This window comes from Miscanthus floridulus, chromosome 8, assembly GCF_019320115.1.
Source record: "Miscanthus floridulus cultivar M001 chromosome 8, ASM1932011v1, whole genome shotgun sequence".
NCBI classification, from domain to species: Eukaryota; Viridiplantae; Streptophyta; class Magnoliopsida; order Poales; family Poaceae; genus Miscanthus; species Miscanthus floridulus.
In genome coordinates this window covers 124,268,734-124,340,822 of record NC_089587.1, presented here as the reverse complement: position 1 = coordinate 124,340,822, position 72,089 = coordinate 124,268,734, and the positions used below count along the sequence as shown (strand labels likewise).

Genomic DNA, 72,089 nt, shown 5'->3' with positions numbered 1-72,089 from the left:
GCACCTAACAGCAAAATCCAACTTCTCATCCAACTTCTCTTTCCTAAGAATACAGTGGAAACAGTATGTGCAACTACTGTTGAAGAAGCCGAGAAAATTCTAGGGGTATGTGAATTTACGGATGTCTTCCCCGATGATCTACCTGGTCTATCACCAGATCAAGATGTAGAGTTTAGAATTGATCTGAAGCTAGGAACGGCACCTATGTCTATAAGAGCATATAGGATGCCACCCAAAGAACTAGCAGAATTAAAGATCCAACTATAAGAGTTGTTAGACAAGGGTTTCATTCAACCCAATTCATCACCTTGGGGATGCCCTGCTATCTTTGTGAATAAGAAGGACCAAACCTTATGGTTATGTGTTGACTATCGGCCATTAAATGAAGTCACCATAAAGAACAAATACCCCTTACCCCGAATTGATTTGCTTTTTGACCAACTTGCGGGAGCTAAGGTGTTCTCAAAGATAGACTTGAGATCAGGCTATCACCAGATTAAGATTAGACGAGAAGATGTGTCGAAGACAGCGTTTACCACCCGATATGGTCTATATGAGTATCTAGTCATGTCTTTTGGGCTGACCAATGCCCTGGCTCATTTCATGTACCTGATGAACTCAGTTTTCATGCCCGAGTTGGATAAGTTTGTAGTGGTGTTCATTGATGACATTCTTATCTATTCTAAGAGCAAAAAGGAACATGCGGAACATCTCCGTATTGTTCTACAAAGATTAAGAGATCACCAACTATATGCCAAATTCAGTAAATGTGTATTTTGGTTGGAGGAAGTACAATTTCTGGGTCATGTGTTATCTACTAGTGGTATAGCTGTTGATCCGAGCAAGGTAGAAGAAGTCCTTAACTGGAAAGCACCTACCACTGTTCATCAAGTTCATAGTTTTCTAGGGTTGGTAGGGTATTATCGTCGGTTCATCCCTGACTTCTCTAGAATTGCGAAGCCAATTACTGGACTGCTAAAAAATCAAACTAAGTTTGTATGGTCAACGAAATGTGAGAAGGCCTTTTAGATATTGAAAAAGTTGCTGACAACTGCACCAATATTATCACAACCTGATATCGAGAGGCTGTTTGATATCTATTGTGATGCATCTGGAATTGGTATTGGTTGGGTTCTTATGCAAGAAGGCAGAGTCATAGTGTACACTTCCAGACAACTCAAGAAGCATGAAGAACATTATCCCACCCATGACCTTGAATTAGCTATTGTTGTTCATGCACTCAAGGTTTGGCGACATTATTTATTGGGCAATATCTGTCATATCTATACGGATCACAAAAGTTTGAAATATATCTTCACTCAGTCAGAGTTGAATATGAGGCAAAGAAGATGGTTAGAACTTATCAAAGATTATGACTTAGAAGTGCATTATCATCCGGGCAAGGCTAATGTGGTTGCCGATGCCCTGAGTCGCAAGAGTCATTGCCATTGTCTGACTGTAGAACCTATGCAATGAACATTGTGTCAAGAGATGGAGCATCTAAATTTACAAATCATAGAACAAGGTTCCCTATCCAATATTGCAGTTGAGTCCACTATCAAAGATCAGATCATTGCTGCTCAACAGAAAAGTAAGGGTATAGCCCATATCAAAGATAAAGTCAGATCTGGAAAACCAACATGTTTCAAGATTGATGAATCAGATGTTGTATGGTTCAAGGATAGATTGGTAGTACCCAAAAATCTGGAGCTACAAAAGTAGATTCTTGATGAAGCTCATTCTACAAGATACTCCATTCATCCGGGTAGCAACAAAATGTATCATGATCTGAGAAAGAGATATTGGTGGACTAAAATGAAAATAGAAATAGCTCAATATGTAGCCAAGTGTGATATTTGTCAGAGAGTCAAAGCAGTTCATATGAAGACTGTAGGTCCATTACATTCATTGCCAGTTCCATCTTGGAAGTGGGAAGATATCTGTATGGACTTCATCATAGGATTACCTAGGACGTCTGCAGGCTACAATTCCATATGGGTTATTATTGATCGTCTAACCAAGATAGCTCATTTCTTACTAGTCAGAGATAAATATCTAGTGGAACAATATGCAAAGCTTTATCTTGATAGAATCTTTAGTCTGTATGGGGCACCCAAGACCATTATCTCTGACAGAGGGTCATTGTTTGTATCCAAGTTTTGGAAAAGTCTACATGAGTCTTTGGGAACTAAACTTATCTGTAGTTCTGCTTATCATCCACAAATGGATGGACAGACTAAGAGGGTAAATCAAATTCTTGAAGATATGTTAAGAGCATGTGTCCTTTCCTATGGTGCTAAATGGGATGAATGCCTTCCCTTAGCTGAATTCTCATATAACAATAGCAATCAAGAGAGCATTAAAATGGCACCATTCGAAGCATTATATGGCCACAGATGTCAAACACCTTTAAATTGGTCAGAAGCTAGAGAATGTTGGTTCTTTGGACCAGATGTGGTCAAGGAAGCTGAAGAGAAAGTTAAGCTCATACAAGCTAATATGAAGGTAGCTCAATCCCGATAGAAAAGCTATGCTGATAAGATGAGACGACCGCTAGAATTCAAAGTGGGAGATCATGTCTATCTCAAGGTGTCGCCGATGAAAGGAGTTCATCGTTTTGGGATTTGGGGAAAATTGGCGCCCCATTATGTAGGTCCTTTTCAAATCCAACAACGATGTGGACCGGTCACCTATCGTGTCAAGCTACCAGATCACATGTCAGCTGTGCATGATATCTTCCATGTATCTCAGTTAAAGAAGTGTCTTCAAGTACCTAACCAAGTGATTGACTTTGGTGATGTAGAACTAGAACCTGATTTGACTTATGCTGAGTACCCCATTAGAGTCTTAGATTAGAAAGATTGAGTCACTCGAAAATGTACAATCAAGTTCTACAAAGTACAATGGAATCAACACACTAAAGATGAAGCTACTTGGGAGTCCGAGGATTACTTAGAAGAAAACTTTCCTGACTTCTTCGCTTCTATCTAGTTGCAATACCTTGCCTATATTGTAACTTGTCTCGTTTGTCAACAGAATGTAAAACCCCCTCACTAGCCTTTTGAATAAAGTTATGATGTGTTAGCTTGACACATTTCCTTTTCCATTACTTAGCCTTAGGTTTTAAATCTCGGGATGAGATTTCTTTAAGGGGGAAGGGTTGTAACACCTCTGGTGTTTTGACCTAGCACTAAAACTTGGCATGCCATCATATGCATTGCAAAGCATTCATAAAGTAGAAAATTTTGAATGCATTCACTAAATAAGCTTTATTTCATAAGATTGTTATTTTATGTGGGATGTGATTCAAACTCTAAATAAAGATCATGACCACAAGGGTCAAATTTCATGTGATCATGTGAGGCCATGTGTCATTTGACTCAAATAACCCTAATGGGCCATGTTACTGGTCAAAAATCAAAGTTAAAGTAAAAAGGTAAACAAATCAAATTTGAATTCAAATTCAAATCATAAAGGTCCTTTTTGCCCCTTTTAACTAATTCAAAATCCATTTGGAATTTGGGGTTGTGGCAAAAAGCAAAGTTGAAGATTATTTTATAAGGATCAACCTTGGTATTCAAAGTTTTTCAAGTTTACATATAAAATTTGGAGTAATTTTGAAATGATTCAAATACTCAAATGCACCCCAAATTCAAATTTCAAAATGGAGGCAGAATTTGAAAATATTCCTTGAAGCAAAGTTGTAGAGTTTGAAAAGTTGAGCAACTTTCATTTTTGGAGATTTTCAACTTCTTTAGAAAAATTGGAAGTAATTTGTAAAATGAACTCAGTGGCAATTCTATAAATACATCAAAAATCAAGTTGACAACAGGGCGCCACCGCCCCACCGCCGGTGTCCTTTCTCTGGCCTTCCAGGCATGTCCATGGCTGCCCTTGGCTTTGCACTAGCATAGGGTGCACACTGCGTGTCATTCCCACGCGCTCCTGGCCGCGCTATAAAGCTCAGACGTCGTCGTTTGCTTTTCTTCCTTCCCTCTATTTTCTCGACGCCACCATCTCGACTCCGGCGAGCTCCCCTCACCTCCTCAGCACAAGATAGCCCCAGAAAAGCAGTGTTCTAGTTCTGCCTGCTCCTTGCGCATCCGATCGACCTGTTGCTACCACTTGATTTCGTCGAGAACTCGCTGTCCACGTTCTTCTTCCTCGTGGCTAGCGACCTTGACCGAAACTTCGATTCACCGTGGCCAGCATCATCCAGTGAGCTGTTGCCCTCGCTTGTTGTCTCTACAACTTCGTCTTGATGCTGTAGTGCTTAATCTACTCTTGCTTGGTCATTTTGCCCACTACAGTCGCCGGAACGCCATCGTCGATGAGGTCCGCTCCGCCGTGATCACTGTCACCGTCAAAATGCATCACCATAGCTTCTCCGGTCTCGCTCGTTGCTTCAACACATTCGGGGTGAGCCACTGATGCTTCCTGAACTCTTTGTTTCACCATTACTGGCCTTGTTTTGCCGGCATAACGCTGCCGTGCCACCACGTCCGCCATGGCCGGTGTCAGCCTTGTTCCGTGTTGTAATCAACCTTCGTAGTGCCACAGATCGATGCGCCTAGTCCTTGTGAACGTTGTGGTGCCTTTGCCTTCGCCATTAGACTCACCATCGGCAAGTTAGCGCCGGTCAGCACCGTTGTTGCCATGGTCAAAGCCAGAGGTTAGGGATGACATGCGGGACCGGCTGTCAGTGAGAGAGAGAGAGAGAGAGAATAGTGAAGTTTTGTTATTTCTGAATGTTGAATAGTGCTAAAACTTTGGGAATTTGTAGGAAAATAATCATAGCTCCAAAAATTCTGAAAATTTGTGTGAAGCTTCTGTACATGTTCTAGTATGGTTTAAAAATATGAAACTTGAAATTTGAATAAATTTTTAATGTTCAAATATTCAGTCCATTAATTAATAAATGCAATTTCCATTATTTTTGTAGGCCACTGTATAATTCCAAAAATTATGAAATTTGTTTTGGTACACTAATTTGTCATGAGGAAGTTACATAAAATTTTGAGGTCATTTGGAACAAGTTCATTTTTTGGCTTATTTCCAAATTAATTCAAAAATAAATAAAAGCAAACCCTAAGTGTTTGATTAGTGTTTGATCTTGTTTTGATCATGTTTTGTGACTAGTAGGGTTTCAAGATCAGTTTGGTCAAGTCACATGTGTGGTACTTGATGGTAGAATTGCAAGTTGGTTTTGTTGGCTTGCAACTGTACCGTGAAAAATAGTTGTATTCGAGGTGTTGTTATATTTCATGTACAATGACAGCATCATGTTTACATTATCATCATGTTAAAGCATATGTAATCATTTCGTTTAGAATCCGAGAGTGAAACGATTCTAGTTGAGCAAGTTCTGGAAGAATCCCCGGTTGTCATGGGATTAGGATTCGGTAGCGAGGTTGATATATGCAAGATTAAGTTCTACATATGTCGTGTGATAAGGAATCCCTAGCTGGGACTTGAATCAATTCGAATTGCCAGTGCTCCGCGGATATGGAGACTCGATTCATTACAGAAGCAATGTAGGACTGGTGAATTACTAAAACATGAGAAAAAGAATGAAATAAGAAGGATTGGAATATGGGAAATGTACATTTAGTTTGAGATAATGAACTAAAAGGACTTAGGGGTAAAACTTGAAAATAGGATGAAGAATAGTAAGCTTTTGGCAAAGAACTTTTGAATCTTGCCACATCCTTACCTTGCCCCAACACCTACATCTTTAAAGTCTTTCACCCCCTATTATGTCGGGTTAGTCTTGTTGAGTACTTTTGTACTCAGGGTTTGTTAACCCTTGTTGCAGGTGAGTCGCATGCGCAGGCTTGTTTTGGTCCCTACTGCATGTTTGTGTTTGAAGTCAATGGTGATGAGGAATGATGAATGGCCTTTGGACAAGGCACTAGTTTGTATGATAAATAATGTTAATGTAATATTATCCTGCTACTATGGTTGTATGACACTTATGGTATTGTAAGTTTTAAGACAACTGGTTTGTAAACTATGTTATCTTAAGACTTCCGCTATCTTTTACTCTGATGTATATATTTGAATAAACTATTGTAATCTGCAATGTCTATGATTGGGATCCTATTCGAATAAGAATCATGGATGATTCGGGTTTCCCGAGGACACCCGACAGACCTGTTAAGTTGTTGGGAACTCATGTACACTATCAAAGGTCTATTGAGACAACGATAGATGCACGTGGGCCCGATTTCTCAGGAGGTTCTGCCACAACAAGGTGACACCAAGGTATCAAATGATGATGTGGTTGATCATGTTGATTTATATGATAAGCTTGTTAGTAGGCTTGCTAGCATGACCATGTCTTTAGAAAATGAGAAAGCTAAAACATTGAAATTATAAAATGAAAACTCATTTCTAAAGAACTCATGTGAAGAACATAAGAAATTACTTGATGCTTTTAAATCTTCACATGATGAGCTTAAATTAAATCATGAGACACTACTTGCATCTCATGATAAATTATTAGAACAACATGCTTCTCTCATTAAAATGTTTACAAAGAAACTTAAAAATAATAAGAGCTCATCACATGGATCAAATGATAAATTACAAAATGTTGCTAACCCTTGTGATGTAGGCAAGAAGCATGTATCCACCTTTTGTGATGATTTATTAGATATGCCATGCTCTTCACAAATAGATGCTTGTTCTACTTCTATGTCTTGTGAGACTAACCTTTTGAAGGAGAACAATGATCTCAAAAATGAAGTGAAGAAATTAAGCAACAAGTTAGAGAGGTGCTACAACTCTCAAGTCACCTTTGAGCACATATTGAAGACTCAAAGAAACTATGGTGACAAGTGTGGCCTTGGCTTCAACAAGAGCAAGATCAAGGGCAAAAGATGGGGCAAGAGAAGATATGAAAGAGAAATGAAGAAGCAAGAACAAGAGAAGCTCTCTCATTTCATGTGCTTCAAGTGCCATGAAGTGGGACATCTTGTAAATGGTTGCCCCAATGAAGAAAAGCTCAAATTGAAGAAAGAAGAAGAGAGACTACGGCATGTCAAGTGCTTCAAGTGCCACACTTGGGTTCATCTTACCTCAATGTGCCCAACCAAGCAATTGGTGAAGCAACAAGTGAAGCCTCAACCAAAACCATAAGTTGAGCAAGAGAAGACACCCCAAGAGCAAATCAAGATCAACCATGAAGATGATGATGATTTGATGATAAAGAAGAAGAAAACAAGAAGGGGTGGAAAGGCAAGGCATCCAATGCAAACTCAAGATGCCAAGATGATGAGCAAGAATGAAGATGAGAAGAAAGATTATGCTCACATCAAATGCTTCAAGTGTGGAAGTATGGGATACTTTGCCTCTAAGTGTCCTACCAAGCTTGAGAAGAAGTCTCAAGCAATCCATGAGAGGCAAGGCAATGAGAAGCACCACATGAGCAAAGAAGAGAAGGCTCAAGCAAAGAGAAAGTGCTACTCATGCCGGGAAAGGGGACACATGGCACATTCATGTCCCCTAGGTGACATTTCTAAGCCTATTTCAATTGTTGATAATAATGTGCTTAGAAAGGATGGAAATGGTACCTCATTGGTTGCAATTGCAAAACATCCCGCTACTCATACTAAGGCATCGCCTAAGTATGTTGCTCCGAACTTGAGAGGACCCAAAATTGTTTGGGTACCATAAAAAAGTGGATGAATGTGTGTAGGTACCATGGCATTGGAGGCTTGATTCAAATAGTGTTCATATTAATCATCATATGTTGAATCAAGCATTGAAGCTTAGTGCATATCCAACCCAATGCTAAATAAAAATTGAATGAAGTCCAAGTGCTACAACATACAAGTGTCATATTCAAGTTGTGGTGATTTATTGGATTATTTGATGACTTGCAAATAATTGAGTTGAAGCTTGCTAATTGGATGATCATGATCTAACCAAGGTATATCTCTTGTTGATCATTTCATTTGGGTGCATATGAGTTGATTGAATTGGATAAATATGCAAAGTTGCTTGCTATAAGTTGATTGAATGGATAATTGCTTAGTAATCAAGTTTGGATTGATTTGTGTTGGATAAATTCATGAGATGACATTTAGTAAGTGATTTGAATGGATATATGTCTTATGGAAGTATTCAAACAAGTTAGCTTCAAGTTTGATTCATATTTGATGAAGAATAGCTCAAGTGTTGAAATCTGTCCTATATTGCAAAATCTGAGCTATCTGTAAACTTAGCCATGTTTGAGTGATCAAAACTTATTGGATTGGCTTGAAAATTAGTGTACATGCTCTAGACTTATGGTATAAGATGCTGTAGAAATCTCATGAGAATTGGATAAGAAATGCTTTGGTTTTGGAGTGGATCTTGTCAGCTATAGTGCAGCTGTTTTCAGCATGTAGCAGTGGTGGAAGAATTGATATATCGGAGCAATCTAGAAGTCAAATGAAGCTCAAATTTTTACAGCTGCTATATAACTTAGTAAAGGATATCTCCACCAAATTTCGTGGTATTTGGATTTGTACTTTGGGAGATATGCTTATTTCTTTGAGGGGTACAAAATCGGTCAGAAAAGTGAAAAATGTTGGATTGATCTAGAGTCACTTTGATTGAAAGGTCCTCAAGTTGGAAATATGTTTACAAGTGTTTGAGGTACCTAAGTTTGGTTTTGAGATGATCTAAAAGCATGACAAGAAAAGAGTACAAGGCCATTTGATTGTGGAAGTGTACTTTGCCCACCTTTGGTACTCAAATTGGAAGATCAAGATCAAACTCAAGATGAAGTTGAAGGTTAAGTTCTAGTGATTATTGGAGATCATTTGGTAGAAAGAAAAGAACTTAAACAAGAAGAAAGAAAAGGACTTAAAGAAGGAATCAAGGTTACTCATCAAGTTAAGTCCATCACTTGGATCAATCAATCAAGTTATTTCAAGTGAGTGTTAAGAATGGTTCTTAGAGAGAGGTCACTTCTCCCTAGTATAGGGGCTTGCCGCCTATGTGTAGGTAAACCAAGTGTGGTACTTGGAAGGCTAACATGGAAGTGGTGATCCGAGGAACATTTGAGATGCTTAGTTGAAGCAATCAAAAGGGTTGATCAAGAAAAGCAAGCAACACCCAAAAGAGAGCTAATCATGATATTTCAAGTGGTATTCTCAAATTGATACTCTCATGCAAGCAAAGATCAAAAGATAAAGAAAGTCAACCACAACAAGAAAGTGCACTTGATCATAAGTGACATTCATTTCATATGGGTGAAGAATAAAATTCAACATAGTATCTATTGGTCTTCACCAAGCTTATAATTGGACTTCACATTGCTATTGGAGTAATGAATTGGAATCTATGTGACTATCCTCTACTCCAACATAGCAAAGGTATTATTGTAATGTGCATGATCATTTCATCCCCTACTAGTATATGGTTAGTGCATATAGTACATGCTACATAGGATCATGCATAACAAATGAAATGCTTAAATTCATAGCCTATGACTATTGTTTGAATGATTACTTGATCTAGTGGTTAGTATATGAATTTGTTCATGAGCTAGTGATCCCAAGTACTTGATCTAATTTGGATTGCTAACAAGTGACAAGTACAACATTGGCAAGATAACCCTTGCAAGAGGTGTGAAGAAGCTTGTCATTGGTTCAAACCAGACTTAGAAGCTTAGGCAAATCATTTTAGTTCAAGTCAATCATAAAAGCTCATGATAGTGATAAGAGTCCAAGCACAAGACAACAATGCAAATGGATATCTATTTTGTATGTTTCAAGTGGTATCTAGACTCATGTATTTCATCAAGATTTCATAAGTGATGTCTAGATCAACTCACAAGTGATATCCTATAAGTGGTACTCATGAAGATAGCAAATGTTCAAGAAATGGTCTTTATTGATAAATCAAACAAGTGGTTCCATACTATAAGATTCTTTCAAATGGTATTCACTTCATACAAGTGGTATCGTATCTATGCATAGTATCAATCATGCAAGACGATGGTTCCACAAGTGATCCTCAACTTTAAGTGATCATCAAATAAAGAATGCATCCCTAAACTACAAGAGCTCAAGTGTATAAAATGGATGACCTATGCTATCACATAGGGGGAGGTGTCCCACAAATTGATCACAAGATCAAAAAAAAACTTATGTGTGGTATCTCAAGAAGCCCTACACAAGATACAAGTGGTACAAGCTACAAGTGGTATTTACAAATGGTGTCATTCCAACAATCAAGTGATGTCCATAAAAAATGCAAGATTCAAGCCTCAACCATCTACACCAAACATATACCTTTGCATCAATAAGAAGCTTACCTTTTATGGAAATTGATGACAAAGGGGGAGAGATTGTACAAAGATATGAAAGCTTGATTGAATGGGGGAGAGATTGTACAATGGGAGAGATGAGATATAAAAGAAATAGAGGTTGGACATGAACATGGACAAAGAGGGAGCAACATTGGAGAAAAGAGATGGATCAAAATTCTTGGACAAGAGAAGCACACAAGTAGGGGGAGCAAGCTCATGAACTTTGATTGATTGCATTTGATATGTGCATATTCATGTGCTTGCTTGCATTGCATAAGTTTTCAAATTCAAATATGCATGCTTGTGTGGTGTATGCTAGTTGTAGAACTTGAATGATGATTTGATAACTAGCATGCATAGGATGATAGCTGGACACTTGGTATGCTTTTCAAGTAATGCTAGTACCTTGCTTTTAATGTTGATCTCACAAGGTATCTAGTGTTTTTATTGCCAAGTGATATCTAGCTAACCATGGTGCTAAGGATGAACTTCAAGGTGCAACTCCAATTGATAACACGCTTCAAAGGTTTACTCTATACACCTTAGCATCATCTGGTAGTAATTACTCTCCCACAATTTTAATATATGCAATGTGCGAGCTTCAAATCAAACATTCTAGCACATATGTAGGGGGAGCTAATACTACCATTTTGGCTTTGTGGTACTTGTCCAAAATCATTTTCACATGGTAAAATTGCTTGGGCAAGCAACATAAATCCAAAAGAGCTTAATTTCCAAATCTTTGTAGAGTTGTCATCAATTACCAAAAAGGGGGAGATTGAAAGGTCCTTGTTTGGTTTTGGTAATTGAGTGACAACTTAGGTGGACTAATTGTGTTTATGTGAGATACACAGGTGATTAGTCCATAGGTACATGTGTGTGAGCAACATATGCCATGAAGGTGAAAATGGCTTGGAGATGTTGCAAAGCTCACACATGTGATGATGAAGGAGCTTAAATGCACATGAGCCATGACATTGAGTCATGTGATCAAGGTGGAGAAGATCAAGACAAGACTTGGCTTGATGGACTGGTTGCAAGCGTGAAGGGCAAGTCGGAGGCTTTGGAGTGATGGACCACGTGGCGGTGAAGCTTGAGCAAGACTTGGCACCGATGGAAGATGGCAATGGTGAAGAGCAAGTGAAGTCAAGATCGATGAACCAATATGATCACATGATGATATGAAGTGGATCATATCATTGTTGATCATGTTGGTGCATGTGTTGCATCAACATTGGAGGAGATGGAATGGAATGCACAAGGCAAAGGTATAACCTAGGGCATTTCATTTCACCGGTCATAGGTGTGTAGAGAAGTTTATGACCGAGTTTAGGATAGATGGTTGTACTATCAAGAGGGGCAAACTTGTTTGCATAATGGTCATCTAGTGCCACTCGAGTGATCTAACTTTGCATCGTCGCTAGGATCGAGTGGCGTGGCAAGTTGAGTGGCTAATCCTTTGAAAAATGATTGTGAAAATGCTAACACACATACACATGATGGTGTACACTTGGTGGTGTTGGCACATTTGCAAAGGAGAAGAAGTTGGTGATGAAAACGAGTGAGTCGCGCTGGTTACAGAGTGACCAAACGCGTCCGGTATGGTTACCGGACATGTCTAGTATTTGGCGGCGTACTCAGCGATCGGACGCGTCCGGTCGCCGCACCAGACACGTCCAGTGTGAATCAGAAAAGGCGGTGTTCAGTAGTGTAGTCGATTGGACGCTGGCAGCATCCGGTCCCGTGTGACTAGATGCGTCCGGTCATCGATGGGTGCTTACTGTACTCGACCGGACGCTGAGGCTCAGCGTCCGGTCAGTTTCTAACAGACGTGTCTGGTCGGCCCTAGAGGCTTACTGGACTCAACCAGACATAGCGGGTGAGCGTCCGATCGTTTCGGACTATGCGTTCGGTCGTTTCGGACTATACGTTCGGTCATCTTGTTAGAGAGCCGTTGGAGGCAACGATCTGGCTGCTACCGGACATGTCCAGTATAGCGATCGGACATGTCCAGTATGCACGATCGGTGCGTCCGGTCGGCCCGAAAAATGCCTAGTGAAGGGGTAACGGCTAGTTTAGCCCATGGGGCTATAAATAGAACTGGCCTTCGGCCATGGCTGGTGCTGAGCACCTCGGGGGACTTTGTGTCCATGCTTGAGAGTGCTTAGGAGCCCTCCATCTCACACATACTTGATAGTGATCATCCGATTGTGTGAGTGAGCGATTCTAGTGCGATTGCATCGTGAGGTTGCATCGAGTGGCACTAGGTGATCGAGTTGCAAGCCGGTGGTGCTTGTTACTCTTGGAGGTTGCCACCTCCTAGACGGCTTGGTGGTGGTCTCCATCGAAGCCCGCAAGAAGCTTGTGCGACGCTCCGGAGAAGAGCTTGTGAGGGGCATTGTGCTCGCCCCGCGGGAGCCACGAAGAGCAACTTTAGTAAAGCGTGTTATTGAGCTACCCTCACTTCTAGGGTAGGTTCTTGCGGTGCCTGACGTGCGGGCTTGGAGGGTGATGCCAATTAGCCGCCAAACCACCAAGTGAGCGGTCGACACAATGGGGACTAGCATGTTGGCAAACACGTGATCCTCGGGAGAAAAATCATCGTGTCAACCTTGTTCTTCCCGTTGGTTTGCATCCCCGTTACACAAGCTTGCGATTATTTTCATATGCATTAAGCTTGTGTTGTTGCTCTTGTAATTAGTTAGCTTCTATAGCTTACTAGTTACCTTCTTGCTTGTGTAGCATAGAAGTAGCTCCCTTGTGTGGCTAATTTGGTTTGTGTAACCTTGTTAGTCACATTACTTAGTTTGTGTAGCTAAGTAATTACGCTCTCTAATTTGGCATTGGTTGCCTTGTTATTGAGCATTACTAGTAAGCTTAGGTGGCTTTGTGCTTTTGCTTACTAGCTTGTGTTGGAGCTCTCTTGTTGTTTGAAGTACTAGCGGCATAGGTTTGTGTGACCTTGCTTCTAGAATTGGTTAGGTGAGCTCTAGCTAGCCCGGCACCTTTGTTGCTTAATTAGTATCTTTGAAATGTGCTAGTGAATAAAGATAGAGGGGTGTAGTCTTGGCTAGACTGATAGTTATAATTCAGCATTTGTTTCGGTTAGCCGACGCGATTAAGTTTTAAAAAAGACTATTCACCCCCCCCCCCCCTCTAGACGCCATCTTGACCCTTTAGCGGTTCCAAGAGTGACAGACACATTTGTAGCAGAACAAGGAGCGGGCGGGGAGGCGACGGAGGATCTCAACAACGGCATCGTCCGTGAGGCTTGCTAGTGCGTTTCTCTTGTTGGGGCCTCCTCCATTTTGTCTGTAATGAGATCACTGAAGCGGAAAATAATCCAACAAAGATCCAACATTGAGGTCCACAACTCATGCCAAAGTGCAACTTTAACAACCATTAACAATTTTCATGGTACAACCTCAAACAAATTTAGAGTAGCACCACATAGATATATATAACTCAAACTATAGTAGCAGTTGATGGAGCTATAACCATTACAATTCCAGCTAAATCAAGTCTATCCATCACACTTACAATCAGTACACGAGCTCAGAGCTTCTTCCATAGGAGACAGACAAAGATTAAGAGGACGACAATTACAATAGTTTTGAAGGCAGAAGCAATGGGCATGTTTGTTTGCCTAAATAGATAGGTATAATCAAGCAAGCACTTGACAATTAACATGCCTAGTTGCACACAGGCATTTACAGTAACAAAACTAAACATATGCATAGACAATCAAACAACATTGATCTATTTATACATGTCATGATAGAGAGATACATCATGGAACTTTAGTTACTTCTGTCCTAATGACTCCAACTCCGAGAACAAGGAAACATAGGGAAGATAGTAAGGTCTGCCATTGATTTATGGCAGGATGCCACGTTTCAAAAATGCACTATAACGTGTAGGGATGACATGTACTTTTCTACTATCCATGTTATATGTGATGATGTCAATTTCATCCCCAACCCCAACAAAGAGAAGCAAATTCCATTTTGGGTGATCCGTTGTGTAGTACTGATCAACATCCAAGTAACCAAATTCAATGTTAGTCTCCAAAAGAACATCAAGAGTGCCGATAGTATGCTTCAATGTCCATTTGTTAGTACCATAGTCTTTGAAGCCAGAAGCAATGGGTCTGTTTGTTTGCCTAGATAGATAGGTATAATCAAGCAAGCACTTCACAATTAACAGGCCTACTTGCACACAGGCATTTACAGTAACAAAATTGAACATATGCAAATAACCAAGACAATAGTAGAAAACCAACTAGTGCTACCTCCTAGTTTTTTTCATTATCATATCATTGGCCTAACCCGATCTCCAACACTTGAATGTTTCTTGTATACCTCATGTTCGAGCAAGCACCAAAATAGTAAAGCGAATAGGAAAAGGCAAGAAAGGATACCAGCGGATCGAATCTGTCGCCTCTGTCGTGGCACACAATGGACATGGACGCCAATACCACCACGCTCCACCGGCAAGCCCCACCGCCTAGCCTCCTAAAGGACACCGGAGCCACCATAGCACACTGGGGATCCTCCGCCACCACCGCTAGTCTAACGGGCACAGATTTGTTTTCACTTGAAGGGGAAATATCCAATATAGGTCAACTTGTAGGGCATCCACACAGAGAATATAATACTATAAAGAATCCAAAGATATGCCAATACAACCAGGCATCTAGCGCAATTGTAAAGACCGTGCATTCCTTTCTCCGGGTCCTAGGTTCGACTCCTAGGCATTGAAGTTTTTTTTAATTTATTAAACCCCGGTGGCACAAAAGGTACAAGTGACACGCAAGCCATTGGGTCCCATAGGTTGGATGGAGATGGAGAAAGGTCCCACAGGTACATATGAGCTATTGGGTCCCACAGGTTGGATGGTCCCACTGGTACACATGACACGCAAGCCGTTGGGTCCCACTGGTCGGATGGAGATGGAGAACGGGCCCATAGGTACAGCCATCGGATCCCACATGTCAGATGTTGAAGGGTCTAGTAGGTACACATCGGACAGAGAAAGGACCGGGCAGAGACTTTTATGACGAATTGTAGGCATTACGGATGAGTAACTATAGGTCCCATAGGTACACGTTGGATGGAGATGGGTCCCATAGGTACACGTCGCATGGAAAAAGGATCAAGCGAAGACTTTTATGATGAATTGAAAGCGTCATGGATGAGTAACTGCAGGTCCCACAGGTACTTGTCGGATGGAGAAAGTATCGTGTGGAGATCTATGACGAAGCCATTCGTTATAGATCGAATATTGTTCGTCATAGATAGGTAATTAGTTCAATGATGAATCCCTGTTCGTCACAATTTTAAAGGAGATCGTCATAGATGAGTCACACGAGTGATCTGTGATGGAACTCTGTGTTCTTCTATGATGTTTTTTGTGATGATGCCTAATTTTGTCATAGAAAAGGAGGGTTGCACCATCGTCGCCACTGATCTATGACGAAACAAAAATATTTGTCATAAAAAGCGATCTTCTATGATGTTTTTGGATTCATCATTAATATTTTCATCATAGAAGTGGAGATTTCTAGTAGTGAAATAAACAGGTTAAATTTCAAGAAGGGAAGCAATGCTGGCTACTACCGACAACCTGTCGTCTAACAAAGCTCAAATCGAGGATGGTTTGCTATCAAGAAGGGGAGGATGATGAGGACATGACACCATCGGATATGACCATTGATTATAAGGTTAGCTTATTCCTACATTTGCATAGTAATTTTTAGTAAAATTCATTTGGTTCCACATGTACATGTCACTATTTGATTGTAGGTACAAATGTGTCTCAAAATGCAGGTCCATCAAAGTTGAACTTTTAGGTCATCGGTAGCCCGACAATACTTCATTGGGAAGGCCATAACTATTTCATCCGGAGTGAGTTTGAGGTCCATGAGCACTTGATGGAAATCTTATTTGATAAGCTTTCAAGTAGATCTGGTCCCACATCAATATCACGTTGGCAAGGCCTCCAAATCATCAAGATATTATGTCATTGTTTCTATCGGGAGCTATATCATCATCATGGGCTTGTTATTCATCTTTGGGACCCTGGCCCAAGTGGGAGCACGCCCCAAGGAGAAGGAGACCTCACCAAGGAAGCCCTTGGACGTCCTCCTCCTTAGCCACCTCCTTAGGAGGCCAACAAGGGCATCCAACCCAGGCCGGAGGTCCAGTCAAACTCGAGTTCGAGTCTGCCTCGGCCTTCAGGACCAGTCTGCAATAAAACGGACGCCTATGACGCATTCGGACTCCATTTTCAATGATCCACATATGGATGGAAAGGTAATTTCATAAGCTGGCCAATGGATTTGGTTTGAGGCCCAAATTTGAACAGATTCAATAGGAATCATCGAAACAAGTCAGCGTCCAGAATCTGTCAGGTGTTGCGCCATCGCTTTTGGTCCATTGGGCCGTGTATCATCTTTGAGGCCGTTATGGGGGCACATCCAAGGAGAGCAACGACCCTTAGACCTTATATTCAGCCACCGCCGCCATTATGAGGGTTTGGGTTTTGCTTTAGATCAATCTGTCTTTGAACAGTCGCCGTTATCGGTTTGTGAAACCCCACATTCGAGAGCTTATTCATACATCCGCAATTGTCACTTCACTTGAGTTGCGTTTTATCTTGTTCTTGCTTGTGTTCTTTGATTTATGGTAGGGATTAGCCTTCATGGTGAGGTCAACCGGATTGTGACATGGTTGATAACCAGAAGAGACGTGGTGCTAAGATTGCAGGGTTCGGGTCTTTGTGATCTAAAACCGGACTAGTGTGTCGCTCTCTGACCAAATCGATAGTTATCTGGAACCAGACAGAAGATCAGGAATCACGTCCCCGATTAGTTACAGCACAAGATGATACCGATCGCCTTACATATTTAAAAGTAGATCAAGAAGTATGATATTTTGGGAGTGAAAAATAAAATAGATCAGTGGCGAAGCCAGGCTAGAAGATCACCAGGGTCTTGGCTGAAGCAAGGCGAGGTCAATAGGAGCAAATAACAATGAATCATGTACAGTAATTCTCTCTTTCTTTTTCAAAATCTATCAGGGTCATCTGACCCCAATGACAAGCCTTAGCTCACCCCTGAAATAGATAAAATCAAAGTCATAGTTCACTTGCAAACTTACTTAATTTGATGTGCTACTAATAACCTAATAACCTTAATGTATTGCCATAATACTTTTCAGTAATTTATCCCATTTTTTATGGAGTGTTCACAATATTCATAGCCTATGACACCTCCGAAGCTATTCTCCTAGCGACGGCCACGGCCACGGCCGTGGTGTCGACAGAGGTGCCCGGGGAGATGAAGGCCTAGGTGTACCACACGTACGGGGACGCCAGCGTGCTCAAGCTCGACGAGGCCGCGGCTGTGCCAGCCGTGGCCAAGGACCAGGTGCTCGTCAAGGTCGTTGCCGCGGTGCTCAACCCCGTTGATGCCAAGCGACGGGCCAGCAAGTTCTAGGCCACCGACTCCCCTCTCCCGGTCTGATGATGATCAGCTGCTATCCTCGTCTCGTCTTGCAAATCGAAAATCCATTTTTTCTTCTTTTGATTTTGTGCACTGTGTTAAAAGTGAATAGAATGAACATGATTTTGGGAACCACTATTGCTTTCATTGATCTCTTAGATTATATACAAGTGAAGGGTTACGTTGTACGGACGCCATACGGACATGACTGTTCGGCAAAAAGCAATTATTCACTAGAATAGTCCACTACCGAAGGGACATGCCCCTTCATAGTGCTAACTGCTTATACTAACTAACTGCTAATTCTCTTCATCTGTTGATGAGATCACTGGTGTCTGTTAGGAATAGACACCATTTCATAACACTCTCCCTTGATCGAATCTTCTTTGAGATCAATGCAGTTGTATGCTTGGATTCCTCGAAAAACCATGTGGGAAAAATCTGAGGAATATGTATGTATAGATATGCTATAAAAACTCCTTTAAACCTTATAGGAAAATAAGGAGAAAATAGCATATATGAGTGTGATTTAAATAAACCATTATGTCATTGGTATCCCATTCCTAGTGGGGAAAAATATAGGAGATACGACATATAGATTACTCCCCCAAAAACCATTTATGGAAAAATATGAGGAGCACTATAAAGTGATATGTCGCTAAAACTCCTGTAAAACCCAGTGGGAAAATTAGGAGAAAATATGACGACATATTATTGGTATTGCCTCTTGGATAACTCAACTGAAAAACCTTTTTCGGGGAAAAACCATGGATGAATTGTGAGGGCAATATGTGTCTTTGATATTTCACATGGAAACCCCAGTGGAGAAAATTGGAAATATGACACATGCTTATGTTAATATTACCTCATTAAAAACTTTAACAAGAAACCTTGTAAGTAAAACTTGTGAAAGAAAAGAGTATAATATGATGCTGGTATAGGTCAACATTTAGGAGATGTCTCCCCTTGATTCTGGCAAATCTCGAAGTCGCCGCATACCAATTCCATGCACCAATTTTTGAAACACAGAAGTTGGTAAGGACTTAGTAAATAGGTCAGCGAGATTATCACATGACTTGATTTGCAAGATGTTTATTTCCCCATTTTCTTTTAATTCATGGGGACAAAATAGTTTAGGAACAATATGCTTAGTGATATTGCTCTTTATGTAACCTGATTGCATCTGTGTAACACAAGCGAAATTATCTTCATAGATAATTGTAGATGATTCAATTGAACCAATACCACATGACTGTTGTATGTGGTTAATCATTCTGCGAAGCCATACACATTCTCGTGATGCCTCGTATAGAGCAATAATTTTAGAATGATTAGTAGAAGTCGCTGTCAGAGTCTGCTTAGAAGACTTCCATGAAATAGTTGTACCTCCATGTAGGAATACAAATCCTGTTTGGGATTTTTCGTTATGAGGATCAGATAAGTAACCTATATCAGTATAACCAATCATACTGGGATCATGATTTTTCTTAAAGAATAAACCAAGATCCTTTGTGCCATTAAGGTATCTAAGGATACACTTCGCTCCCATCCAATGACGGCGAGTTGGGTCTGCACTATGCCTAGCTAGTAAGTTCACTACAAATGCGATATCAGGCCTGGTGCAATTTGTAAGATACATAAGTGTGACAATGACACTGAGATATGGGATCTCTGGTCCCAACATCTTTTCCCCAATATCCCATGGTCTAAATGGATCTTTCCCTATTTCTAAGGAACAAACAACCATTGGAGTTTTATTAGGGTATGATTTATCCATATTGAATTTCTCTAATATTTTTTGGATATAGGCTGATTGATGCACTAAAATTCCTAAAAGATGGTGCTCAAGTTGTAAGCCTAGGCAATACTTGGTCTTACCCAAATCCTTCATCTTGAATTCCGTCTTTAGATGTTTGTGTGCTTCATCTATATCCTTTGGGCTGCCAATGATATTTAAATCATCAACATACATGGATATAATACAAAATCTCGTTCCAGATTTCTTAATGAAAACACATGGACAGTTATCATTGTTAGTGTATCCTTTCTTTAGAAGGAATTCCCTCAGTCGGTTGTACCACATTCGTACCGACTGCTTCAAGCCATATAATGACTTGTAGTTTTACACAATACATGTTGCGATTTGCGTTTGGATTCGGAATTTGGATTCCATCGGGAACCTTCATGTATATGTCCGAATCAAGTGACCCATATAGATATGCTATCACCACATCCATCAACTACATAGATAGATGATTTTGAACTGCCAGTGATATTAAGTATCAGAAAGTAATTCCACTCATTACTGGAGAATAGGTTTCATTGTAATCAATGCTGGGTCTCTGCGTGAACCCTTGTGCTACTAGCCTCGCTTTATATCTCACCACCTCATTGTTCTCATTCCGTTTCCAGACGAAACCCCATTTAAAGCCTACAAGAAAGACTTTGGAAGGTGTAGGTATTGCAGATGTGAATACCCCTCTTCTAGTGAGCGAAGCTATCTCAGCTTGAATTGCTTCTTTCCATTGAGCCCAGTCTGAGCACTTTTTGCACTCTGCCATAGTCTTGGGATCTGGATCATTGAGAAATATTTCTGCAATTGCTGTGGAGAAGTACATGTCGACAACAGTAGTCTTACGATCGTATGATTCTCCAGAATCTATGTAATTGATAGAAATTTCTTTCACCCCATTATTTGACTCAACATTTCCCAAAACTATGGAGTCAGGGTGTTCCGATATCCCAGGATCAGAATTTGGATGCACCATTGATCCAAGTTGTGGATTTGGTCCTAATGTTGGATTTTTATCCACTATTGGGTGTCTACCAACTTGAGATTGGCTTGGATTTACTGATTTAGAGGATTTAGTCCTCGATATCTTCGGACGCTTACTTGTAGCATTATCCTTAGGAGCGGCTGTACTTCTCCCCCTCTTCTTTGGAAGTGGGAGTTGAATGGTTTTTATTGGTACCTCCACTCTTTCAGGCGCATTGCAAACAGGATAAGAGGATTTAGTGACACCCTTATAATCAGTAAATGCTTTTGGCAGGTTATTTGCAATATGTTGCAAGTTTATGATTTTCTGAACTTGTTCAGTTTCTAGAGTACGTGGATCTGAGGGGGGAATGCCTTGGGCATTCCAGATGATTTCCTGGTATTCGTTTTGGTACTTGAAATCTCCCCCCTAATGTCGGGAAATAGTCCTCATTAAATATGCAGTCAGCGTATCGGACCATGAATAAGTCCCCTGTAAGAGGCTCGAGGTAGTTGATAATTGATGGAGATTGATATCCCACATAGATACCAAGTTTCTTATGTGGGCACATAGAAGTACGCTTAGGCAATGAGATCAGTACGTATACAACGCAACCGAATTTTCGCAGATAGGAAATATTTGGCATGTTCCCATGTATTAATTGTAATGGGGAGACTATGTGATATGCAGTTGGTCGTAATTGAATTAAGTCTATGACAGAACTGCCCAATTTATACAAGATCAAGTACGGTTGTCCCCGTTAACACGTTGACACACCCATACTTTCACTCATATAAACCCGGTAGTCCACCGAGTGTCCCGAAAGACCTCGGTAAATCAACATCACAACCAAGATCGTGTGATTAAGCAAATACACATCACATACATCGGGTTGCAGCAGAAATAATATTACAAAGGGGTTAACAAATAATAGTACAAGTTTGGGTTTCAAAACTGATTAGTAAAAACAACACATTAATATAAGTTTCAAATATATGGCTAGCATAGTGACATCATCCGACAAAAGCATATAGATGAGAAGTAAGTATAGAATCACCGAGCCCACCGGTGGTTAGCCACCATCATCAACAGGTCGAGAACATCACCTGCAACAAGGTGGGATAAACCCTGAGTACTCGAATGTACTCAGCCAGACTTACCCGTCGTAAACCAGAAATAAAATGACACCAAGGATTATGCAAGGCTTTCTTTAGTGGGCTAGCTGACTTATTTGCGAAAAGCATAAGCTATCATGAAGAAACCATTTTAAGTATTTTGCATCATCTTTATTATGACCTATCTATCTAGGTAAGCACCTGTACTATAGCAATCACTTGATTAACCAATAACATCTAGTTACCAATTTAGATTTAGCATATCCCATACCATCCAGATAACCATCATTGTTCCATAATAATTACTACGATGCAGTAACTCGAGTCAAGTGCTCACTATCCAGGAGCGATGGCGATTCGAATCGATTCCTAACCAGCTGGTGATTTATTCCTTACACAAACCTCACTCACCCGCTAAAGTGAGATATTGATCACCGAGTCAACTTTCTAGGAATCTCAAGTTTGCTAGGAACCACATGTACCCGGGGGCCGACCGACTGCACTTTGGTCTTATCATCTCGCCCCCGTGTCCTACCACACCTGCTCTGGCATAGTGCGCTGCGGGCAATCTACTCGGCCCAAAAAATCTCCCAGCTTCGTGGTCGGAAGGTACTATATCCGGCCAGCTAAATGTAAGGCATGCGTTCAACATGACTCAAGGCCCAACAACGGTCGGTCCTTAATCGACACAGACAAAAACTAACAGCACCCCAGAACCCTGTCTGGTTGCCTCCAACTTTTTCCGTCCGGTCTCCAATTATCCATCACACATGGTTAATTCCAGGATATCATTCTTTCCATAGCTAAATTCTTCCAGTAACCACCTATAAATGTAGGTGACCGGATATCACCAATCGCTACCGGTCTAAGCAAGGCTAAGAAGTTATTCGATCCTAACCTAATAGGGTAAAAAGGTAATAAGGTAGGCAAGGATAGTAATAAATGCATCAACGGTTTCAATCAACTCCTACAACTTAAAGCAACAATATATAACTCATATATAGAAAGAATTGCTTTTATAAATTAGGAGACTTATAATGCTCCGGGGCTTGCCTGGGATCCGACACAAGTCAGTTCAGTTAGCTTGCACCATCCTGGTGACATCTCCAGTTCTAGCACTTGCTTAGTCCTTCCATCTTCGGAATAGAACCATCAAACACCGTCTTCGGGTTTGGCTCCAACATCACGTCCTTCACGTGGTTCATCTAGCGTACCTAGATGAGATGCAATATGCAAGTGCATAAATATGAAGAATAGTACCATGAGACACATCACAAAATAGCAAGCAAGACAAGCATAGTTTACACTAACACACTTAAGTACTTTGCGATGCTTAACTTAAACATCACACAATCTATCATGCTAAGATGGCAAAGAAGACGACAACACCAATCATGACACAAGTTTCCCAAGATCTCAAGTGCTCTAACTCAGTCATCATTCAAGGCATACGTCGCACTTAACAATATACAAGCAAGCACTATAATTGGAATCTGCCAATTTCTGGACATGCAAACAGAAGCTACAAGATTTAGCTATAACTGGAGTTACATAAATCCAAATGACTTGCAAGAAGACATTATGGAAAGCTTAAGAAATTTTCTACAATTCATCTTTAATCATCGTAGCATGATTCTCAAGTTAACTAAGTCAAATATATCTATTTACAGAAACTGGTCCACAATTGACAGAAAACAGCCATTTCTGAAACCCAACTTTAAACAGCTGTAATTCTTAAACTACTTGGCCAAATGACACCAAATTTTAATAGAAGCTAGATACATGAATTATCTACAACTTTTGTATAAACAAGTTTCACAACAAAGCACATTATCATGAAGAACTTTGCTAAGTTCCCAGATCTGTCCATAAACCACATCGGCAAGAAAATAATTATTAACTTATGTTGCAAATACATAATTAGGTAAAACCAACTTTACCAACATGTCACACATGACTAAATAACACCAGAAAACCTAGTGTCCATGACCAAATAAATTCTTTTAATGCATTTCTTAATTTATTTTAGATAACAAGGTGACTTAATGAACATATACCAAAAGTGCACAATAACTTCTACAAAAATTACAGTGGCTCACATATCCTCTCAATAGTCTACTGTACAAATTTCACTCCATTTGGATATGTATAGCAACCTCTATGAAAAAGACAAGTTGCTAAAGCAAGAACTCATGTGAGAACAAGATAAACCAATAACTCACTCATACTTCATCCAATACTCATGAAATTTTTACCACACATCAACTATCACATGAGTAGCATGCCACAAAAATTTCACTTCATTTGGAGCCCTAGATCTACAGTTATGAAAAATAACAAATTCAACTAGCATTACAACCTTACTGCACAAATCTATTTTTACCGCAAAATATTTAAACTAAAACATGCCATATTATAGATCCACTGCATAGACAATTTCACAAGGATTCCAAAAAGTCCTCATTTACTATTTTATGAATTTTCTACGATTTACTATGAATTTCCAAAGTTCCTGCAAAATAATTACAAACCAGTCCTTACGGCACTATTCACATGAGTCACAGTTTCTGCAGAAAGGCCCTTCTCTTTTCTCAAATTCTAGCACGAAGCCCCTGGTCGGAAAACATAGCAGAGGATGGCTGGACTCACGGCTTCGGCCGGCTGAGGCGGCGCCGACGGCTGTGGAGTCGCGGTGAAGCATCCCCATCGCTGGGAGCACTCAAGGGAGGGGACAGCTCCACCGGAAGCTGCCCCAAGAGGCTCACCCACATGCACGCATGGCGATGACAGCTGCGGCCCGACGCTGGTGCGGCTTCGGCCTCCATGGGCCCGGAGAGTGCGCACAGGAGGAGGAACAAGGTAAGGCGGACGCGGTATTGCTTAGCTTGGCCTGCAACCGAATACAACAACGAGAATCAGCAGCGTGGCCGCGAGCTCTGGAGCTCGGCCATGGCGGCCGTGCTCTGGCATGTGCGGCGGGAGCGAGAGAAGGCAGGCAGGAGGTGAATGGAGAGCGGCGAGTGAGCAGAGGAGGCTCGGGCATCTGCATTTGGGGTGTAGGGGGCCGGGCGGCGTGTGGCGATGGAGAGGGCGCGTGGCGTTCATGCAAGAAGGCCACACGGCATATCGTCGAACACGTGGTGCGCGTAGAAGTGAGCAGAGCGGGCGTCAGTTCTGGCTGGCTACAGGCCGAATTAGTTACTGGGCCTAAAACAAAGTTTGAAGCCTGCGAGCTGCTCTACATTTTTCATTTAGAGACCAAGGTCATTAGAGCTCTTCAACAGCGGGTAATTAGGCCACAAACTGGCAGTGTCAGCGCCTTGATAACGGTCACGGAAATTCACTTTCGGAAGTCAAAACTCGATCAAACTCAGTGCAACTTTTTGCATGCTCTTCTCCATAATATAACCTTCAACTTTTATTTTTGGACCAACTCAAGTTGCTTAACGAATTTCGGAGAACGCGGAATGCCAACGTCGTTGCTTAGCGAAACTCCAGACTTAGAATATTTCTAAGTGCTGAAAACAACAGCAAATTCGATCTTGTGACCTTGATTTGACTTACTTCCAAGCTGATCTAGCTCTTAGTCCAAAAACAAAGTTTGTTCTACTCTACCCAATCTTCAACTTTTATTTAAGGTGCAACTCCATGCAAGCACTGTAAGTGGTTGGTCAACATAGGTCAAAGTATCGTCACTATAAAGCTTAAATTAGAGTTATTGACCGATTGAGGCATTTTCTTGACTTCTCCTCAACATGAACCTTTCATGACTTTTGTTGTAGAGTTTATCTAGAGTCATTTGGGCAAGGTTGCAAGGTTTGATTGATGACCTACATTTCCATTCACTTAATAGTGCAGTTCAGGCACTTAGTAAAATCATTCCAATAAGGATATAACTTATCATTTCATGTGACTTTTTGATTCCAAACTTCATGAAACTTTTCCAGTGATCCATATAGATGGGTATTGATGTGAGACACATAAAAATATTCCAATAACACCAGCCAAGCATATATCTTGAAATGGGCCTATATGTAAAGCAAGGGTGCAATATCCGAGTTTAGGTTGGGGCTTATTTCCATAGGTTTGACCTTGACATCTCCAACACCACTTAACATGTCATGGTTGAGCTTAAACCCGTTGCTTAACTAGTGACAAACACCTGGGGTGTTACAGCCCTCCCCCCTTAAAGGAATCATGTCCCGAGATTCGATGCGAAAGACTTTTAAGGGAAGAGAAACATGTCATCCAGTTTCCAACATCAGTGATTGCATTAGGCTACTTAACTTCGGAGCATCAGAGAGGCTAATTTGGTCATGACACTTTATGATACTTGCACTTCGTCGTAAGCTGTTGTCTGAAGAATTTCCTTCTTTGGCCTTCATGAAGTATTGTTACTTTGGGAGGAATCCAAGATAGCAATGTCCTATGTACTTCATCCTTGATGTACGAAGAGCGATACAAATGTAGACTAAATACTTGTAGCATCTACTTCCCTAGTGGATACAGCACATACCATATGGACTTTGCACTAGATGATAATCTTCTAAAGGATACTCGTTGCAATGGTTCCATGTGTGCAGTTCTCTTTCTCTAATAACAATATTGTATGGTCTGAGTCTGCCGAGTGAGTGGTAAACATAGTAGCTGACTCTGTCGGCTCATCGTTCTCGATGATCATTCCTTAGGGAGCCTTCGTATCCAAGTTGCAACAGTGATCTGGGTTGAATCTGATGCAACCTCTTGGGTAAAAACACATATAAGGTACCAAAGGCATGTCAGCATTAGAGAACCATTGATGCAGAAAGATGTTAGCATGGCTTGGAGGACAACACAAGTTGCAAGTAATCATAAAACTAGGGACTAGTTCACTACCAAGCAGGTTGAGTACAATTTGCCTTCGTGGTGCAGTTGCACAACAAGTTGGGTTGACTTACATCGTAGCAAAACCAGCCTTCTTACTACATTTGTCGTCAAGGCTTCCATTCTAAGGCCAATCAATATCTCAAAAACCATAATCCGAAAATCTGCGGTTTAACACCCTTCCAATCTATTTTTGACTTGCAACGGCACAAGTTGACTTGTAGAACATCTTGACTGCTCAACTATTATCGATACGAGAGGACAAAGGTACGGCACAAACATGGGTGCAAGGAGTCTTCTCTAGGGCATGGAGGGTTGTCTAACAGCGATACACCTACAAGTTGTAATTCCTTGGCATGAATTACAAACACAACCGTCTAATGCAAATGATGATCGCAGTCACAGCGAAATTGCAGATTCTATACCTTTTTGTTTGTTGTTCATAACTCACAATCTACAGCTCCATTATGCATGAATTTTGGTAGGCATACAGATCCATGAGTCTTCTAAATACTCACCAAAATTCAACTCAAATGGACACCGTTTGACCATCCAAACAATTCATCTACCAAAACTGTTGTGTTCTGAAATGGCAGCAAACCGAGCCGACAAGATATCTCTTAAATCCGATGTTTTACTCAACCAATACCAAACCAACTTAAGACATTGAAGGGTCCTAAGCAAGGAATGAGATCACCAAGTTTGGGGTCAATCCAACTTCGTTTGAGTCACTAATCGCCGGCTTGAAGATAACCGGTTTAGTGCCACAAAATCTGGACAGATTTCGTGTCCTCCCTTTTCTTCGCTCCACACGTTGAGGTGTGCGTTTGGCACTCTCTAATCTTTCTCATAGTAGCAGCAGCTTTTCTCTAGCCAAGGATGGAGGCTATAGTCTTCCTACCATGCTTCTTAGGTAACAATTTCCGTCGTTGATCTAGATACCAAATTGACGATGCACAAGCATTGGACTTGTGGCTGTTTTCACAGGGCACAAAACATTATTCCACATGTAGGGCATTTCTACATAGACAAGGAACCATTCCTATATATCCTTCGGCACTTCATTCAATAGAGTCCGGACACATGTGTTAGTGGCACCTTGGGGCACAAAGATGCTGACTAAAAACTAGGGACATGCTTTCGCTAGCTCCTACCTAGCCGATACCACGTCTTGTACTATATACGTGATTGTCAAAGATGGAATTGACTTGACAGCACATTTGGAGAAGAAGTAGCACTTGCATTGCGGGGCCAGGTTTGCTGTTTCCTTGATCAACATTGTTCTATGAGATCTGGCCTTCATAGTTACCAAATAGTCGTTACCTAACTGAAGACTAACTTTCCTACTGGTAACAAATTAGTTGTCCCTCAACACTAAAAAGGTTCCAAATCTTCACTCTTGATAATAAAAATTTTGGTTGAAGCCTACCAATGGTCGCCATTGAAGTCAGCAGAGAGGGGTCACACCAAAGAAGGTCGGTTCGTCTACGTCATCCTTATGCACCTAAAGATTGAGAACTTGGACAGGAATCTCATATATACCAGGTGACCTATTACAGCACATAATCTCCTGGTCCATTTATCATCCAACTGATAACTTGTTCAACCTTAAGTGTGGTGCACCTTTCTGATCCAACGAAAATGACATAAGTTGCTCACTAGATGACCGACGTCATTACAGGGACAGTCACGTCGAGCAGAGTCACTTGTCTACCCTCTTGCAATCTGTTATGTTCCTGTTAGTGACCTGTTCTTCAAAGGTTAACCATTGGATGACTTCACAAGGGAGTCCTATTGCATCTAGTTCGACATATATATCTCTTGACATGATAAGGAGAGATAACCAAGGAAGAGCTCAAGTGAGAATAACATATCAGTGCAGTTCTACAATGGATCATGACTAGAAACCTCGATACCAACATGTGCCGAGTAGCACAGCCTTGTGTGTGCACCCACAGGAGGCTCTCGGTTTCGTCGCGGCACCACAGATCGCTAATCGTGGCACCATTACTGAACATATAACCTACAAGAAATCTCACATGGCACAAATTGGGTTGCATAGGAGCAAGCACTATGCGAAGGAGGGATAGCAAACAAAGGTAGTCACAAGGTTAGGAGTCAACAAGCAGGGGATCCGAAAATCAAAACACAACGCAAGAGAGCATAGCTTAATTGCCAAAGACAACTGAGCAGGGGACTTCTTGCCAAATTTCCATATACGTCTTGTGTCCACCAAGTGATTACCAAAACTTGGATGTGGTTATAGGATAGCGCTCTTCAACACTCGTATGCTTATCGAGGACAAAAGGGGTGATAACTATGGCACTAATTAGATAACAAGCATACATACCCACCACTTGGCTAAACTAGAGGACATTATAGGTTAAGCATGTAACCACAATTATTTCTAGCAAGGCTAAGCACACACTTTTCTCAAGCACTTCCTATTCAAGAAACATGGAACAAGGCATTCTTGTTTAACTCCGCACAAGGAAGATAGTGCAATACATCGATCACAAGTTACTTAGTACTTTAAACAAAGGAAGGGAAGCATATTTATGCACAAGCACAATCATGATGCATGCTCGTCCTATTCGTCCTCACGAAATTGCCAGCCTAAGGTGGCAATCACGTTCTATGTCGGTGGCATAACACATACTCTCTCGATATATAGCTAGTCGTCAGCTACATTCAATCTATGCATTCGTGGTTAGCGTACCTGTAGGCAAATTCATTGCAGCCCATCTCCACAAAGAGATAAATAAGCACACAATAAAAGCAGTAAACTAAGATACTCTCCATATATACATCCCCAGATGTATATACTTTGATATCCATAGCTACCCGATACATATACCCGCAATTAAGTACCTTCATATATACATGTGCGTAACATGTAAATATTCCAGTAACCACAGCTAACTCTCCCTTAGACCGACAGTTGGACGGACATGCTCTCACAACTCACACTTACCTGGACATAGAGGCAATTGATCCATACATTACCATTCAAGCGAATAGCATCCATACAATAGCACGCCGTATGGACGATGAAAGAAAAATTGCAATAAAGTACATCCCTTAAAGTTAGTACTTAGATAGCCACCTAATAGTCCTTAACTGGGCATAAAGGAAGATGTCGCTAGCATAGTTTTACAAATAAGTTTTGACAAATTTGCCTGTAGCTAAAGTTTTAGTTAAAATAGACTTTTTTAAAACCAAAGCTTGACTTTTAAAACTATGTACCTGACAGTATTATGCTTAATCTCGCTCTGATACCAACTGTGACAGAACCGCCCAATTTATACAAGATCAAGTACGGTTGTCCCCACTAACACGTTGACACACCCATACTTTCACTCATATAAACCCGGTAGTCCGCCGAGTGTCCCGAAAGACCTCGGTAAATCAATATCACAACCAAGATCGCGTGATTAAGCAAATACACATCACATACATCGGGTTGCAGCGGAAATAATATTACAAAGGGGTTAACAAATAATAGTACAAGTTTGGGTTTCAAAACTGATTAGTAAAAACTACACATTAATATAAGTTTCAAATATATGGCTAGCATAGTGACATCATCCGACAAAAGCATATAGATGAGAAGTAAGTATAGAATCACCGAGCCCACCGGTGGTTAGCCACCATCATCAACAGGTCGAGAACATCACCTGCAATAAGGTGGGATAAACCCTGAGTACTCGAATGTACTCAGCCAGACTTACCCGTCGTAAACCAGAAATAAAATGACACCAAGGATTATGTAAGGCTTTCTTTAGTGGGCTAGCTGACTTATTTGCGAAAAGCATAAGCTATCATGAAGAAACCATTTTAAGTATTTTGCATCATCTTTATTATGACCTATCTATCTAGGTAAGCACCTGTACTATAGCAATCACTTGATTAACCAATAACATCCAGTTACCAATTTAGATTTAGCATATCCCATACCATCCAGATAACCATCATTGTTCCATAATAATTACTATGATGCAGTAACTCGAGTCAAGTGCTCACTATCTAGGAGCGATGGCGATTCGAATCGATTCCTAACCAGCTGGTGATTTATTCCTTACACAAACCTCACTCACCCGCTAAAGTGAGATATTGATCACCGAGTCAACTTTCCAGGAATCTCGAGTTTGCCAGGAACCACATGTACCCGGGGGCCGACCGACTGCACTTTGGTCTTATCATCTCGCCCCTGTGTCCTACCACACCTGCTCTAGCACAGTGCGCTGCGGGCAATCTACTCGGCCCAAAAAATCTCCCAGCTTCGCGGTCGGAAGGTACTTTATCCGGCCGGCTAAATGTAAGGCATGCGTTCAACATGACTCGAGGCCCAACAATGGTCGGTCCTTAATCGACATAGACGGAAACTAACAGCACCCCAGAACCCTGTCTGGTTGCCTCCAACTTTTTCCGTCCGGTCTCCAATTATCCATCACACATGGTTAATTCCAAGATATCATTCTTTCCATAGCTAAATTCTTCCAGTAACCACCTATAAATGTAGGTGACCGGATATCACCAATCGCTACCGGTCTAAGCAAGGCTAAGCAGTTATTCGATCCTGACCTAATAGAGTAAAAAGGTAATAAGGTAGGCAAGGATAGTAATAAATGCATCAACGGTTTCAATCAACTCCTACAACTTAATGCAACAATATATAACTCATATATAGAAAGAATTGCTTTTATAAATTAGGAGACTTATAATGCTCCGGGGCTTGCCTAGGATCCGACACAAGTCAGTTCAGTTAGCTTGCACCATCTTGGTGACATCTCCGGTTCTAGCACTTGCTTAGTCCTTCCATCTTCGGAATAGAACCATCAAACACCGTCTTCGGGTTTGGCTCCAACATCACGTCCTTCATGTGGTTCATCTAGCGTACCTAGATGAGATGCAATATGCAAGTGCATAAATATGAAGAATAGTACCATGAGACACATCACAAAATAGCAAGCAAGACAAGCATAGTTTACACTAACACACTTAAGTACTTTGCGATGCTTAACTTAAACATCACACAATCTATCATGCTAAGATGGCAAAGAAGACGACAACACCAATCATGACACAAGTTTCCCAAGATCTCAAGTGCTCTAACTCAGTCATCATTCAAGGCATACGTCGCACTTAACAATATACAAGCAAGCACTATAATTGGAATCTGCCAATTTCTGGACATGCAAACAGCAGCTACAAGATTTAGCTATAACTAGAGTTACATAAATCCAAATGACTTGCAAGAAGACATTATGGAAAGCTTATGAAATTTTCTACAATTCATCTTTAATCATCTTAGCATGATTCTCAAGTTAAATAAGTCAAATATATCCATTTACAGAAACTGGTCCACAATTGACAGAAAACAGCCATTTCTGAAACCCAACTTTAAACAGCTGTAATTCTTAAACTACTTGGCCAAATGACACCAAATTTTAATAGAAGCTAGATACATGAATTATCTACAACTTTTGTATAAACAAGTTTCACAACAAAGCACATTATCATGAAGAACTTTGCTAAGTTCCCAGATCTGTCCATAAACCACATCGGCAAGAAAATAATTATTAACTTATGTTGCAAATACATAATTAGGTAAAACCAACTTTACCAACATGTCACACATGACTAAATAACACCAGAAAACCTAGTGTCCATGACCAAATAAATTCTTTTAATGCATTTCTTAATTTATTTTAGATAACAAGGTGACTTAATGAACATATACCAAAAGTGCACAATAACTTCTACAAAAATTACAGTGGCTCACATATCCTCTCAATAGTCTACTGTACAAATTTCACTCCATTTGGATATGTATAGCAACCTCTATGAAAAAGACAAGTTGCTAAAGCAAGAACTCATGTGAGAGCAAGATAAACCAATAACTCACTCATACTTCATCCAATACTCATGAAATTTTTACCACACATCAACTATCACATGAGTAGCATGCCACAAAAATTTCACTTCATTTGGAGCCCTAGATCTACAGTTATGAAAAATAACAAATTCAACTAGCATTACAACCTTACTGCACAAATCTATTTTTACCGCAAAATATTTAAACCAAAACATGCCATATTATAGATCCACTACATAGACAATTTCACAAGGATTCCAAAAAGTCCTCATTTACTATTTTACGAATTTTCTACGATTTACTATGAATTTCCAAAGTTCCTGCAAAATAATTGCAAACCAGTCCTTATAGCACTATTTATATGAGTCACAGTTTTTGCAGAAAGGCCCTTCTCTTTTCTCGAATTCTAGCATGAAGCCCCTGGTCGGAAAACATAGTAGAGGATGGCTGGACTCACGGCTCCGGCCGGCTGAGGCGGCGCCGACGGCTGTGGAGTCGCGGTGAAGCATCCCCATCGCTGGGAGCACTCAAGAGAGGGGACAGCTCCACCGGAAGCTGCCCCAAGAGGCTCACCCACATGCACGCATGGCGATGACAGCTGCGGCCCGACGCTGGTGCGGCTTCGGCCTCCATGGGCCCGGAGAGTGCGCACAGGAGGAGGAACAAGGTAAGGCAGACATGGTGGTGCTTAGCTTGGCCTGCAACCGAATACAACAGCGAGAATCAGTAGCATGGCCGCGAGCTCTAGAGCTCGGCCATGGCGGCCGCGCTCTGGCACGTGCGGCAGGAGCGAGAGAAGGCAGGCAGGAGGCGAATGGAGAGCGGCGAGTGAGCAGAGGAGGCTCGGGCATCTGCATTTGGGGTGCAGGGGGCCGGGCGGCGTGTGGCGATGGAGAGGGCGCGTGGCGTTCATGCAAGAAGGCCACACGGCATATCGTCGAACACGTGGTGCGCGTAGAAGTGAGCAGAGCGGGAGTCAGTTCTGGCTGGCTACAGGCCGAATTAGTTACTGGGCCTAAAACAAAGTTTGAAGCCTGCGAGCTGCTCTACATTTTTCATTTAGAGACCAAGGTCATTAGAGCTCTTCAACAGTGGGTAATTAGGCCACAAACTGTCAGTGTCAGCGCCTTGATAATGGTCACGGAAATTCACTTTCGGAAGTCAAAACTCGGTCAAACTCAGTGCAACTTTTTGCATGCTCTTCTCCATAATATAACCTTCAACTTTTATTTTTGGACCAACTCAAGTTGCTTAACGAATTTCAGAGAACGCGGAATGCCAACGTCGTTGCTTAGCGAAACTCCAGACTTAGAATATTTCTAAGTGCTGAAAACAACAACAAATTCGATCTTGTGACCTTGATTTGACTTACTTCCAAGCTGATCTAGCTCTTAGTCCAAAAACAAAGTTTGTTCTACTCTACCCAATCTTCAAATTTTATTTAAGGTGCAACTCCATGCAAGCACCGTAAGTGGTTGGTCAACATAGGTCAAAGTATCGTCACTATAAAGCTTAAATTAGAGTTATTGACCGATTGAGGTATTTTCTTGACTTCTCCTCAACATGAACCTTTCATGACTTTTGTTGTAGAGTTCATCTAGAGTCATTTGGGCAAGGTTGCAAGGTTTGATTGATGACCTACATTTCCATTCACTTAATAGTGCAGTTCAGGCACTTAGTAAAATCATTCAAATAAGGATATAACTTATCATTTCATGTGACTTTTTGATTCCAAACTTCATAAAACTTTTCCAGTGATCCATATAGATGGGTATTGATGTGAGACACATGAAAATATTCCAATAACACCAGCCAAGCATATATCTTGAAACGGGCCTATATGTAAAGCAAGGGTGCAATATCTGAGTTTAGGTTGGGGCTTATTTCCATAGGTTTGACCTTGACATCTCCAACACCACTTAACATGTCATGGTTGAGCTTAAACCCGTTGCTTAACTAGTGACAAACACCTGGGGTGTTACAAAGTCAGCAGCGTGTAAGACTGCATGACCCCAATATAAAGTTGGTAGGTTGCAATTTTGTAATAACGGTCTTGCAATGAGTTTAATTCTCTTAATAAGAGATTTTGCTAAACCATTTTGTGTATGGACATATGGGACAGAGTGCTGAACTTGAATTCCCAAAGCCATACAATAATCGTTGAAAGCTTTTGAGGAAAATTCAGCAGCATTGTCCATTCGAATTGATTGAATTTGATGTTCAAAATGATGTGCTCTAAGTCTAATAACTTGAGCAATAATTTTTGCACATGCATGGTTACGTGTGGACAAAAGACACACATGAGACCATCGAGTAGATGCATCTATTAGAACTATGAAGTACCTGAATGGCCCAGGCGTTGGTTGTATGGGGCCACAAATATCTCCTTGAATGCGTTCAAAAAAATTTAGTGGCTCATTTTGGATCTTAACGGGCGATGGCCGTACGATCAATTTCCCTATAGCGCATGAAGTGCACATAAAATCTGAAGATTTTGGGAATTTAGCAGTATTTAACTCACGACCTTTAGAATTGCTGATAATTTTTTACATCATCCCTATACCAGGATGGCCAAGGCGTTCATGCCAAATTTTGAATGTCAACATTCTAAAAAATTACCTTGTACGCAACATGCGGTACGGGTTTGATGTATGTGTAGTACAATCCGGACGGAAAAGAGAGAATTTTCTCAACAATTTATTTGCCATATCCGCTATTTTTAGTAACAAGGAGAATTTCCTCATTATTGTCATCACGGGTTTCTATATGAAAACCATTTTGACGGATATCTCTATATCTTAACAAGGTACACTTTGAATCAGGATACAATAATGCATCCTCAATTGTAATTTGGGTACCCATCGGGAGTACAATAGTGGCATGACCAGAGCCAGCTATTGTAGCATCGCGCCCGGCGATTGTCAAAATATTTTCTTGTCTTTTTGTAAGAGTTTGGAAATATTTTGTTTCTCTAAGTATAGAATTAGTGGTACCACTATCCACTAGGCATAATTCTTCCTCCATCAGATTGAACCCCGTAGAAACTATATATAAATAAAGAATTTGATATAAAACTCTTTGATGATATATAGAATACATACTTTATTTATTGAATATCAAATGTGTACAATACATCAATTATGTACAATACATTTATTCGGTATTCAAACTAAATAGTGATGACATTATTAAATATTTACAACATATAGGACATAAATTATTTTAACTATTATAATCACTAGGACATAAAGACATGAGAATCTAAGGGATTGGGAGCCTATTCAAAGTCTCCAAATATGTCGTTGGATGCATATTCCACGATCATATTCCCAGTATCAGCAAGATCCTCGCCTTCTCGTATGTTGTTGTTGCTTGGTTGTTGCGGCGAACACGAGGCCCAAGGCGCTCGAAGACGCTGCGGCGTTGTCCATGGTGGCCGTGGTGGCGGATCGAACCACGGCGAACTCCACCGACGCGGAGAAGGGCGAAGAACAGTTGACTAACAACATGTGACGGTAAGTCGATCCTTGCCATGCTTACCGATGAGGGTTTAGGGGCATGTGCCTCTGTCGTCGTCGTTCTCTTTCGCTTGTCCAGAAGAGCAAAAGTACTGATAACGTATTAAAAGTGAATAAAATGAACAAGATTTTGGAAAAAACCACTGTTGCTTTCATTGATCTCTTAGATTATATACAAGTGAAGGGTCGCGTTGTACGGACGTGACTGTTCGGCAAAAAACAACTGTTCACTAGAACAGTCTACTACCGAAGGGACATGCTCTTTCATAGTGCTAACTGCTTATACTAACTAACTGCTAATTCTCTTCGTCTATTGATGAGATCACTTGTGTCCGTTGGGAACAGACACCGTTCCGTAACACACTGAAACTACTGGGTTTCTGGGAGTGCTGAACTTGCTGATGCTGTGCACTGCTGCAGACCGTGCCGGGGGACGTGGCCGGCGTGGTCGTCAAGGTGGGCAGCCAGGTGAAGAAGTTGAAAGAAGGCGACGAGGTGTACTCAGCGAGAAGCCGCTGGAGGGGCCCAAGCAGTCCGGCTCGCTGGCGGAGTACACCGCCGTCGAGGAGAGGCTGCTGGCGCTCAAGCCCGAGGGCCTCGACTTCGCGCAGGCAGGCCGCCAGCCTGCCGCTCGCCGTCCAGACCGCCAACGGGGGCCTGGAGAGCGCGGGACTGTCCGCCGGCATGTCCGTCCTCGTCCTCGGTTGTGCCGGCGGTGTCGGCTCCCTTGCAATCCAGGTAAGATCTCATCAGAGTGCCAGACACTGAAACTTCACTGCACAGGCACCGGCTGCTGTTTGAATTCCAGCTCGATGTACTGTTGGGTACGTACGTTGTGAAGACTGAACTGAACATTCTTGCACAATGCTGCTCTTGTCGTGGATTGAAGCTAGCGAAGCATGTGTACGGCGCGTCCAAGGTGGCTGCGACGGCCAGCACCAAGAAGATCGAGCTGCTCAAGAGCCTGGGTGCCGATGTCGCCATCGACTACACTATGGACAACTTCGAAGAGCTGCCGGACAAATACGACGTTGTCTTGGACGCAGTCGGTAAGATAAGATCACCATCATCAAATGCATGCCCAGCACTCCAGCAGCCACCACAAAAAACACGTGACCCCCTCAGGCCTCGGCTGAGTCGATCTGTCCTTTGCGTTTCACCATGCACGCATAGGTTTCATTCATTTCAGGTCAGGGTGACAAGGCTGTCAAGGTAGTGAAGGCGGCAGCGTGGTGGTCCTCACCGGCGCCGTCAGCCCTCCAGGGTTCCGGTTCGTCGTCACCTCCAACGGCGCTGTCTTGGAGAAGCTCAACCCGTACCTCGAGTCAGGGAAGGTGAAGCCGCTCATCGACCCGGAGGGGCCGTTCGCCTTCTCGCAGGTTGTGGAGGCGTTCTCCTACCTTGAGACCGGGAGAGCAACCGGCAAAGTAGTCATCTCACCCATCCCATGAGAGCTGTAGATTGCAGAGCTTGTTCACTGGCCATTTGCGGGCCGGCCTCGGATTCTCAAGAGTGTCATATAGTCTGAAATGGAGTTCATTTAAGGTATACAGTCCATAGAATTACAGAGGTGTACATTGTGCTCATTGCTGAGCCACTTATCGACGTTCCAGGTTGTGTGTGAACGGATACATACAGTAAGAAGGCCCCTCTGTTGTTACATACACGATTTTTCTGTAGCTTCGAAAATTGCTGATCCTGGATGACGCTTGATTCCACTCGGAAAAGGATGACCCATCTACTGCTTTGGGGACAATCTGATTGGGCAGATTGCAAATGCCATGCGGCGTGCTGCAAACGCCAATGAAAACCGCTCGTCCTCTGTTAGCGCCCTTTCTATGACCTTAACAACAGTTGGATCCTGCCATGATAGATGCCAATATATTATAATATGATTGTTGGCTATAGTAAGCTACAGATTCTACTAAGTTTACACATTATTACCTAAAAAACTCATATAGGGTTTGATCAGCAAAAACATGAAAGAATGTTTAAATTGCAAAGTAAACAGGTCGGAAGTTCAATCAAGGTACTGAAGGCAGTGGATTGAGTTGACATACTTTTATGTGTAGCTGGCTTGGAGAAGGACGAATCCGAGCAATGTCACCTACTCTGATCACATTGTTGACATTCCCATGTTCGTCTGTTTCTGTAGGCAATGAAGTCGAATGCCTCCACTGGCCCCCAACTATAAACTTGTAATAGTACCTAAATGAGTATGGGGTTAGTTTCAGTTAACTCGATAAGTATCAGGAGCAAAGAGATCAGAAGATGGTGGGATAGACAGATGCTGTTTAATATCCTCAGCCACGAAAACAAGCAAGTGGCAACTTACTTTCCATGCCGAAGGCGAACTTCAGCCTCATATCTTGACCCACCCTTGTGGATGCATCTTATTTTGTCTTTCCAGTTACTTGTAAAATCTCCAACCAACTCTACATCCTCACCCTGGAGCCAATGTCACGTGCAACGGTGCAAGTCAACCCCCTCAAGTTATTGAATGTCAAGATCATAACATGAAGTCTCACACTGACTTGAACAAATGTTATCTATGCCAAATAATCACTCTTAAGTAACATTTTTGTATAAAAGGAACTTACCTCCCTACCACTGTTCCAAACGAAACATACTGAATGTGTGGGACTACCATCATGCCTTCCATTTTCAACTAAAGCAATAAGATCCCAAGTTGCCCAAACAATTGCAGCTCTGCATCATTAAACAATTTTTTAGTTCTCAGCAGTCACAATAAACAGGGTCCTTTTTGATTTAGCATCAAACAGATTGACTAATATAATGTTGCTCAACCATAATTACCTGTCAGGTCTACAAGAGTGCAAACCAGTGATGAACTTGTGAGCAATATGGAGAGGTGTATCTTGAACCCAGTGTAAGTATGATATCACGCATGCTGGTGATCTATCATATCCAGTGGTACAAGTCACATATATACGGTAGTTCTTCCTTATAAGACGCAACAGAAGACCAACACAGAAAGGAAGCTTCTTTCTTAGGTCCAAGGAATCAACCTCTCTGAAAACATCAAGCATCAGTAGTTAAATGACAATCAGATGATAGTAAGTTAGCAAGCCTATCATGTCTGCAAAACTAAGTAAAGATTTCACCAACAATTCATAGAGATCCTTTTTGTTCAGATAACTACTAGGGTGAAGTAGGATGAGCTGAGCTTATAACAGCCTAAAGAGACATAAAGCGCTTAAAACATTAATCCACACAACAACAAATAGTACACACCGAATATCAAGTACACAACAACAGTAGCCAAAGTATCACCGACATCGCTCTACAAATAAACGACAATTCGAACCTATATAAATTCTAGTCTTGTTTGTCACAGGATAAGGAAGCTACAGCTGGTTCAATATAACTATAGTGAAGAACTAGAATCAAACATTCTAAAGTTTATCTTCTAGATAGAGGCATTACAGCATACCGTATAGGATAGTTAACCATCAAGATGTTATTCTCATGACAAGAACTGTTGATTGTCTCAGAATTGATTCCCCAGTTAATGCGCTCACTTTCACTTTGGAAATTCAGAACAGCAGTGATACCCTGAAGCCTTTTGAAGTATCAGAAACTTAACTGAATTGTAACGTAAATGGGAGTATAAATGGAATGCAACAAATGTAAGCAAAAAGCACTAATCAGACAAGCTTGCAGCATATGTCAGGAACATACCATAGTTTCTGATAACATCTTCACATCTTTCTCTGTTTGTATACATGACCCAACAAATATTTGTTCTGTTATCTGCGAATATTTGTGTAAAACAAGTGCCATGGTTATTGGTATATATTGATAAGTAGTCCTCAGCTCTTGCAAGCACACATAGTATTGACACACCCTTTATGGATGTACATGTCTAAGAAAATTAACAGAAGCAGTCTTCCAGTACCTTACTATACTGCATACCCAGTGAATGATTATAGTACAGTTCACCCTTAGCACGGTCTAGTGCTTTAATGTACTCCTCCAAAGGAAAGCTACCATGTGCCCACTCAGCATTGACATCGTCTTCATCAGAATATAAACCAACAATCTCACTTATGCGATTGGCAAGGTTAGTGCTACTCTGATTGAGTCCACCTTTCTCATTAGACAGAAGAGCCCATCCTTGAGAACTTAACAACCTTGGGGAGAATACGGCAAAACCACATTTTCCATCCCCAGTAGAAGATCCATAAAGCTTTGTGGACCAAACAGCACTATTCCACGAGGCAACAGCAGCCCGCCCTCTGTTAAATAGAATGTGGTAATCTTCATTTTGATGCAACTGATGGATTGGAAAAGGAGCAAATGGTCTCTCAAGGACAAGGCTGCATGGTCCTGACTTGTCCCTCAGTGCAATCCTGGATACAAGTTAAAGAGAACATATGAATGAAGCGTAACCATGCAGTAGTTCCATCCGACGTTCTTGAATTTTTAAGGGAAATAAATCGTGTTCATTGAACTGCTAGATTGCTGGTATCTTAACTGTGAGGAAGGTGGTGCTCCAATGGGTATTGGACTATTGGGTAACACTTTGTCAAGCAATTAAGAAGTTTAAGGCTCATTTTAAAATCGCCAACTGCTACACTACTAAGTATATGTGCACTTCAATCATTCAATGTCTGGGAAAGCAAAGAGCTGAAAGCTGAAACTTCTTTGTTCAGTGCATCGGAGTACTGTTTGTGACATGAACTATTTACCCTAACAAAGAACCATTTCATTTGAGCCATTGAATAATTACTAAGCTTGATGAATAGTCCAGAAATTATTAGTTACAAGTCTATTTTAAGACTTATTTCGAATGTTGGAATTTCACTATACCAGGGTATAAAATATTTCATTGTTCAAACAGAAGAGGTAAAAAAACTCTAACATACAGTAACCAGGAAAGGCACTTCCGATCATAATAAGCAATCTTATATATGACACAGTGACCGAAAACGGCAGACGGGATGGTTCACTAAATTTCATAGAGACGCTAGTCTTTGGAAGAGTCAAACATAACGACATTACTGGTGCCGTACTCCGTGTCACCTAGGTCTTTGATGGTGACGAGGCCTTCGCCGTCGCCGCCCGCCTTCTTGAGCGTGTCGCCGACCATGATGATCCTGGACTTCTCGGCGTTCCCCTGCCACGCATCACCACAAGCAGTAGCCGGATGTCAATATGTCAGTCAGTCACTCGCCAATAGAAGGTCCTTAAACCCCGCCCGTCCGGGAAGGACTTCCTTCCCATTGCTCGCTCCCCGCTTAGTCACTTACCCCTTTCCTGAGGGAGTGGACGAAGACGCGTCCGTCGACGCCGAGGGCGAAGCGGACGCCGAGGGGCCGGTCGACAGCGACCATGTACTCGTTGAGCCGCATCGGCCCCGCGGGCCCACCCGGCTCCGCTCCTTCCGCCGCCGCCGCGACGACGCTCAAGCCCTTCCTCCTCCTGAGCCCCCGCTGCGCTCTGCCGGGGGAGGAGCAGAAGAAGGTGCGCGACGGCGCGCGTGGCCTGGGCGCCCGCGGGTCCGCCGATCCGGCGGCGCCAGTAATGGTGAGGGCCGGTGGGGTGAGTAGGTGGGGCGCCATGGGCGGCGCGTGATGGGGATCTCGTCGGCGGCGGGGCGGCGGTGGGGGGGCGCACGGGAAATGGCGGCACCGGGCACGGGATCAGAGGCGGACTGGAGTGGGCGTGCGGGGATGGGAAGTGTGTGGAACGGAACCAAAACTGAAAGCAAGTGGAGCTGTTTGGAAGTTTGCGCGCGTGGGAAGGGGGGAGCAGTGGGGGCCACGCCTCCGTGCAGTTCGCTTTGCGTGACATCCGACGTGGCGCCCCAGTGCGGGGCTCTCTCCTCTCGTTCTTGGCTTCTTGCCAAAGCGGAACAAAAATATTGTGACAGATCACAGACGTTAGTATAAACTTATTTCTCTGAATTTGAATAAACCTAAAATAAACTTATTTTTTATATTTTAGGATAAACTTTGCTTTCTATATCTTGGTCCTGAAAAATACCGTTCTAGCATAAAATCTTTTGTAGATTTATGGTGTATGTCGAGATTGAACTCTAGAGAGGAGCATCTGATTTAGAGTTGAAATCACCAGCGCTATGGACTAAACGGCCAATAGGTTCACTTATCCATCTTTCATCAAGTGCATACATGTCGGGAACTAATACTGGGGTACCCAGTGAGGTGGAACTAATAACCATAGAACGTTGACACTTTCGGTCAGACAAGAACGCTACTGCGCTTCTTGCCCGAACGACGGAAGATTGGTCCTGCCTCGCCCAACCCCCGAGGGCTAGACTCCGTCTCGCCCGATGGCTAAGAGCTGGCTCCGCCTCGCCCGACGTCCGAGGGCGGACTCCGTCTCGCCCGACCCCCGAGGGCTAGAATCTGCCTCGCCCGACGCCCAAGGGCGGGCTCCGCCTCGTCCGGCGGCTGAGGGCTAGCCCCGCCTCGCCCGACGTCTGAGGGCAGGCTCTGCCTCGCCCAACGACTGCACCCTGATCCTTCATAAAGACGAGCACAAGGTACGACAGGACATTCGAGTCAACCGCAGTATCGAGGGCCATGCCCTGTACGCCTGCAGGAAGGCACCGTCGGGATACGATGGGACAGACGCTTTAAGCCCTTTCTGACCTAACAGTGCCCGAACAGTGTTGTAGGCGCCGACTTTTGTCCCACAGTGTTGTAGACGCCGCCATCAGTCCTCGGACACGGATACTAACACAAGCATGCGACAAACACTATGATCCAAGATAGAATTCACATCACCTATAGTGACGGACGTAGGGTCACTTCCCCGTCTACTCCCCGAAGGGTCGCAGCTTGGCCCTCTGACACGCCACACCATCCGCCGGCGTAGGATGGGACGTACCCACTTGCTGACAGAATCCAGGGCACGGCCCTATAAGGATCAGCGAACACGCCATCCATGACACGATTTGCCATGTTAGCAGGGCAGGCATACGGGAAAAGGAAGACCCGGCTCCCCCGAAGGACCTTCTCTACCTTTCGTTTTTTTCTCTTTCATCCATCTGTAACCCCTACTCCCCCTTGGTCTATAAAAGGGAGGGCAGGGCACCCCCACTAAGACAACGGACTTTTGATCGATCGTTTTCGACACACAACACACAGCCAAGCAGCAACTGAGCTCTTGGCGTCCTTTCGACCTTTCCATCAGAGACTTAGGACCTGTCCCTCTCTCAGTCATTTATACCCCCTACTATGAACCTTTTTTGGTACTAATAACACGAGCAGCAGCAGACTGGACGTAGAGACGTTCTGCCCAAACCAGTATAAACCGTGTGTCCTTTAGTACACCATCCGGCCCTAACGCGCAACAATTATAAATTTACTAGCCGATGTTTGTTCAAAACACCGACAGTTGGCGCGCTAGGTAGGGGCCTTTGCGGGTTCCAAATCAAGCCTCGGATGGCTAGCCATGCAATCAGCTGGGTCCTGGGCGCACACGTGCATTTTGGTGACCTGGACTTCATCGTCATGGTGGCGGGAGAGTTGGCATTGGCCCACGCCGCCACCCAGTCTCTCCCCTCCGTCAGCTTCAACTACGGAAGGGTTGAGCGCCGACCCGGCGTCTCCCCTAGACCCCAGCCGTCCAGGGAGGACCCGCGCCGCCTCACCCTTTCTCTGGAACACTCCGCACGAAGCGCCCCAATGGTGCTTCCGTTTGATCTCCGCAACGCTGCGGCGACCGTTAGCCACCTTGTGGCACAGCGCACGATCTCGTCCCCATGAACAACGAGTTCGTGGGGATGATCGAAAGCATCATGGAATCCCTCCACGGCCTCCTCATAGAGGGGCTAGGGTCAAACTCTGCCTCTGACTCTAGCAGGGGGAGCCATCACCCCTCATGAGAATGTTTCATGGCGGAAACACCCGAGGGACACGCCGAAAGCATCTCCGTGGAGGAGACTACTCCGGCAGACAACCTCGACAGCGGAACTAAAGGGGGGACGGTGGCCCCACCTCATGTAGGGGTGGAGCAGCTAAGAGCCCAAAAGCGGGAGATAGACAAAGCCGGACAACAGCTTGTTTGGGAGTATGCGGAGGTCGATCAGGAGATCGAACGCAACGAAAACAGTGGGCGCGCACGCGCCGTGGCCCATGACGTAAACCGAAGGATCATCGTCGATGATGAAACCCTTCCTCACTTTGCTCGTGCAAGCCAGAACATCACCGCCGCAACGGCTTTGCTCCATGGCCTTCTAGAGGCTGCAACGCTGGAGGATCGTCGGGCCCACCGTGAAATTCGCACGCTACTCGAGCGTGCGGCGGCGTAGCAGGCTGAAAGCTCATTGTCCCAGTGATGCGAGCTCAACACCAGCCAGCGTCTGCCCTCGGTGTGTCCCACCAGGAACGCATCAGTCCACCAAGCACCACAAGGCGCCGGGCAGCGCGCTGTGATCCTAGTACATCAACATCTTGGCCACAACCGCAACGCACGTAGCACCATCGATGTGCCTACAGTGACCCAAGGGAAGGAGCCCACCATGGCTATCATCCTCAACACGGCGGACGCTACGACAGCAGCGAGGACCGGAGCCTAAGCCTTGGCCTCCCAGGGCCTCAGGCCTTCAGTCGGCACATCCTCAATGCTACATTCTTACCAAGGTATCGACCACCTACCAATATCCCTAAATACTCTAGGGAGACAAACCCCGGATTTTAGCTTGAAGACTATCGGCTTGCCTATCAAGTCGGTGATGCAGATAATGACGACTTCATTATCCGCAACCTCCCACTGTTATTGGCCAATTTAGCACGAGTGTGGTTGGAACACCTGTCGTCCAACGCAATCCAGAGTTGGGCGGATCTGAAGAAGATCTTTATGGGAAACTTTCAGGGCACATACAAATGCCTTGGGAATCGATGGGACCTCAAGAACTGTTGTCAGAAGGCCGATGAGACCCTCCGCGGGTACATCCAGTGCTTCTCTCGATAGTGCAATGAGCTCCCTAACATCGTCGACACCGACGTGATAGGAGCCTTCCTATCCAGGATGACATATGAGTCTTTGGTTCATAAGTTGGGACACAAGGGCCCGCAAACCACCAAGGAACTCTTAGACATCGCCACTAGCCATGCCTCAGGAGAGGAGGTGGTCGAAGCGATCTTCAATCGCCTTGAAGGCAAGGCAAGGCAGGATGAGGGTGCCGGCGAAGGCACCTCCAATCATTCCGCTAAAAGAAAGAATAAGAAGCAACGACGCGAGGACTCGCTCGTGGCCGCTGCTGACCGCAAGGGTGGTCGGAAGCCCACGGAGGGCGCTCCGAACCACTTCGAAAAAATGCTCGAGGGGCCATGCCCGAATCACGCCTTTCCTGTAAAGCATCTGCTCAAGGACTACAGCCTCATGCAGAAGTTCTTGTCCGAAAGCTCCAACAAAGGGGAGCAGGGGAAGGAACCTGCCCCCACTATGGACGACACTGAGGAGAAGGACGATGGCTTTTCGACATCAAATGGCTGCCTCATGATCTTCGGAGGATCAGTGGCCTACAACTCTAAACATCGCTAGAAGGTCGCACACCACTAAGTCTACATGGCCCAACCAACCACACCTCCCTTCCTCCGATGGTCGGAGTCTGCCATAACCTTCAATCAAACCGACCATCCAGATGCTGTCCCACACCCAGGAAGGTATCGGCTTGTGGTTGACCCAATCGTTGGCCCAAAGCGACTCACCAAAGTATTGATGGATGGAGGCAGTGGCCTCAACATCATGTATGCCAAGATGCTCAACGTGATGGGCATCGACCGGACGCGCCTCCACCCAACCCGAGTGCCTTTTCACGGCATCGTGCCTAGGAAGCAGGCCATGCCACTCGGGTAGATTGATCTGCTCGTTACCTTTGGGGATCAGTTCAATTACAGGACTGAGACTCTCACCTTCGAGGTGGTTGGGTTCCCTGGAACCTTCCACGCGATCCTAGGAAGACCATGCTACGTGAAGTTCATGGCCATCCCCAACTATACAGACCTCAAGTTGAAGATGTCGGGCCCTCACGGGGTCATCACCATCGGCACCTCCTTCCAGCGCGCCTATAAGTGCGAGGTCGAGTGTTATGGCCATGCCACGGCAATTGTCACCTCTAGGGAACTCGCCACTCTCAGGGAGGAGGTCTCTGAAGAAGCGCCTGATGCAAAGAAATTGGCTAGGTCGTTTGAATCGACAGAGGGCTCCAATGGGGTCCTCATAGATCCCAGCTGCTCAGAGGGTAAAATGGTATGTATTGGTACCACGCTTTCCTCCAAATAGGAAAGCACGCTCGTTGACTTCCTCCGCGGCAACAAAGACATCTTTGCATGGAAACCCTCAGATATGCCAGGCATTTCAAGGGAGGTCATCGAGCATACCTTGAAAATCCATCCAGGCTCCAAGCCAGTGAAGCAACGCATGCGTCGCTTTGATGAGGAAAAGCGCAGGGCCATTGGTGAAGAGATAGCGAAACTATCGGCTGCTGGATTCATCAGGGAAGTACACCACCCAGAGTGGTTAGTTAATCCCATTCTTGTACAAAAGAAGAGCAGGAAATGGAGGGTGTGTGTTGAATATACAGGCCTCAACAAGGCATGCCCAAAGGATCCGTTTCCTTTACGGTGCATAGTCCAAATAGTCGACTCTACCTCGGGGTGTGAAACCCTCTGCTTCCTTGATGCGTACTCCGGCTACCATCAAATAGCGATGAAAGAATTCGACCAGCTCGCGACATCTTTCATCACCCCCTTCGGATCATTTTGATATGTCTCAATGTTGTTCAGTCTGAAGAACGTTGGGGCCACGTACCAGCGCTGTATGCTCAAATGCTTTGGGGACCTCATCGGGCAGACCGTTGAGGCCTACGTTGATGACATCATGGTCAAGTCCAAGCGGGCCAACCATCTCATTACCGATCTTGGGCAAACCTTTGTGAAACTCTGAGCGAATGGCATCAAACTCAATCCCGAAAAATGTGTTTTTGGAGTCCCAAGGGGCATACTGCTTGGCTTCATCGTCTCCGAGCGTGGCATCAAAGCCAACCCAAAGAAGATTTCTGCCATCACAAGGATGGGCCCGATTTAGAACATAAAGGGGGTTTAGCGAATCATAGGGTGCCTCGTCGCCCTCAGTCGATTCATCTCACGCCTCGGTGAATGAGGTCTCCTGCTTTATCGACTCCTGAAGAAAGCCAACCGCTTCGAGTGGATGTCCGAGGCCCAGGAGGCACTTGACATGTTCAAACTACTTCTGACAAGGCCCCCGATCCTAGTTCCTCCAAGCGACGGAGAATCCCTCCTGCTATACATAGTGGCCACCACATAGGTGGTCAGCGCCGCCTTGGTAGTAGAATAGGAGGAAGAGGGGCACACCCTCAAGGTGTAGCACCCTATATACTTCATTAGCGAGGTACTATCCGACTCTAAGACCCGCTACTCCTAGATCTAGAAGCTCCTATACACCATCCTCATCACCAAGAGGAAGCTACGTCACTACCTTGAGTCACACCTCGTGACGGTCGTGACGTCGTTCCCCCTTGGTGAGGTCGTCCAAAGCTAGGACGCCATGGGAAGAACTATGAAGTGGGCGCTCGAGTTGATTGATCAAGGTATCACATATGCCTCCTGAACGGCAATCAAGTCCTAGGTGTTGGCTGACTTCATCGCGGAATGGACCGAGGTCCAGACACCACCAGCGATCGTCGATCAAGAGTACTAGATGATGTACTTCGATAGATCGCTGATGAAGAAGGGTGCCAGCATGGGGCTAGTCTTCATATCACCCCTCAGGGTCTACATGAGGTACATGGTTTAGCTCCATTTCCCCTCATCAAATAATGTGGCTAAGTATGAAGCTCTCATCAATGGCCTATGAATCGCCATCGAGTTGGGCATCCGACGCCTCGACATCCGAGGTGACTCCTAGCTGGTTGTCAACCAAGTCATGAATGAGTCCAGCTACCATGATGCCAAGATGGTTGTGTACTGCTAGGAGGTCCAATGGCTAGAGGACAAATTTGATGGCCTCGAACTGAATCACATCCCAAGGCACCTCAACGAGGCGGCCGACGCACTTGCAAAAGCGGTGTCTGGTCGAGAGCCAGTGCCAACGGGCGTCTTCGCTAGTGACCAACATAAGCCCTCGGTACACTATGAAGGGTTGGAGTAGGCCAACGATGGCTCGTCTGATCTAGCCCCGAGGGCTGACCAACCGACGGCTCCCTCTAGCCCCGAGGTCATGGAGCTTGAAGAGGAATCAGCGGTAGAGCTCGACCCCCTGGATGACTGGAGAAGACTCTACCTCGACTACCTCCTCCATGACACACTACCGATGGACAAGACAGAGGCTCGACGGCTCACGCGTCGTGCCAAGTCCTTCGTTCTTATAGAACGCGAACTCTACAAACAGAGCCATACCGGGATCCTGCAGCTTTGTATCCCCGTCGAATAGGGGAAGCATCTGCTGACCGATATCCACGGTGGGGTCTACGGTCACCATGCCATCCTAGAACCTTAGTTGGGAATGCATTCCGATAGGGCTTCTACTAGCCCACTATAGTAGCTGACGCTGAGCAAATCGTATGCACCTACAAAGGGTGCTAGTACTACGCTCAGCAAACTCATCTCCTGGCCTAGGCACTCCAGATGATCCCCATCACATGGCCCTTTATGGTCTGGGGGCTTGATCTAGTTGGGCCTCTCAAGAAGGCGCCCGGGGGCTAGACCCACTTACTTGTCACAATAGACAAGTTCACAAAATGGATCGAAGCTCGATCGATCTCTATAATCAAGTCCGAGCAGGCTGTGATATTCTTCCTCGACATCAAGCTTGAGCAGGCTATACCAAACTCCATCATCATAGACAATGGCACACAGTTCACCGATAAGAAATTCATTCAATTCTACGATGAACAACACATCCGGGTCGAACGAATGGGCAGGTTGAGCGCGCAAACGGCATGCTCCTACAGGGCCTCAAGCCTAGAATCTTCAAACGGTTGAGCAAGTTCGACACACGTTGGGTCACCGAGCTCCCTATGGTGCTCTGGAGCCTAAGGACAACTCCCAGTCGGGCCACCGGCTACACGCCTTTCTTCATGGTCTATGGTTCCAAGGTCGTCCTCCCAACCGACCTTAACTATGGAGCGCCAAGAATCAGAGCATACGATGAACAGGGAGTTGAGGCATCCCACCAAGACGCCATGGACCAGCTAAATGAAGCTCGTGACATCGCCCTCCTCCGTTCGGCCAAGTACTAGCAGATGCTATGATGGTACCACAACCGATGGGTACGGGCCCAAGCCTTCAATGTTGGGGACCTGGTTCTCCGCCTCGTGTAGAGCAACAAGGACTGTCACAAGCTCTCCTTGCCCTGGGAAGGGACATATGTTGTCGTAGAAGTACTCCGGCCTAGCGCCTACAAGTTGAAAACCATCAACGGTGAGGTCTTCACCAACGCCTGAAACATCGAGCAGCTACATCATTTTTACCCTTAAATAAATGCATACTCTTTCTCATCAGTTTTTTGTCTTAAAAAATCCCTGATCTTTAGTGACATCCGACCCCTGCAAAGTGCAAGGGGTCGGACCTCACTCAAGGGCTGATATAAGTACATTTATCTCGCAAACACTCTCTATGTTATCTTTGCAAACATTTTTTAAGTTTTCTCTCTTTTCTCATGGCAAGTCCTGAGGGCTAGGATTTTGGGAACAAGATCTAAGTATAACTGGTAGGACTACGGGAAACCCACGCCCCAGTGGCTACGGCCTCCTTGCTCACTAGCATAATCAGAGTTGGCTCTCCCGCACTCCAAGTTTTTTGTGACCTTAACTATGAAAAGGGTTGGAAGACACTGAACCTCTTTTACAAAAAGAGGGAGAAAAGCCAAAAAGCTGTTTGCCATAACGAAAGTTGAAAACTTACTCATTTTTCACACAAATTCATCGCTTACAAAGTAAATTCATCACAAAAAGGACTGATGTATTGATAAATACAAAACCTATTCACTCAGGGGCTCCCCCACAAACTTATTCGATTACAGTTTCTGACCAGTTCTACTATAAGTACTACTACCGTTGCCGCACCACGCTCTCCATCGACGATGTCCTACCGCTCCGTGGATCCTTAAGGGCACCGTCATCTGCAACATCAAGCACCATGTTGGCGACTATGGTGCCTCCATCAGAGCATCTAGGGACTATGCCATAGTCATTAGCCGCAACCCTAACAACGAGACCTCCACCAAGGTGCCTTGGGACTGTGCCATCATGATTAGCCACAACCCTGACAATGGCACCTTTGCCAGAGCATCCAGGGACTATGCCATCATGATCAGCTGCAACCCTAACAATGGCGTCTGCATAGGGGACATTTCCTATCGAAGAAAGGTTGCCATGAACGATGGCAAAACCAATGACGCTCAGCACCCTCCAGTGCACCTCCTCCTTTGACAGAGGCAGCCCCTTCTCGACAAAGGCGGCTGACACCATCTCATCTACGTTGGATGACCTCTAGCTTGACATCACGCTCCGGATTCATGAACGGATCTGTGAGTTTTTCTCTCTCTGGCATTACCCTCTCTCACTTAGGAACCGCCATGACACACGAACGCATTCGGTGGAAAGGAAGGAGAAGAGGTAGCGGCTCAGAAGCAGGTGAATGAATGGGACGAGAACTCCCCTCCCCCTCCCTATTTAAGGAAGAGGCGCGGTAGCTAAGGAAAGGCGAAAGGTTGGGACAAAAAACTCTCTTCCTTCCCCTATTCAATGTAGATGGGAAATCGATGCTGACGGGAATCTGAGGGGACGTGCCTAAACCGACAGGACGTGCCCTGGTCGATGAGACATCGCCTAGTCAAAATAGGATGTTGCCTGGGCATGGCCCACCACTACCGGGCACTGGGCGCGGGAATTAGGGTGCACCTGCATACAGGCGACTCTTCGCATCCCTAGGCTAGACCATGGAATGACCCAATGACGGAACCCGCACTCTAGGGGGGCTCAATGGGCCTCCTAGGTCGATCGGACAGCCTAGATAAAACAATGAACGAATGACCGCTGAAAGATAAGCACCTCTATTTACTTACTTTGCATGTTAATTTCATTACCGAGTGTCCGACCCTAGCAGCGGTGGGGGCATGGACATTGCTCAGGGGTTGCCTCGGGTGTTTACTTGTTTAGACATCCTCATTGCCTAACCCGTCCATATGTTTAAAAGGCAGAGAGGTGTAAAACTTTGAGTAAAACTAGATGGACCGCTAGACCCTATGCCCCGGCGGCTACGGTGTTTTTGTTCACCAGCATAATCGAATTCACAGTTCCCCATACCCCAAGTTTTTGCATTCACCTTCTTGAGAAGGGTTCGGAGGGGTCCGCCTGTAGAATCTCCTTCAAGGAGAAGCTATTAGGTCACTTAAAGTCAATCGAATGACTCAAATCGCCACCGAGAGACAGAAATGAAAAATTGCAATGCTCATGCAGGTCACGTCAGCCCCGTCGCAAACGTCAGACTCGAACCCCGCACGGACATGTTCGGTAAGAGCCTCTTGTCGCCCATACCACCGAGGTAACATTATCGACCCTCGCTTTCATTTCAATTAAGTCATACATTAATACCATCATCCGCATGTTGCATATGCGATCGTCGCATCTCAACACTTCGTGTCGTGCCACAAAGCGGCGCCCGCCGCATTTGATATGAGCAGCAACCAACTAAGGTTCGAAGGCTAGCCCACGAAGGGCTCAAGGCCGCCTCACATTGAACAGGGCTAGGGGAGAAAAACCATGATGAGCCCCAGTGGCCTTGCTCGACCCCACTCAGAAGCAGACAAGGACATCTTGACCTTTCTCGTTTGATTCTAACCTCGAGCCAAACCCACTGAATCTCCGTTGAGGAGAGGCCAATGGGCCACATGGGGGTTCTACTGACCCCGTCAGCAAATGATGGACCCAGATTCCACACGAACATACCTATTAGCGAGCTCATTGAGCGCGACACTCGAGCCATCGAGGCAAGTGTCATCAACTTAGCCCCTCTAGTTGTAGAAACCAAGGATGTGGTGACGCACAAAACATGGCCGACCCCTATTAGACCCTAAGGGGCTCGAGGGCTCAAGCCGCTCGATCCGAGATCAAGAGACCGAGGTTTGAAGGCTAACCTACGAAGGGTCTAAGGCCGCCTCACATCCAACAAGAGCCAGGGGAGAAAACGCAGATGAGCCTCAGCGGCCTTTTCCCATCCCGCATTGAGGCGAGAAGGGTCATCTCAACCTTCTAAGTTCAATTTAGCCTCTTATCGAGCCCATAGAGTCCCCATTAAGGGGGGAATCTATTGGAAGGTAGGTCAAGGAGCAATGGAACGCCACCCGAGAGCTTTGCCGACCCTATCACAAAGCAGTGGGATCAGATTCCGTTCAAACGTCCTCGTTAGTGAGCTCTTCAGGCACATCACTCGAGCCATAGAGGTAAGAGACATCGCCTCAACCCCTCTAGTTGTGAAGAACCATGGACAGGGCGACAGTCACAAAATGAGCCAGCCCTTGACCAAATCCCCACCACGCGTGGGGGCTCGGGGAAGGCCGGGCCAGTGATAAGACCAAACGCACGGTCATGGAACCATCACCAAAATCCAAAGTAAGGGGTACATGCGAATACAAGAGCAAGTTCGCTACCCTTGTTTTGGTCTCTAGTAACATCTAGCCCCAACAGCCGCAAGGGGTCGGATCTTACTCGGGGGCTGACAAAGGTTCATGGGAACAGATAAACGAGCACGCCTGGTAAGACAGCAACAAGCCCACGCCTCGATGACTATGGTAACTTTGCTCACCAGCATAATCGAAATTTCCCCCTTATACACCTTAGGCCCTATGGTCTTTCACAAATGGAAGGGTCGAATCGCATATACCTTTTTTCTCAATTGCAAAAGGGAAGAAAGTAAGATCAAAATGAACGAAACCAAATTACAAAATGAAACTATTTTTGGACACGAAAGTACCAACACTTGTCCACATATTATAGATAAATGTTTATCAAACTTATTCAAACTAACTACTTTCTCGAAGGGAGAACCATGTCTTTCAGACTATTCGCCAGGTTCCGCACAATGGGAGTCACCGCCTTCTCAATCTCATCTAGCTCGGAGTTTTCATAGCCATGCATGAAGCCGAGGCTCATTAATTCCAAGTTGATTTCCCAATCATAATGAGAGTGGGCAACAGTAAAAGCTTGGGTAATCCTGGTGTGAAAGGTGTTCTCCTCAAGATGGCCCACCCACGCCGTGATAGCCGTGGCACGGGCCGCAAGTGAGCTAGTTTCCTCTAGCTGTGCCACCCCCAGGTCATCGAAGACCACCCCAATAGTGGCACGCAGAAGATCATGCTCACCACTCTCAGCTTGAAGAGTCCCCCGCACCTCAGCAAGCTCCGTGCCTAGCCTGGCAGAGATGCTCTCGGCCTCCAACCTTTGGGTCACCGTGACTCCAAGATTCGCCTAGAGGGAGCTGACCACCTAACGCTCCTCGTCGCACTCTCAGATGGCCCGGTCACGCTCCTTGTAGACCATTTGGCTCCTAGTGCAGCTCGTTCTATGGTCTAGTGTAGCTCGTTTGGCTCCCAGTGCAGCTGAGCAATCACCTCGGCATCTCGATCCGCCCTCTGCTACAGGGCTGCAGACCTTTCCTCGACCCTCAGCTTGAGATCCCGCTCTGTCTCTAGCTCAGCCAAGAGGTTGATGGCCCGCTGGCTGGCCTCAGCATCCTTCTAGAGCAGCTCATCCCACTCCTTTTGGACCCTGGCGGCCGCCCGCCTCCTTGTCCCACTGCACCCTCGCCGACAGATCCTAGAACATCCCATGGACCTCCTCCGTGTCCTAACACACCTCGGCTTCCCGCTGTTGGGTGATAGCAAGCTAGGCTCTCACATCTCCACGCAGCCGGACCTCCTCGGTGAGCTGGTCCCATTCCACCTTCTGCTCATGGAGGAACTAGGATTTCCCCCGGCTACGAGCAATAAGGGACTGAAAAGAAGACCAGTATCAAAAATACAAAAAATACAAGAATACATGAAGAAAAGAAGAAAGCGGGAGGGAAGGTCAAGCGCATACTCAGCAAGTGGGAATGATGACATCACGCAGGACGTCCCTGGCCTGGCTCAAGGCATCCATCATGGTTGAGAACCCAATGTCGAGACTCTCCCACTCCATGCTCTCGGAAGCATCGTCGAGCGATAAGAGAGTCGACATTGGGTCCTGAGGCGCCATCCACCGGAGCGGTGGCTCACCTGTAACACCTGGACTTTTTAATTTTTGCAAGTTTCTAAATTTGGATAGAACTAAAGTAGACATATGACCAAATTTGTAGTTGGAGGAAAAACTATTTACAATTAAAACTCAATTCAACATAGGCTTCAATTGTTTTGTTGCATTCATCCTGTTTGCATCTTGGTTTTATGATGTGATAACTTTCAAAACACGTTTAGGAGTCGTTTCATGTCTCCTGGGAAATTTTCTCGCTTTTCTGAGAATTAAATTCCTTTTTCCCATAGCTTAATCTTTTTATTGAAACCTTCCAATAACCTTTTCATGAGCTCCAAACTCCATATTTTGATCCATCATGTTCATAGCTACCTCCGAAAATTTTCTCAGAATTTTCTTTAATTTCTGTGATTTTTCGTGGCTTAAATATGATTTCAGGAATTTCCTAGAATTATTTTTAAACAGGAAATAAATCCTGAAATTAAGAAATTCTGAAACTTTTCCAAACCCTAGGACTATATATATGCCGGTGTTTCTCTCGACGCAAGGGTTCTAGAAGTACAACCTATTTCCGCAGCCGCCACCCGTAGCCTCCTAGATCGGACGCCGAAGTTCGGAAGAGGCTAGGTTTCCAGTGAACTTCCGGTGAGTTTTTCGGGCAAACCGTCGCGTTGCGGCGACAACTACCACCGCCCAGAGGTAGATCTCTTCGTTCTCTATGCCGTGGTATATCCTTTTGCACGAATCCATCACCGTTTGACCCGTTTCCCATCTCATCTTCGATTTCCAGCGAGTATCACCATGGTGCTTTTCTCTGTTTCTCTGTTCCTACTGGCCGCCGCCGCCGCTCTTTGGACGGCCAAGCCAGCCCTCCATCCGGTCGCAAGCACTCCCAGCCGGCCGCCCAGCCCCTCGGCTGACCGCGCATCCCTTCTGCTGGTCTCTCGGCCGCCCAGTTCTCTGTCGACACTGTAGCATGAGCATAGCTACAGTACCCGACCCAAGGAAGAAGAAGGATCGGATTGAAAATAAATATTTTCTAGTTTCGCGGATTAGTCCCTGATTTCTCTGCAGATTAGTCCCTGGTCTTTGGGAGGTCGTAACTTCTTCGTTTCAACTCCGTTTTTTGCGTTCTTTATATCTGCGCGATCGTAGAGACGAGTACTACTGTTTAGTATAGGTTTTATAAACTTTTAATGTGCTATGGTGTACTGTTATTTAATTGTTTTGTGGGCCCATGCTTGTTGTTTGTGCGCAGAAGGTGCCGACACCGTGAACTTCTAGGACCAAGAATTTGACACCTCTGATCCGAACCAGTTCGAAGGCAAGTGTCCTTGACCATACTTGCTCCTACTTTTGTTTTGATTTGAGTTAGTGTAGTTAGACCATTAGTTGCATGCTGAGTCATAATTTGAATCCTATGTTAGGGTTTACTAGAACTTGATGTTATCATCCTTGTAACCTGGGTTGGTTGGGTAGCTGTCTTGCTTAGCTTGCAGTCTTGGGTTGGAAATGTTATCATTTAATATTGATTAATGATTTATGCAACTTGGGTTGGTAATGTTTATAGCAACATGGTGAATAGGAATCTAGCAGGATGGTTGGTTTTGGTGGAGGTGTGTGCCAGATTTTGGGTAAATGTTTTCTGGTGGATTGTTGGAATTGGTGGAATGGATTGTGCTCATTCCTGCTTGGATTCTAAGGACCGGTTCATGGACAAGTAACCTGGCTTAACAGCGCAACCTCGAGGGCTATATGGCTCTAGCCCTGGCCAAGTACTTAGTTTCCTCCAAGTTATGCTACATCGGGTCGGTTTGTGTGGCACAAGAGGGGGCTTCTGCAGTGGTGTTGGTACCCACTGTTAGCGGTTAGAAACCTTAGTGAAGGTGTAAAACAGACTTGGAGGGACTTTGTAAAGGCCTTGTAGTGTGACCCCGCTGAGCACCTAGGTAGTGTGAAGCGTGATGGGGAAACATGACTCATGGTGAAAGTGTGCAACCTCTGCAGAGTGTAAAACTGATATATCAGCCATGCTCACGGTCAAGAGCGGCCTAGACTTCTTCTTGATTAGATGGCTCTAGTTCAGTTGGGAGGCTTGGATGGAATCCAAGTGTTGGTTTGCTTGGATGGAATCCAGGTGGGGTGCTCGGATGGGATTCGAGTGTTGGTTTTAGTGGTTCTCTGAGGAGAAGGAAGATCTCACCTAGTTAAATAGGTGCTTAAGGTTTAAGGTAATAGGTGTGTTGCTTAAGTGCTGGTCTTAACCTCTGTAAGCCTGTCCTTGTTATAAGCCTCAATCATATTTTCCCACACTTGCGGAGTACATTTCGATGTACTCACCCTTCCTCTTTGTCCCCCTGCTACCCCACCCAAGCGCTGGAGACGGTGAAGAGGAGTACATTGAAGATGGTGCCTTCGACCCTGATGATGTGTACTAGGCTGGTGCTACCCCCGGTCGACATTCCTGTGAAGATGGAGTCCTTTCCACTGGAGTTAGAATAAAGTTTATGAAATTTTCTTTTAGACCCACGGGTCATTTTGTAATGAAGTTTAAGTTTTAAGTTTCGAACAATGCAGTGATACTATCATGACGTCGTTATATGTATGAATAATTGATCCTGGCATACATATGATGTGCACTCGATTTGGTCCTTAAAATTGGGTGTGACATCACCCTACAAGGGCGACCCCCCGTTGATCCTCTCCACCATCGCCACTATGCCCGAGGACCCTCCGGTCATGTCCTCCTTCGTCCAGGCTGCCTCGGGCATCGCCGCCAGGGCCACTGGTGGCATAGATTACACCGCTCCCTCGAACACTATCGTGGCTATGTCCGACTGCTCCTGACTTGGTGTGGTCATGGCCACCTCCGCTTGCAACGTTGGGGGCTCGACTTGCGATGTTGCGCCCACCACAGGAGGTGCCACAAGCACAGGCGATGACTCGGTCCCCCCCAATGTAGGTGGTGGCTCTGTCCCCCCCAATGTAGGCGGCGGAGTCACCTCCGCCGTCGTCTGCTCGGCGACCCCCGAGGGTGCTTCCTCAGCCTCGGTGCCTGCCTGACCCGCCGAGGGCACATGCGCCAATGCTGGTGGCGCCTAACCGGTCGACGAGGCTGCAACATTGGCTCCGCTCCTGCCCAAAATAGGAGCGACGTCAGGCGACGACACCCGTTCTACCTGAAGGGCGACACTCTTCTTGGGTGTGAGCGCAAAGGAATGGCCCCATTGCCAAAGTCTGCAAAAAGTTAAAAGGCATAAGGTCACACCAAAAAATAGAAAAATAGGAAAAACAGAGTAATCGGTGACTTACTCCGGTGTTGTTGGGCAGTAGGAACATTTTGGGGACAAACCCCTAGATTCCTACTCTAACTTGTTTGGGCGGGACCGCTTCGAACCTACCCCCTGCTCCTGGGCAGAGGGTCTCGCCTCCCTTATCTCTAAGGGCATAGCGATGGAGCCACCCCTCTCTGTCGGTACCTCAGTCTCGGCGGCTGGGCCACCCACCCCCATCGGCACGTGGTCCATGACATCAAAACCGCCCCCCTCCATCAGCACCTTGGGAGCAGTGGTAGATCCACCTCCCCCCATCCACAGATCCTCCGCTGGCACCCCGGGTGTGGCGGCGGATCCACCGGCTCCCACCGGGCCCAAGGATGGGCCTAGCTCTACTGGCCTCATGGACTCACTTCCCCCCACGTGGAACGGGAAGGGTCCCTGCATTGACAATTAGGTGCCTATCAGTGAATCCTCACCCTCTAGGACATCCCAATCCATGTCGGCTACTACCTTGTCAAACTCCTCATCATCGTCGTTGTCGTCGCTGTTTGTCTCCTCTCCTCAATCCTGTGCTTGCTGCTTCCATAGCATCTTCTTCTTCTTGAGCTCCCTCATCCTCCTATCCCACTCGGCCGCGGTGCAATTCGCTGTCGCTAGGATCTGATCCTTTAGTAGTGGAGCCAGGCTATCCCCGAGGATGAGTCTCTTCGGCTAGTCCCGCTATCCTGAGGTCAGCATCAAGGGGTCAGAAATTCAAGTGACGAGGAGGCACGGGAAAAGAGAACTTATGAAATCGATGAACCCCTGTTCTGGACACATCAAGGGATGCCTTGGCATCAGATACATGAAATTAAGGACAACGCCGACGCTGTCCTTTAAAGGCTCCATTGCCTCCTTGATCTGCTACGCCACTTCGATGGGGGGCATGCTTCATCAACAAGCGCCGTCCCTTCAGGCGACGCCCCAGGCGCTATCAGAAATAGGGGGAGCGCACGGCTCATCAGCGCCACCACCCTCCATTTGTGGTAGGCACCGATGATCCCTGATCCCTTCACGCCCCTCTCCTTCAGAATTTAGAGGGTGGCGAGATGGTCCTTGATCCTCTTTTTTATCTTTGTCCGGGACACCCCACTTCCATGACCCTAGGACATCTTCAATGATGCGCCCAGAGAACATCGGTAAGGGGGCGGCCATGTTGTCCTTGACATAAAACCACTATGAGTGCCACCCCTTTGTTGGAGGTCGACAGACGCATCAACGGGTAGTCGTTCGCCTGGTTGTTGCGCAGATGAATGCTAGCACATCCCATCGGCATGCTCAACTCTTGCTTCCCAACCCGCTTCTTCTACAGGTTGACGGTAAAGAAATATCACCATAGATCAAAGTGGGGACTAATCCCCAGGAACCCCTCACATAGGGCGATGAATGCCGCAATATGCTAGACCCCATTAGGATTAAGGTGCTGCAACTCCACCTGGTAGTAATCCAATTGCCTCGAAGGAACTTATGAGCAGGTACGATGAATCCCCGCTCGTGGAAAAGAGCAAAGGACATGACATATCCTTCAGGTGATGACGGCTCGTCCTCATCACTAGGCAGCCACCACTCCTCGACGATGGACAACGGGCGAAGGAGGCCACAGCGGACGAGGCCCTCTAGGCACTGAAGGGTAATGTTGGATCTGCACCATGGCTCCATTGAAATGACGGGAAAGGGGGGGATGAGAGCTCGATGGTGGCTGTGATGCGAATGCAAGCTTGATGGTGGCGGCGATATGGGTGCGGGAGGCTCAGGTGATTGGCGATGGAGGTTGTAGATATGAAGGCGAGGAGGCGATGTACGGAACCCTAGGGGCAAACCCCATGGTTTTATAGGGGCGACGGATGCGAGAAGAGCAACCACTTGCCTCGATCTCCAAGCCTACCACAACATGCCACCACGTCATGTCGTGGGATACGCGCCAGCGATCCCTATCATTTCCCACCAAAATCACACTGGACGGTTCGCCTTCCCAAGCAGACCAAACTCTTTTCCCACAGAGGGGATGTGGATAAAAAAACTTCTTCTCTAGCCTGCCTGGGCATGAGAGTCCAAGGGTCGGCCCAACAGTCTCGATGACCATCCCAACGAGGGATGGGCCCACGAGCGACCAGGACTTAGGTACACGAGCATCAGGGGAGCCTTGATCCACAGTCAAGCCCTAGCCAGGCTGACCCTAGACAAAATTCCCACGAACAGGATACCAGGGTTCCCTTAAAACATCCAGTTGACAAAAACCGAATCTCATAGCCTTACCCACGAAGGGTTCCAAATTACCCCCCCGGGTGATTCTACCCAAATCACCTAGGGGCTCGAGGCGAGCGCACCCTCTGGCGAATCGAAATACCCTCGGCTGATTCTGCCCAAATCACATAGGGGCTCGGGGGCTACACTCGATGGGTACGCTCGTGCGCACCCTCTAGCGAATCGAAATACCCCCCGGCCGATTCTGCGTGAATCACCCGGGGACTCGGGGGCTACACCCGTCGGGTGCGCTCATGCGCACCATCTGCCAAATCGAAACACCCCCAGGCAATTCTGCCCGAATCACCCAGGGGATTGGGGGCTTCTATCAGGGACCTAATACTGGGGTACCCTGTGAGGTGGAACAAATAACCATCGAACATTGACACTTCTAGTCAGACAAGAATGCTATTGCGCTTCTTGCCCGAACGACGAAAGATTGGTCCCGCCTCACCCGATGCCTATGGGCTAGACTCTGCCTCACCTGATGGCTAAGGGCTAGCTCTGCCTCGCTCGATGTCCGAGGGCGGGCTCGGCCTCACCTGACCCTCGAGGGCTAGAGTCCACCTCGCTCGATGGCTAAGGGCAGGCTCTGCCTCGCTCGATGTCCAAGGGTAGGCTCTGCCTCACCCGATGGCTAAGGGCTAGAATTCGCCTTGCCCGATGCCCGAGGGCAAGCTCCACCTCGCCCAGCGGCTGAGGGCTAGCCCTGCCTCGCTCGACGTCTGAGGGTAGGCTCTGCCTCACCCGATGACTGAGGGCTAGCTCCGCCTCACCCGATGGCTGCACCCTGATCCTTCATAAAGACGAGCATAGGGTACAACAGAACATTTGAGTCAATCATAGTATCAAGGGCCATGCCCTGTAAGCCTATAGGAAGGCACCATCAGGATATGATGGGACGGGCGCTTTAAGCCCTTTCTGACCTAACAGTGCTCGAACAGTGTTGTAGGCATCGACTTTTGTCCCATAGTGTTGTAGGTGCCGCCATCAGCCCTCGGACGTGGATACTAACACTAGCATGCGACAACCACTACGATCCAAGATAGAATTCACATCACCTACAGTGACGGATGTACGGTCACTTCCCTGTCTACTCCCCAAAGGGTCATAGCTTGGCCCTCTAACACGCCGCACCATCCGCTGGCATAGGATGGGATGCACCCACTTGCTAACAGAAGCCAGGGCACAACCCTCTATGGATCAGCGAACACGCAATCTCTGACATGGTCTGCCATGTTAGCGGGGCAGGCATACAGGAAAAGGAAAACCCAGCTCCCCCGAAGGACCTTCTCTATCTTTTGTTTTTTCCTCTTTCTCCCATCTGTAACCCCTACTCCCCCATGGTCTATAAAAGGGAGGGTAGGGCACCCCACTAAGACGATGGACTTTTGATTAATAGTTTTCAACACACAACACACAGCCAAGCAGCAACCGAGCTCTTGGCGTCCTTTCAACCTTTCATTTAGATTCTTGGGACTTGTCCCTCTCTCAACCGTTTATACCCCCTACTACGAACCTTTTTTGGTACTAATAACATGAGCAGCAATAGACTAGACATAGGGATGTTCTACCCCAACCAGTATAAACCTTGTGTCCTTTAGTACATCATCCAGGCCTAACACACAACAATTATAAATTTACTAGCCGGTACTTGTTTGAAACACCAACAATACTCCCTCTGTCCCACTATGTATGTCGTTCTAGCACTGCATTGAAGTGTCTACATCCATAGTTTCACCCATGCATCTAGACACAACCAACCTCCAGGTTTAGAGAATTAATGTTGCACGAGGTTGAAAGCTAAAATGACTATTATAACGGGACAGAGGGAGTATTTCCTAACATAGGCGGAGACATCGTGTAGCAGAGAATCAATGCTGCACCAAGTTGAAAGCAAAAATGACTATTATAATAGGACAGAGAGAGTACTTTCTAGCATAGGTGGAGACTTCATGCAACAGGGTGGGACAACTACGCCACGTTCCACCGACATGGAGGATCCCCCCTTCTTGGCGTCTCCTCAAGGTAGAGCAGGCGTTTGAGCAACAGTGGGTGGCACAGCTGTGTTTGCATGAGAAGGATGAGCAGCATCCAGAGTCATGGCCCTTTGATCGGTCGAGCACTCAAGCATGGTAGCAAGCCCAATAATGGCCCTATTTGGTATAGATTATCTGGGAAAGCGGCAGTCAAAATAAGCCGGTCTGATCTAGCTTCTGCTTTTTAGTACAAATGGGAGCTATGGGAATAAGCATGGCCAGAATAAGCTACTAAAAAGCGTGACATTTGGTTGTTGATTTCAGCTTATTTTGGCCATAAGCAGATGTTAGTGTTTCGAGTCACCATCGACAAGTAAATTTCTAACATTGCACGTCTGGCTCGGATGGTGTGCTTAGAGGACACGAAGTTTATAATGGTTCGGGCAGAATGTCCCTACGTCCAGTTCATCGCTGCTGCTCATGTAACTAGCACCAAAAGTTTATAGTATGGGTTATAAATGGGCGAGAGAGGGACAGATCCCAAGTCTCTAGTGGAAAGAGCAAACGAGTGCCGAGAGCTTGGTTGCCGCTCAACCGTGTGCTTGTGTTGTGTTCTGGTTGGTTTGAGGTTCAATGGGTTCGTGATGATTCAATCGGGTCTGGCCTAGATCGATCTGATGCTAGTCCTAGGGTGTCCTACTTTCCCTTTTATAGACCAAGGGAAAACACAGGTTATAGTAGAAAAAAGAGAAGAAACAAGAGGGAGAGAGCGGCCTTTAGGACCATTGGGTCCTTCTTATCCTTCATGTGGGTCCCACTGACCCTGTATATGTCGATAGGGATGGCTCCATGTCATGGCCCTATTAGTCACTGGTGCCATGCACAGGCATCATCTGCTAGTCATGGCACTCCACTCTGTCCTGGTAGACATCGTGGTGAGCTAACGCACATGTCAGTGTTCATACGAGGGTTAGGTAGAACAACACCGGTACGCCCCAACACTATTCCTGCTGTGAGTCCTCGGGTATGGCCCATCATGTCCGTGGGTGACATCAGGGCATGCTGATCGCCTCCCTGATGTTAGAGCTTTGACCTAGGCCCATACACTTGGACCTAGAGTGGTTGGTGATGGCATGGGTCTCCGTCAAGCGAGGCAAAGTCCATGGCCTCGAGGTCGAGCGAGGCGGAGCCCATAGCCTTGGGGTCGGGTGAGGCAGAGCGCAAACCCAAGGGTCAGGGCAAGGCAGAACATGTGTCCTTGGGGTCGAGCAAGGTGGAGCCCTCTCCTAGATGCCGAGCAAGGCGGAGCGCAAACCCAAGGGTCAGGCGAGCTGGAGCCCTTGGCCTTAGGGTCGGGTGAGGCGAAGCCCTCCCCTAGAGGTCGGGCGATGTGGAATGCAAACCCAAGGGTCAGGTGAGGTGGAGCCCATGGCCTTGGGGTCGGGCAAAGTGGAGCCCTCCCTCAGAGGCTATGCGAGGCAAAGCATAAACCTAAGGGTCGAGCAAGGCGGAGCCTGCGGCCTTGGGGTTGGGTGAGGTAGAGCCCTCTTCTAAAGGCTAGGCGAGGTAGAGTTCAAACCCAAAGGTCAGGCGAGGCAGAGCCCACGGCCTTGGGGTCGAGCGAGGTGAAGCCCTCCCACAGAGGCCGAGCGAGGTGGAGTACAAACCCAAGGGTCAAGCGAGGTGGAGCCCATGGCCTTAGGGTTGGGCGAGGCAAAGCCCTCCCCAAGAGGCCAGGCGAGGCGAAGCCTTCCCTCGAAGGCCAAGTGAGGCAGAGCCTGCATGTCTAAGGGTCGATTGGAGCTATAGTCATGCTCTTGACTGCTCGAATGAATCAATGTTGATGATCATTAGCTCCTCCTCTTTGGGTACCCTAGTATTCATCCTCAACAGTAGCCTCCCAAGCCTACGAAGGAATAGAATACTCCTTCAGAGACTTTTCTGAATGGGAGGACTCTGATGGCCTTGGCATTCCTTTGTCGCCCATGGTATGTCGTGGGGACAGCGATTCCCTTTCATCGTGATCGGACCCCTCGGGGGTGCAGCCGTGAGGTTTGGTGGTAAGAAAAAGGTCTTTCCTGATTTTGACCCCTATAGGGGTCTATCATTCCACGATCGAGCGCCCTCCCTTTGTGTGAGTCCAACTTTCCTTGAGCCCCCCCCCGGAGTAGGGGTTCAATCGAGGATCGGCTCATCTTCGCGATTATCTTCCCTCAAGCATTTTTTCCAATAAAAACTGAGGGGTCGAGCCATGTCATGATTTTTCTCTATGGACAAATCATGGTGCTCGATAAGCTATCAACGGGCTAGTCTGAGTGGGGCCCCTACATCCCATTCATGGGGATCCAGCTTGGGTCAGCTAGTGACCGGCTCCAAATTCTCAGCGGTCAATCCATATAGTTCTCAGGTCCGTTCGACCAGTCCTGAGAGCTTTGTGCCTTTCTTCAAGGAAAAACTATGGATCGTATCCGACTAAGACTCAAACATGGGCCAAGATGCCCGTGACGCTCGTGCGCCTGGGTACTGGCTGCTAGCAGGCCCATCCCTTTCCACCCCTCACTCTAAAGGTGCCTAGAGCGGTTGTCGAACCCGTCGGTGGCCAACCTTCAAAATCCTAGGCCTAGACGGGCCATAATGGAGTTTTTAGCTCTGTATCCCTTACCTATGATGGGTCATGGCCTGTCCAGAGAGGCGAAATGTCCGATGAGTTCTCTGAGGGAATGGACAGTGAAACGACCTAATTTCCATGAAGGGAAATCCACAGAGTTGAAGTGTAATAAGACCATTGTAGATCATATTACCCAAATTTCAAGTTAAATACCACATCCATACAATGATAATATCAGAGTACAAATGGTACGGAATTACATAATTTATTACATCGCCGCATTGGCAGAATCAAAAGTAGCATTCATTCAGAACAGCTTGAAGATAAGATCGCCAAACTCGAGCGTAGGCACGAACCCCTCATCTATCAAACTCCTTGGAGCTATACTCCTCAGCAGAACCTGTGTGCCAAAATTTATCAGTATGATTTCTACTGGCCACTCCCACCCTATGAGCATTGCTTTGTGGAAATTGGATGCAAGTTGGGTATAATCAAAAGGAACCTATAAGGCTGGAGTTTTCCTATGTTTTAGCCTATCAAGTATATAATAATAGTTGGTCAAGTTTTAACACCATTCCCACACACATTCCACCCCATTCCCTTTCTAGAGCCAGGTTTTGATCCTAGGATCGATACACCATCATCTCCACATCATCACCACCTCACCGCCATACCATCGCTCAGTCGATAGGCCAACTCCCTCTCGACACTGCCTCAAGGTTTGTAGCCCCTTGCTATGACCAACACTCTCTCATAGGGGAAGAAGAGAATGACTCATCTCACTATCTAGTTTAAGCGAAACCTAGGAAAGGTCCATAGCCGACAAGTCAGCACATGTATCGATCGATCAACCATACACTCTACAGAGGTTTTACATAACCACAAGATCTGCCTTCTTCGCTGATCGTCGTCAACTGGGCTGATTTCGATCACTTGCTAGCCTAGGATAATGCCACCCTACCATTCAGCCCTGGTACGCCCCAAGTCTAGTCTAGGGCGGCTAAAACTATGAGTCATGAGCTAGGTCCACAAGGTCTCCATGAAGTCTCGGAAGGGTGTGGGGGAATCCTCCGCGCCCCGTACCTCCTTACACTGTCCGCTATCAACCTAGCAGTAGTGGCAATATCCTACCAAGTAGTCCGGCCGTCCCACACCATATAGGGCGAGTGGTACGTAAGGCTTCCTGGTGAATCTGAGTACTAGTAAGTTCTTAGGGATGACCAAGCCAGAATGTCTCCATCAGGGTTTCCTTTTACTGTGCCACCACAGCACCTCCATCTCGGGCTCCTCCCATCACAGGTTCACATCTAGGACCACCTCATATACCATTTACCCACCATAGGTATCCATTTCCAGGGGTGCCTAGGTAGCACCCCATGGCAAGACTTGCCCCAGGCTCATTGTATACTCCAACTTGGTCGACACAACCCTCACCCTCCACGCACCCAAGTCACACACGCAGCACTCTCCCCGTAGTCCAGAATACACCACGCATTAATGTAGTATAAGCGTTGTAGAAGTATAAGCAAATGAAATATAGCAGTAAGCGTGTGTCTAACCTAGGAGCAGGGTATGTAGGGGTAAGGTTATGTCAAGGTAAAGGCCATCAAGTAAGCATACTACCATGCAAGTCCTATCATAGTTTGATTATAATAGCAAAGTAAAGCAATAGCAGTTCTACATTAGCCATGCGTAATAGGTGCTATGAGATTGGGTGGGATGTGGCACCTTCAGTGTAGTCGTCTCTGTTCTCCTCACAGTACTCACGATCCTCGTCCGTCTAGTTCTCCTCCAAGTCTGCATCGATCGCATTATAGTCGCGTTAGCGACGTCTATAGAGTAGCACAAAGAAGCAATGAAAATTCAAAGATCCAAATGTACTCAATCATGGGTTCATTGCATAAAGCTCGATTTTAGATGAATTTTGGTCCTAGTTTTGTATTTTTCTGAGGTCGTATGAATTAGTTATGAATTTCTGAAGTTTAAATCATTTCTGAAAATGGAAAAAGGCTGAATTAATCCTAGGCTAACACGTGTCACGCTGTGACTGGTCCACGTGGCATGCTGATGTTAGCATGACGTCATTGGCTCGGCGCTAAGCTGACAAGTGGGGTTCTGCTGACGTCAGCATGACATTAGCAACGTCATCGTTCTGACAGGTGGGTCCAGAGGCTCTTGAGTCACTGACATGTGGGTCCGGTCAAAGTCAACGTCAAGTCCACGGGCGAGTCAACGGTCAACGGGCAGGGTCACTAACATGTGGGGCCAGTGCTGCTGACATCAGCAGCTAACGTCATCGTGACGTCACCTTGGCTGTGATGTTACCGACAGGTGGGACCCACGTGACGTAGTCATGACGTCAGCATGACGTCACTCACCGACATGTGGGTCCCGAGTCTTTGTGAACTGACATGTGGGGCTAGGTCAACTATCAACATTGACCGATCAATGGTCAACTCGGACTAGGTCTCAAACGGGCTCTAGCGGGCTCGGGTTGGGCCGGTCTAGGCCGGGCTGACCTGGACATGTGGCATGATGTGGCGCTACCACGTCGCTACCATGGGCCTCCATTGGGCCTTGTCTATTGTGCGGCCTGCACTATGTGGTTCATGGTAGACTGGCGTTCACGGTCCATGGACCGTAGACATAGTCTATGGTGGACCGTGTCCACGCTACTGTCTCCTTCGCTTGGTTCATGGTGGACCAAGCGCAGGGCTGCACTGCCCATCTCACCCCCTCTCCTCTATTTTTCCCACGGCGGCTTACACGCCGACGGCGAGCACCCAGTGAGCCTCGCTAGTGACGCTGGTGCGCAATCGATGCGGGTGAAAGCTCCGCCAAGCCTCAGCATCCTCGTTGGTGGGGTTAACGTGGCGTGTGGGGTCCCATGGTGTGCCGACCACGACGGCGGTCTTCTGAGCACAACGGCGGCGTCGGTGAGGTGGCTACGGCCTTAGAGAGGCATCTCGGTGGTGCATGTGAGCTTCACAAGGCTATTGCGGGCACCGTGATGTTCTAGTGCTGCCCTAGCGGCCTCCGGTGGTGGCTGGCCACGTGCACAGAGGCATCAGCAAGGTCTCAAACGGCGGTGAGCTCGTACCAATTGGCTGGGGAGGGGTCTCAGCAAAGTGCTCACTACGCAGTGCTCGGCGAGGCTAGGTGATGCAGTGGCGGTTTAAGGCCGTGTAGCTCCAGAAGCAGTGTAGCGCTACTATAGCCGATCATGGCGTCGTCTCCTGCTCTAGCGGCTTCGGTGGTGCTCTAATGGTGCCTCCTTCTCCCTCCTCCCTCTCTTCTCTCTTGGCTCGGGTGTGCTGTGGATGGCTACAAAGTGGCGGCGGGGCGATGGGAACACGCTAGGGCTCCTAGGGCCGGGGCTTTTATAGCCGAGCTCGGCCATGGAGCTCGGTGAACGGCGAATGGAGACCGAGGGGCGATCGGAGGTGCGTGCTTGCATCCAACGGCACACACATGGTTGTGTGGGCGCAGCACCAAGGGGACAAGGCCATGCTTCGGGCGTGACCCCCTGGCCCGCTCCTGCCAGCACTGTTGGCTGTCGGTCGCACGGCAGTTGAGGCGTGGGCGGAGAAGATGAACAGGAAGGCTAACGGTGGCTGACGTGTGGGGCCCATGTGGCAGCAGCAGCAAGGGGAGTGGACGAGTGCGTGGGTGTGCGCGGCGTGCTAGGCCGGCTCGTGGGCCACGTGTGCGCGTGCTGGGTGGAAGACGAGCGCGGTTGGGCTGGCTAGGCCATGAAGCCGAGCAGGCCTGGCTGCTGTGAGGCTTCCTTCTTCCTTTTCTTTTTCTATTTTGTTTTTCTTCTTCTTTGTTTTGAATTCAAATTTGGTTTGAAATTTGAATTCCAAATTGGTGTACCTTTTAGATATGATGCCCATATCATTTATATATATATATTAGGAATTTATTTAGCTATTTTGTATAACAAAAATAGGTGTAGTTTTGTTATACACAAATGTAAATAGTTTTCTTTTTAAACATTTATTCTTTGGTTTGAGTAATAATTACTTTATGGTGTGTTTCTTTAAAGGAGTTGTTAGGCATTACATAAGACAAATGAAAATTCCAAATCACCATGTGAGTTAACAATGTATGCTATACTTCATTTGTCAGTATTTAAATAAACATGATTAACAATGGCATGCCATGCTTGTGTGATGACTTAGGTTGGGGTTAGACCTAATGTATCTCTTAGGTTGAGTTTCTATACATGACACTCATCAGCATATGGGAGTTTTAAGAAAAATTTTGTAGTTGGTATTTTTAGTATATGGATTTTTGGGTTGTTACAGTCCTACCCCCTTAACAAAATCTCGTCCCCGAGATTAAAGCGTAACGTACTCTTCGAAAAGATAAGGATAGTGTAGCCAGAGGTCAGACTCTTTCTCCCATGTTGCTGCTCTCTCTGTATGATTGCTCCATTGGATCTTGCACATAGGAATAGTCTTGCTTTGGGTCTCTTTGGTATCTCTGCCCAGAATTCTGATAGGATGTTCTTTATACTCAAGTGTATCTTGAATGTCAAGCGTATTAGTTGGAACTACTTCATTGGGCACTCTCAAACACTTGCGTAGCTGTGAGACATGGAATACGGGATGTACACCCATCAATTCCTCGGGTAGCTCAAGTTTGTAGGTGAGCTTTCCAATCCTCTTGCAAATCTTGTATGGGCCAACAAATCTAGGGGCAAGCTTTCCTTTCACATGGAATCTGACAGTTCCATGTAGCGAGGATACCTTGAGATAGACGAAATCTCCCACATTGAACTCAAGTTCTCTTCTCCTTTTGTCTACATAGCTCTTGTATCGACTTTGAGCAATTCTCAAATTCTCCTTCACTTGCGCAACTCCTTCTTCTGCATCTTGAATCTTAGCGGAGTCAAAGAACGATCTTTCTCCCGGTTGGGACCACATCAAAGGTGTCTTACTAGGTCTGCCATATAGAGCTTCAAATGGCGACATCTTGATACTAGCTTGGTAGCTATTGTTGTAAGAGAACTCTGCATAGGGTAGGCATTTCTCCTAATTAGAGCCATAATTCAGTACACTAGCATGAAGCATGTCTTCTAAGATCTGATTTACTCATTCTGTCTGTCCATCTGTCTGTGGGTGATAAGCGGTACTGAAATTAAGTTTGGTTCCAATGGACTTGTGCAGAGCTTCCCAGAATTAGGACACAAACTGAGGACCACGATCAGATACAATACTAGAAGGAGCTCCATGCAGTCTGAGAACATGCTCAACATATAGATCTGCTAATTTTTCGGCATTGGTCTTGGTCTTAACTGGTACAAAGTAAGCAATCTTGGTCAAACGATCGACAATCACCCAGATGGAATCATTGCCTTTCTATGAACGGGGCAATCCAACTATGAAATCCATGGATATGCTCTCCCACTTCCACTCAGGAATGTCAAGAGGCTTTAACAATCCTGCTGGCCTTTGATGTTCAGCCTTGACTCTATTACAGGTGTCACACCGTGCCACATGTCCCGCAATGTCTGTCTTCATGCCTTTCCACCAAAAGTGTTTCTTCAAGTCTTGATACATCTTTGAACCCCTAGGGTGTATATAGTACTTGGAATCATGAGCTTCTGATAGAATTTCCTCTCGTAGCCCTGGGCCAGATAGAACACAGATTCTGTTTTTGAACCAGATGGTTCCTTGTTCATCTTCCTGGTGGTTGGTCTTGTAGCCTTGTTTCATCAGACCATGGAGATATTCGATCTCTTCACAACTTTTCTGAGCTTGACGGAGGCGATCTGTGAGATCATACTGTATGTGGAGCTCATTCAACAAGCCATGCGGTAGTATCTCTAGTTGGAAATCATCAATCTCTTCCTTGAGCTCAGGTGGTACAGATTCAGTGATTAAAGTGTGATAGTAACTCTTGCGACTGAGAGCATCTGCGACTACATTAGCTTTTCCCGGATGATAGTGAATTTCTAGGTCATAGTCCTTGATCAACTCTAGCCATCGGTGTTGCCTCATATTCAAATCTTCTTGAGTGAAAAAGTATTTCAAGCTCTTGTGATCGGTATAGATATCACACTTGTTGCCTATCAAGTAGTGTCTCCAGATCTTCAAGGCATGCACAACTACTGCTAACTCAAGATCATGGGTTGGGTAACGATTCTCATGTTCTTTCAGCTGTTGAGACGCATATGCTATCACTCTTCCATCTTGCATCAGTACACAACCAAGTCCTTGATGGGATGCATCACAATAGACCACGAAATCTTTGCTGATATCAGGCAATGCTAGCACAGGAGTTGTGGTAAGCTTCTGTTTCAATTTCTGGAAGCTTTATTCACACTTGGGCGTCCATTCAAACTCCTTAGTCTTCTTCAGAAGGTTGGTCATTGGACAGGCTATCTTGGAGAAGTTCTCAATGAATCGGCGATAATATCCAGCCAATCCCAAGAAGCTTCTGACTTCTATCACATTACGGGGTTGATCCCACTCTTTCACAGCTTCAATCTTGGCCGAGTCAACTACGACACCTTCAGCTAATAATACATGGCCTAAGAAGGCAACTTCCTATAGCCAAAATTTGCATTTGCTGAACTTTGCGTAGAGCTGATGTTGGGCTAGTTTCTCAAGCACCATTCTCAGATGATGTTCGTGTTCTTTAGTGGTGGATGAATAGACAAGGATGTCATCAATGAATACTACCACGAACTTATCTAGTTCATCCATGAAAACCTTATTCATCATGTTCATGAAGTATGCGGGAGCATTCGTGAGTCCAAAGGACACCACGGTGAACTCAAACTGCCCATACCTAGTCACGAAAGCTGTCTTCGGGATGTCACTCTCTCAAATCTTCATCTGATGATAGCCGGATCTGAGATCAATCTTGGAGAAATACTTGGCACCTTGAAGCTGTGGCAGAACCTCCTAAATTATAGGACCCGCATGCACTTGTCACTGTCCAATGACCTTTGACAACTATGCATATGTTCCTGGTAACTTAAGAAGTCTGTCGGGTGTCCTCGGGGAACCCCGAATCATCCACGATTTCTGAGCAGGATCACATTACAGAGTCATTGCAGTATTACAACATTTATTCAAATATATACATCAGAGTAAAAATAGCGGAAGTCTTACGATAACTTAGTTTACAAACTAGTAGTTTCAAACCTTACAGACTAAGTTTGATGATTATTACAAAATGAAATAGTTGAGTGGCATTATAATATAATACAAAACACACAATGAAACTGCCCTGCCCAAGGGCCACACATTTACTTCTCATCGTCAGATCGAACAATAGTCATGCAGCACTATCCAAAACAGATCTGCTCATGAGGCTCACCTGCAATAAGGGTCAATGAACCCCGAGTACAAAAGTACTCAACAAGACTTAACCAAAATAAAACTGAGAAGACTTAGGAATGTAGGCTTAGGGATTCAAGGTATGGTTTTAGCAATAATCAAAGTTATTTTGCGTAAAAGCTCTTTAACAAAATTCTTTATTTCAACAGTTAAAACTTCATAAAATCATATACAAAGATGACACGATCCGTAATGAGATCAAGAAACTTCATATCCAACACCTTCACAAACCATTCTCAAGTTTCAGTTATTAATACTATGATGATGAACAGTGAGTTAAGTCTCCATAACCGAGGAGCAACGACAATTCGAACCGATTAAGCCTAGCTGGGGATTCTAGACCACACGACATATGCAGGTCCCCGACCTACATATACCAACCTACTCTCGGATCCTCTAAAACAA

General features: G+C 45.4%; 1 protein-coding gene and 1 pseudogene across 1 annotated transcript; one reads left to right on the top strand and one right to left on the bottom strand.

The window, feature by feature from the left end:
- The first annotated feature begins 17,642 nt into the window (after positions 1-17,642).
- Positions 17,643-37,388, top strand: LOC136473477 (2-methylene-furan-3-one reductase-like; annotated as a pseudogene).
- Positions 37,389-37,478: 90 nt separating this feature from the next.
- Positions 37,479-41,641, bottom strand: LOC136473476 (phosphoglucan phosphatase LSF1, chloroplastic-like). Its single transcript, XM_066471117.1, has 10 exons — positions 41,211-41,641; positions 40,974-41,077; positions 39,857-40,310; positions 39,640-39,711; positions 39,392-39,513; positions 38,755-38,970; positions 38,538-38,646; positions 38,273-38,385; positions 37,998-38,145; positions 37,479-37,798 (listed from the first exon to the last, which is right to left on the bottom strand). The coding sequence occupies exons 1-10, from the start codon at positions 41,520-41,522 to the stop codon at positions 37,676-37,678; spliced, it is 1,773 nt and encodes a 590-aa protein (XP_066327214.1). The 5' UTR covers positions 41,523-41,641; the 3' UTR covers positions 37,479-37,675.
- Positions 41,642-72,089: the final 30,448 nt, after the last annotated feature.

Bases quoted from the DNA above. Each gene is read 5' to 3' on its own strand.
- LOC136473476 (XM_066471117.1), bottom strand. From the start codon at position 41,522: ATGGCGCCCCACCTACTCACCCCACCGGCCCTCACCATTACTGGCGCC. The intron at 41,078-41,210 runs GTAAGTGACTAA...GATGCGTGGCAG, and splicing joins TCCACTCCCTCAGGAAAGGG to GGGAACGCCGAGAAGTCCAG. The intron at 38,647-38,754 runs GTAATTATGGTT...TTAATGATGCAG, and splicing joins CACTCTTGTAGACCTGACAG to AGCTGCAATTGTTTGGGCAA.